General features: G+C 38.9%; 2 long non-coding RNA genes across 4 annotated transcripts; one reads left to right on the top strand and one right to left on the bottom strand.

Moving 5' to 3' along the window:
- The first annotated feature begins 38,071 nt into the window (after positions 1 to 38,071).
- On the top strand, positions 38,072 to 47,380 carry LOC138888744 (uncharacterized). 2 transcript variants are annotated; one of them, XR_011406143.1, is made up of 3 exons: positions 38,089 to 38,344; positions 41,459 to 41,641; positions 47,136 to 47,380. It is a non-coding gene; the product is annotated as an uncharacterized lncRNA (long non-coding RNA). The 2 variants fall into 2 exon arrangements; XR_011406142.1 differs by lacking the exon at positions 47,136 to 47,380 and having other exon boundaries at positions 38,072 to 38,344; positions 41,459 to 42,841.
- On the bottom strand, positions 46,799 to 50,449 carry LOC104237716 (uncharacterized). 2 transcript variants are annotated; one of them, XR_011406141.1, is made up of 2 exons: positions 50,068 to 50,449; positions 46,799 to 47,766 (listed from the first exon to the last, which is right to left on the bottom strand). It is a non-coding gene; the product is annotated as an uncharacterized lncRNA (long non-coding RNA). The 2 variants fall into 2 exon arrangements; XR_713704.2 differs by having other exon boundaries at positions 46,799 to 47,337; positions 50,068 to 50,278.
- Between the last annotated feature and the right edge of the window lie 21,640 nt (positions 50,450 to 72,089).

Raw genomic sequence — 72,089 nt, 5'->3', positions numbered from 1 at the left:
TGGTGGCACTTTTTCACTTCAAATGATGTGATGGTAACCAGCGTCGTGCTGCGACGTTAAATCAAGCGCTTCTTGGGAGGCAACCCATGTGTTTTTCTTCTTGTTTTCTTTAATTTTCTTTGTAGTATAGGACTGATTTTTGGACTAACTGGTTGTGAGATGTTACAGGGTTGTGTTGATGCAGTGTAAGACAAGGTGGAAATATGCACAGGTCTCTGAAGTTGCCAGTGCGGTCACACTACATTTTGTGCGGTCCACACTGGACCTCTGCAGCCGCAGTCCATATTGTGCGGCCCGCAGAGCATTGCCTTCTCAGGTTTGAACATAACTTTGTAGTGCGGACCGCGGTCCATTTTGTGTGGTCCGCACTGGTTGGTGAGAATGGGCCGTAGGGGCTTTTCTATAAATAGACCCTGAGGGCTCCCTTTTATACTTTTCGCAAATTTGAAATCTCAGAGAGTATAGTCACTATTCACTACCCTTACTTGCTCGTAATGACTTGTTGGAACTTATTTACTTCAATTCATCTCATAATCTGGTACCATAATCTTCTTTTTACTTGTTTAATTTTGTCAATTTCATTTAATTTTCATTTTCTTAGCTACTATTTCTTCTTCCTTTCGTTTTTTCTTAACTACTAAGTTAGGTTAGTTTAAATTTTGATTCATGTGGAATTAGTTAGCTTAATGGATTGGGTAATCACTTAGCAACACCTATTAGGTGCAAAAATTGGACTTAAAAGAAAATTTTCATGCACCCTAGCTTAGTGCCACATCTGGGCACTCAGTGCAGACCGCGGTCGTTTTAGTGCAGTCCGCAGTACCATTTTGTGCGGACCGTACTGAAGAACTTTTGGGAAGCTGAAATTTGGGTAGTGCGGCCGCACTCCATTTTGTGCGGTATAAATAGATCCTTTTTCCATTTTTACGGTATCAGACATTTTAGAACAGCTGTTGCGCTCGTGGGAACATATCTTGTAGCCATTTTGGGCATTTTTACTTACTTTTTATCATTGAATTTTTGTATTTAGCTTAGCAATTAATTAATATGTGTTCATCTTCATCTATTTCTCTGTTTTTCTCTTCAAGTATGAGTAGCTAGACCCATTAGCTAGGGTTGTGGCTCAACCCTAGTGTGAGTAATTTATGGGTGTTGCAATTTAGGGCTAGATTGACTATGAGTGTTTGCTATTTGGGTCAATTTCATGGCTTAATTACTGAATTAGTGGTTGCAAACACTAGTTTGTGGTAAGTTGACTTGGGCTCTTCTTGAGAAAGAGAGCCTAAGTCTCCGAAATTGATCCATCAAGGAATTGGGATGGACTCCAGAGAATTGATAGTCCCAATTAAAGGGTTAAACCTCAAGAGAGTAATACCCGACTTGAAGCTTAGTTGCTTGAGCAAATATGCATACCTAATTGGTCTTGAGAAAGTCAATTGGGCAAAATCATTCTTTCTACCGAGAGGTGTGAGAATGGGCAATATCGAGCAACGGTTATAACATATTCCCTAATCATGTCAATCGTATCTTAGATGCAATTACCCGTCAATTGGCCACCTAGGTGAAAGTCACTACCCTAGTGCCTTTTAGAATATTTGAACAACTTCTAGCATTTTACTCTTAGCTTAATCTAGTTGCAATTATAATTTGTAGTTTGATAATAATAGAATTATAAAAGAAAACCCAAAAATGAATAGAAGTGCAATATGGAACCAATACGTGATCCCAACCTAAATAAATACCCAACTCCCTTTCTAGCTCTCTATGGAAATCGATCCCGACTGAAAATTAGGTAAAAGCTATTGCGACCCTCTCTCGCTACTTTTCAGTGGTGCGGAGTAGGCTGCGATCACGACATGAGGCACATTGCTAGATATTATCCTCGAGCATCGAGCAGCTCTCAGCATCCGGGTTCCCGTGCCATGGTTCAAGCACCGAGTGTTCCACAGCCTGCCCAGCCAGCTAGAGGTGGAGGTGGAGGACCTAGAGGTGGAGGTAGAGGTATTAGAGGTGGAGCTTAGGCCGCTAGAGGTGTAGGCCAGCCAGCTGCAAGCCATCCCAGAGATGTAGTTTAGGGTGGTGGGGCCTAGCCCTGATGTTATGCTCTTCTAGCCAGGCCTGAGGTTGAGGCTTCTGATGCAGTTATCACAGGTACGGTTCTGGTTTGTAGTAGGGATGCTTCAGTTCTATTTGGTCCAGGGTCTACAAACTCTTATGTGTCATCTTATTTTGCATCGTATCTGGCCATGCCTAGTGATTCTTTGAGTGCTCCTATTTATGTGTCTACACTGGTGGGTGATTCTATTATGGTAGATCAAGTCCATCGTTCATGTATAGTTGTGATTGGGGGTCTTGAAACTCGTGTAGATTTGCTTCTTCTGGACATGGTTGATTTCGATGTCATATTGGGGATGGATTGGTTATCACCTTACCACGCCATCTTGGACTGTCATGCCATGACTGTGACCTTAGCCTTGCTGGGTTTGACTCATTTAGAGTGGAGAGGGACTCCTGGTCATTCTACCCGTTGTGTTATCTCAAATATGAAGGCTCGGCGTATGGTCGAGAAGGGGTGTATGGCCTATTTGGCCTGTGTTCGTGATTCTAGTGCTGAGGTTCCTTCTATTGATTCTGTGCCTATTGTTCGTGAGTTTCCTAAGGTATTTCCTTCAGACCTGTCAGGTATGCCACCCGACAGGGATATTGACTTCTGCATCTATTTGGCTCCGGTCATTCAGCCCATTTCTGTCCTGCCGTATCGTATGGCCCCGCCGGAGTTGAAAGAGTTAAAGGAGCAGTTGCAAGACTTGCTTGAAAAAGGCTTCATTAGACCTAGTGTTTCGCCTTGGGGTGCGCCGGTGTTGTTTGTTAAGAAGAAGGACGAATTGATGAGAATGTGTATTGATTACCGGCAGCTGAACAAGGTTACAATCAAAAATAAGTATCCATTGCCGAGGATTGATGATTTGTTTGATCAGCTTTAGGGTGCCAAGGTATTTTCGAAGATTGACTTGAGATCTGGCTACCAGCAGTTGAGGATTAGGGCATCCAATATCCCTAAGACAGCTTTTCGCACTCGGTACGGGCATTATGAGTTCTTGGTGATGTCATTCGGGTTGACAAATGCCCCAGTAGCTTTTATGGATTTGATGAACCGAGTTTTCAGGCCTTACTTGGATTCGTTTGTGATAGTCTTCATTGATGATATTTTGATCTATTCCCGCAGTCGGGAGGAGCATGAGCAACATCTTAAAGTGGTTCTTCAGATTTTGAGGGATAGTCAGTTGTATGCTAAGTTTTTGAAGTGTGACTTCTGGTTGAGTTCAGTTGCATTACTGGGTCATGTTGTATCAGCAGACGGTATTCAGGTTGATCAAAAAAATATTGAGGCAGTCAAGAACTGGCCTAGACCAACATCAGCTACAGAGATCCGGAGTTTCTTGGGATTGGCAGGCTACTATCGTCGGTTTGTAGAGGAGTTTTCGTCTATTGCAGCCCCGATGACCAGATTGATCCAGAAGGGTGCCTAGTTCCAATGGTCAGACAAGTGTGAAGCGAGCTTTCAGAAGCTCAAGACAGCTTTGACTACGGCACCGGTGTTGGTTTTGCCCACAGGTTCAGGACCATGTACAGTTTATTGTGATGCATCTCGTATTGGACTTGGTGCGGTGTTGATGCAGGATGACAAGGCCATTACCTATGTTTCACAGTAGTAGAAGATTCATGAGAAGAACTATCCGTTTCACGATTTGGAGTTAGCATCCATTGTTTACGCATTGAAGATTTGGAGGCATTATCTGTATGTCATAGCGTGTGAGGTGTTTAAGGATCAAAAGAGTTTGCAGTACTTGTTCAAGCAGAAGGAGATAAATTTAAGGCAGAGAAGGTGGTTGGAGCTATTAAAGGACTATGATATCACCATCTCATATCATCTGGGAAAGGTCAATGTGGTGGTTGATGCTTTGAGTAGGAAGTCAGCTAGTATGGGCAATCTTGCTTATATTCCGGTCGGTGAGAGACCGTGCTTTGGATTTTCAGGCTTTGGCAAATCAGTTCGTGAGGTTGGATGTTTTTGAGCCTAGGCGTGTGTTATCTTGCACAGTCGCGCGTTCTTTCTTATTGGAGCGTATCCGAAATCGGCAGTATGATGATCCTCATCTGTGTCCTGAGAGACACGGTGCAACACGGAGGTGCCAAGCAGGTAACCTTAGGAGATGATGGAGTTTTGAGATTGCAGGGTCGAGTTTGTGTGCCTAATGTGGATGAGCTTCGAGAGTTGATTTTAGAGGAGGCACATAGCTCCCAGTACTCTATTCATCCGGGCACCACTAAGATGTGTAAGCACGTGATTTTTGCTTTACGGACAATCGCTCCAAAAAGAAAATAAAAATAGTGACAAATGGTTTCGCTTTACAATTTTTCGATCTTTCCGTGACATGTGTTGTTAGTCGTTTGTGGGTCTGTCCATTTTGCATCTAGTCATTATCAAACAAAAATACAAAAACAAAAAATATATATAAAATATATGTGTCGTTAAAAGAAAATTCAAAAATATAAATATATGTGAGTCGTTCGTTCTAGGTTGTGATTTAACTTACTTAAATATTTTTGTGATAATTATGTGGAAATGTTACAGTGTTGTTGATTTTAATTTCGCTATTTTATTTATTATTATTAAAAGAAAAAAAAAGAAAAGTAAAAGAGTGAGGGAAAACCGGTTTGGGCCCAAAAGAAATGAAATAAAACAGGCCCAAACCAGCACTCAGACCCAGTCCAAGTCCAGGCCTGCCCAGGTACCTCCTGAAACGACGCCGTTTCAGGCAAATAAATCTAAGCCGTCCATCCAGGCCAATCCAACGGTTCAGAACCCCTTTCAACAACCCGTGTTCAAACCCGACCCAATAACCAATCCGACCCAACCCCTCATTTAAACCAAACGACCCCGTTTAACTACTGAACGACCCCGTCTTGTTTCTCACCCTCAGATCCAAGCCGTTGAGATCGTATGATCCAACGGCTCAGATCCAATCCCATAGACCGTATATAAGCCTCTTATCATACCCCACGCCCCCTATTCGAACCCCCCCACTTATCGTCTTCACCCAAACACTGAAGCCCCCCAAACCCTAGCAGCCGCCCTAGCTTCCCTTTCACCAGAACCCGGCGGCACGAACGCCGGTGACCACCTCCTGAACACCCTAAGACCCCCTCACTCTCCTGAACATGGATCTGCAATCCATTTGCCTCGAATCACTTTCCTTCGTCTCGAATCTTCATTTGAAGATTTGAGTCGAACCCGGACCTATGCCAAACCACCCCATCTTCATACCAGACACTCCCCTGACCTTCCTCGTGACCAAACCAAGCTTGGTTTGGTCCGAATCTACCCACAACTCCTAAAAATCCAGATCTGAAAATCCAGAACTTGAAACACATGCACCTGGGGAATCCGGCCGGTCTTGACAAGGGTTTGAGGTCTAATAGACCTTAATCAAGGTGTTCTCACGTGAGAACACCCTGATTAAAGTTTGTTCGGCCTCAAGGGTTCGAAGTTGAATCAGAATTTTGGTCATTTTTGATTTCAAACCTTTTTGGTAAGTTTTTCTTTCTTTTGTTTTAGTTCTAAGTAAGTTGTCAGCATGTTCTGTTGTGTTTGTTTGTTATGTTGTTATTTTTATTTCGGATTTCTTCCATCTCTGTTAAAGGCCTTTTATTTGGTCGATTGTCTTCTGTTTGTTCTGAATACACTCTGTGATAAACATGATCGTCAGTTAGATTAGTCGTCAAATGAACTAATTCATATAGGCCCAGTAATTTAACAAAAGTTGTCTGATACCCCTTAGGTCCCTGAACGTATTGTTTATACGAGCGACTGATTATTACCTGCTATAATTAGTATAGTCGACTCGATAAATGTCGTCGATTAGTTTTCTATAACTAATGAATCGAATGAGCTAATAATGTCGCATGACTAATGAGCCTTGCCACTGACTGTATGCCCCAGCATTGTTTGAAATGGTTTGTTTGCGTTGTAAAACTGACTGAAAAGGGTTCAGTCCAGGCAGTCTTGAGTTTGAACTTACATCAGTTCAAAAATGCCCTGATGCTGCAATAAGCAGGGGCAGTAATAATCAAGGTTGACAGGGGTAGTCTAGGGTTTGAAAAAATGATTAGTTTAAATGAGCTGACAAGTAGGGTACTAATTTGGGATTAAACTAATACCAATGGGGAACAAGACACAAGAGTATGGGGTTTAAAATGAATAATGCCCATAACTCTTGATTAAACAAAGCCAGGCGTGGGGAACCAATGGCTGGCATCAAGAGATGCTCAAGCATGGGTTTAACAGAGTATGGGCAGGCTGCAAGTTGCAGCAAAAAGGCAGATTAACTGCACTGGTTCATTTGGCTTATAAATAAGCCATTTGAGAACTTAAACGGGGCTGGACTTTTAGTCTTCAGAAAAAAGAGAGAAAAGGCTGGAAAATTTTAGTCTTGAGAGGGATTTTGTGAGTTAATGAAAAGTGAAGAAAAACAGAAAGAAATTTCCAGAAAATACTGTAACTGAACATTGTCCAAAACTGCATAAGAAATCAAGCTGGTCATCCTAACTAGGTTGATTACTGTTCCATTAAGAGAAGCCTGTGTATCTTCAGCTGTGATTGCTACTACATTGAGTTTTGTGTGTTGTACATTGAGTTGTAGTCTTCCTGATTGTTTGAAACTGTGCTGGTTGTGTACTGAGCTTTGGTGGTTACTGAATTTCTGTCGGCTATAGCACAAAATATTCTGGTTCTTTTCTCGATTGGTCTTGTTTCCTATCTTGTTTCCTGGGAATATTTGTCTGCTGTTCGACCAACGTGTGAGCTACATTTGGTTTAGTTGGTTGTTGCTGTGTTGTTGCTGAGTATCTGTTGTTGCTGTGTTTACTGCATACTGCCTAGCTGATCATTCCTTCCTTCTTTGTCCTCCATACCAGGTACACAATTACACTACCAATGTAACTCGAAAGTTTGAGCAATGAGTATAAAAGAGAAGATCTGCAGATGTTGTTTATATACATGTACTGTTGTGTTGAATGTCATGTAATGTCTAATAGCTCATATTTGGGATACTGAAGTTAGCTTATAAGCCTAGTTGATGTCAATATAGGGTATCGAATGATAATTGTATATGTATGCTGCTAGATAAAAGTGGTCTCAATGAACTAGGTTGCATCTCAGATTTAGTTTGCTTTGCCGTATATGCTGTAATGCAGTCCAAGCATGAAATTTGTACACTGTAGATTAAGTTCTTCCCTTTCCAATAAATTGCCATATATAACTCCTAAAACCATGTTTCAAGATAAAGAACACAAATTTAGGGCCTCAACCTCATGAAGGTCGAGCCCAGGTCGAAGACAGACCAGGCAGGCCCGCGTCGAACGAGCAGTGGCCCAGGTCTGGCCAACCACGCGTGGGCTGGATTTGGGCCCATGATTATTTGTTTGGCCGACTGTGCACGCAGCTTCGGTCCCGATTTTTTAAGCATTTCCGAATTCCATTACAAACAACTTGCAAGCATGTAATTAATTAGGATTATCTACTGTTTTCAATTGATAGAGACAAACACGACAAGAAACGTAGTTGCTATAGGATATCCTTTTAAAATAAGAACGAGATGAGCCTCGATGAAAATAAACAAAACGCGCATATGCGGGGCCCTTGTTAAATGTATATTATTGAAGCATTTAGTTTCCAGGACGGGTTGTTTAGCAAATCTCACAACCCTCCTAAAATAACAACACGTTAGTCTCTTTAGGACACGCTTTAATAAACCTTACCTTCTTAAACTCGGGTGCACATTTATGTGACCCAAATCCAAATCTCGACGGATTCGAAATGCATTTCTAATCACGGGTACATTGATTGTGACATGGTTCGAGATGCGTGTCCATGACGTTGCAATTTCATTTAAAAAAAAAAAATAAGAATGAGATGAGCCTCGCCAAATAAAAATACAAATTGCGGGGCCCTCAGTAAATATTTGTTTTAAAAATTATTTAGACTTCGGGATGGACCGTTTAGTAAAATTCCACGGTCCTACCCAAAATAAATACGCTAGTCGCTTTAGGCGCGCCTTTAATAATTTAATTTCCTTAAACTCGGGTGCACATTGATGTGACCCAAATCCAAATCTCAACGGAGTCAAAGTGTGTCGACGACCACGGGTACATTGATTGTAACGCGGTTCGAGATACATTTTCACAACGTTGCAATTCTTGATAAAAACAGTAAATGATAAAAGCGGTTAAAAGTTAAATTTTGCACATAAGTTCACACTTGTATAAAATCAGATAATCAAGCCGAATATAACAGTTGAGCGACCGTGCTAGAACCACGGAACTCGGGAATGCCTAACACCTTCTCCCGGGTTAACAGAATTCCTTATCCGGATTTCTGGTACGCAGACTGTAATATAGAGTCATTATTTTCCTCGATTCGGGATTAAAATCGGTGACTTGGGACACCCTAAATCTCCCAAGTGGCGACTCTGAAATAATTAAACCAATCCTGCTTCGATTTTCCTTTAATTGGAAAAACTCCCCTGCGCCCCGCGGGCGCGGAAAAAGGAGGTGTGACAAGATGTATCAGGATTTGCGACAGCATTATTGGTGGAGAAGAATGAAGAAGAATATCGTTGCATATGTGGCTCGGTGTTTGAATTGTTAGCATGTTATGTACGAGCATTAGAGGCTTGGTGGTTTGTTCTAGAAGATTGAGATTCCTGAGTGGAAGTGGGAGCGTATCACTGTGGACTTCATTGTTGGACTCCCACAGACTCAGAGGAAGTTCGATGCAATGTGGGTTATTATTGATAGGCTGACCAAGTCAGCACATTTCATTCTTGTGGCAGTCTCCTATTCTTCCGAGAGGTTAGCATAGCGAGAGTTGGGCACACGGCTTGAGTGGAGCACATCGTTTCATCCTCAGACGGACGGGCAGTCCGAGCGGACTACTCAGGTTTTGGAGGATATGCTCCGAGCTTGTGACATTGACTTTGGAGGCTCGTAGTATCAGCTTTTGCCTTTAGCAGAGTTTGCCTACAACAACAGCTACCAGTCGAGTATCCAGATGGCTCATTATAAGGCTTTGTATGGTAGATGGTTTCGATCGTCGGTTGGATGGTTTGAGCCGGGAGAGGCTCGGTTGTTGGGTAGGGATATAGTGCAGGATGCCTTGGACAAGGTCAGGATCACTCAGGATAGGCTTCGTATAGCTCAGTCCAGGCAAAAGAGTTATGCCGACCATAAGGTTTGTGATTTGGCATTCACGGTCAGTGAGCGGGTATTGCTTCGAGTGTCGCCTATGAAGGGCGTGATGAGATTTGGGAAGAAGGTAAAGATTAGCCCTAGGTTCATTGGCTCGTTTGATATTCTTGATGGAGTGGGGGAGGTGGTTTACAGACTTGCATTGCCGCCGAGCTTATCAGTCGTGCATCCAGTGTTTCATGTGTCCATTCTTTGGAAGTATCACGGCGATCCATCACATGTGTTAAATATCATTTTCCAGTTGGACAAGGACTTGTGTTATGAGGAGGAGCCGGTATCTATTCTAGACCGACAGTTTCGTCAATTGAAATCGAAGAGTTTTCCTTCTGTTGATGTTTAGTGGAGAGGTCAACCTGCTGAGGCATCGACCTGGGAGTCCGAGTCTGACATGCGGAGCCGTTATCCCCATCTTTTCCCCGACTCAGGTACTTCCTTCTTCTGTCTGTTCGAGGATGAACATTTGTTTTAGAGGTGGAGAATGTGATGACCCAAAAGGTCATCACTTGTTTTAATAATAAATTCTGTGTTCCGAGGCCTCAAAAATCTTTATTTGTCTCACCTTGATTTGTGTCCGCAGTCCGGGCTGAGTAGCCGGAAAGCCAATATGTGCAAATCTGTGAAAATGATGAATTTTGATTTTAAAATAAATTTAAGTTGACTTCGGTCAACATTTTGGGTAAACGGACCCGGACCCGTGATTTGATGGTTCCGGAGGGTCCGTAGGAAAATATGGGACTTGGGCGTATGCCCGGAATCGAGTTCCGAGGTCCCAAGCCTGAGAAATGAATTTTTGAAAGAAATTATTTTGCTGAATTAATTATGAAGTAAAGAAGAGAATTTATGTTTGAAACCATTACTATCGAGCCCGTATTTTGGTTACGGAGCCCGGTACAGGTCTTATATATGATTTGAGTCGAACCTGTGAAATTTGGTAAGAAACAGACTTGAAATGATGTGAATCGGACCTTATTTGAGAAAAGTTGGAAAGTTTGATGTTCTTAAGTAATTTCATGATTTTGATGCTAAATTCATAGTTGTTGATGTTATTTTGGTGATTTGAATGCATGAGCAAGTCCGTATGATGTTTTTAGGTTGGTGTGAATGTTTGATTTGGAGCCCCGAGGGCTCGGGTAATAGGCCACGGAGTGGAATTTGGACTTAGGGTGTTGTAAATTTTGAATTGGGGTGTTGCAGGCCTGCAGACTTCGCATTTGCGAAGCCTGGGTCGCAAATGCGAAGGTCATGTCGCAAATGCGAAATAGCCCATGCCAGCATTTCCTCGCAAATGTGAGGTATCCATCGCAAATGTGATGTCCCCTGTTTTGGCCTGTCATCGCAAATGCGACAAAATGTTCGAAAAAGTGACTTCGCAGATGCAAAAGTCACTTCGCAAATGCGATAATAGCAGAGTCTGGGTTCGTAATTGTTGCAATTGCGATACCTACAACCTGTAAATTCATACTTAGATGCATTTTCAACTATTTTTCATATCTTCTCAAAACATAAACTCTCTTGGGCGATTTTCCAAAGAAAATTTCTTCTCCAAATCAATTGTAAGTCGTTTCTAACTAGTTTTCTGTAGTCTTTAGCATCTTTTCACATAATTTCAACTCAAAATCAATGATTTTCATGGGGGAAATTGGGTGTTTTGGGTAGAACCTAGGGTTTTCAAATTTTGGGGATTTGGACCTCCATTTGAGGTCCGATTTCAATACAAATTATATATTTGGGTTCGTGGTGGAATGGGTAATCGGGTTTTGGTTCGAACCTCGGGTTTTGACCATGTGGGCCCGGGGCAATGTTTGAGTTTTTGGGAAAAACTTTAGAAAACTTATTTTCATGCATTAGAATTGATTCATTTAGCATTTATTGATGTAATTAAGTAACTTGTGGCTAGATACGAGTAAATTGGTGGTGGAATCAAGAGGTAAAGAGATAGTTGAGACTTGAATTGTGTTCGTGGCATCGAGGTAAGTGTTTGGTCTAACCTTAGCTTGAGAGATTAGGAGTCGTGTCTTATTTGCTACGTGTTAACTGTGAAGTATGACGTATAGGCATGGTAACGAATATCTATACATCGGTATCAAATATGCCCGTGAGTCTTTTATTGTAATTGTTATGACTCCGTTGTGGTTTATTGTGCTTCATATGAGGATTATCATTATTGTTCCCTTGTCGGGATGTTATTTTCATATTATTGTTCCCTTGCCGGGATTTTTGTTGTGATATTATTGTTCCCTTGCTGGGATGTTGTTGCAATATTATTGTTCCCTTGCCGGGGAGTTGTTACATTGCTATTGTTCCCTTGCCGAGATTCTTTTATGATTGGTGTTGATAAATGAAATGGGAGCGGGTTGCACGCTTGCAATGGTAATATATGAAATGGGAGCGGGTTGCACGCCTGCAACGGTAATATATGAAATGAGAGCGGGTTGCACGCTTGCAACGGTAATATATGAAATGGGAGCGGGTTGCACGCCTGCAATGGTATCATATGAAATGGGATTGGGTTGCACGCCTGCAACGGTATTACATGTGCACCTGCTCTTCTTATTTCCTTATCTTTGCTGGTAATTGATTTATGAAATTCCTTATATTTCTCTAATGTTGTTCTGTTGTTATTTGTTATTCCTCGCAGCATGTTTCTCCCGCCTAACTTTAGTTGTAATTATCTGCTTCTATTCCCGATGTATATGATTTAACTGTACAGGTTATTTGGTAGTCTGGTCCTAGCCTCGTCACTACTTCGCCGAGGTTAGGCTAGGCACTTACCAGCACATGGGGTCGGTTGTGCTAATACTACACTCTACACTGTGTGCAGATCCCGGAGCAACAACTTTTGGACCTTAGCTTGGGTGGCTGCCTTCAGTCCATACGGAGATCCAAGTTAGTCCTGCAGGCGTCCGTAGGCCCTGGCGTCTCCCTATAGCCCTTCATCCTGTTTCATTTACTTATTTCAGAAACAGTGTATCATTTATCTTTTAGACTTTGTTTGTAGTACTCTTAGACTGTCTGTGAAGATGTGACACCAGTTCTAGGTAGTCGTTGTTCAAACAGTTGTATTGGATATACTCATATAGTTTTATTGTTTTTCTTTCGCTTGTTAGAAATTTCGCTGTCTATAAGTTATTGTTTCATAATTGTTAAAGGAATAAAATGGGAAAAAGATAATTTGTTCAAACAGTCAGCTTGCCTAGCTTTCATAAGTAGGCGCCATCACGACTCCCGAGGGTGGAAAATCCGGGTCGTGACACTTGGGTAGTTTATGTATGGATTGGTATTGACATCTTTATTAAAATATTACGTTTCAGTCTTCCGCTTTAAAATTTCCGATGTTTATGTAATATTGGCTCTTAATTGTTAAAGTATTAAAAATGGAAAAAAGGTAAATAATTTAAATGGTTGGCTTGCCTAGCTTTCACTAGTAGGTGCCATCACGACTTCCGAGGGTGGAAAATTCGGGTCGTGACAATATTGTTTTATGGGGCTAGTCAGATTCATTCCACCACACCAGGAGTATGATCATATAGCAGAATCAAAACTTGGGGTCCAATTCATAAGTCCAAAGTGGAGGCAGAAAATGATTCGCATCGTGCCGCGACGTTAAATCAAGCGCTTGTTGGGAGGCAACCCAGCTTTACTGCTTTCTTTTATTTTTATCTTTTATTTTTTTAATTGTATTATTTTTGTAGTGTCAATTTTTAATTTTCTAGGAGCATGAAAAGCAAATCTATGAGAAGGATGCAACAGCAAACTAGATGGTTGGAACTAAGTGTGAGGTACCCTCACGAAGGACCAAGTTGGGAGAAGTCTGAGTACCCTATGAGCTGCTAGCGCTTCGACCTTTGGCCTACCGGGGAGTTTGTTTTACCCCCGTATTAGCTATGGTGTGCATTGGGGACAATGCACAATTTTAAGTGTGGGGTGAGGAGATTGTCTGGGTGACTTTCTATGCTATTTTAGCTGTGTTAGTTTTACTGAATAATTTTTTTTTAAAAAAATAATAGATTGGAATTTTCCCGACGATGGATATCCTAGACAATTTTCTTGAGGGATTTTAAGTCTAAAAATAAAAAAAGATTTTCTTTGTTGGTAGTGTAGTAATTCCCCCTTGATTTTTCTTTGTGTCACTGTTCTTTTCCAAGGGTTTTGTTTGAACCAGGTGTAGTTAGTTTTTTTAGGGAGTAGGAGCTAGTATGAGATGAATTGAATTGCAGCGATATCTCTTAACTTTGTTATGCCTTGAGAATAGTGAGTATTTTGGTTGTGACGCTTAGGCTCAGTTTTTGACTCTTGTAGAAGTACCTTAAATTGTATGATTTTGAATTTGCTTCATTGTTTTGACTAGAGTGTCTTCATGAATCCAATCTTGAGTGAGTCATGTGCCATGTGTGTAAGGTTTTGTATTGTTCTGTACATTGCATTTGATGTCTAGAACTTGCCCCGTGTGTTTGCAAAGCGAAATAGTAGTTTTGTTCAGTCTTGGAAGTGGTATAGTTGTTTCTTTGTTGATCCATATATATATTTTACCTGCCTAATTATTATGTATCGTAGTTAACCCCTTTGAGCCTGTAATCCTATTTCTTTGGCAACCACATTACAAACCTTACCTTTTTTCTTTGAATTAACCATCTATTTAAACCTGTTCACCTCTCATGAGCACTTGAATTGTTATGAACCTTGAAAAAGTTAAAGTGTGGGGTGGTTGGTTTGGCTTTTTAGTGGAACTAATAAAATAAGGAGAAAGATGCACTATTTTGAAAAAAATAGAAGCCGCTTGAATTGAAAAAGAAAGAAAAGAAAAGAAAAAAAGATATTCCTTGCTAAGTGGTGACTCTTGATGTAATTGTGCTTAAAGAAGTATGGGGTAATATACATAGATGTGAAGGTGGAGTTTTGGTTTGACATAAGTGTGGGGTTTTAAATGTTAAAGTGTATGTATTAATGTGCTTAGGGAGGTGTAGTCACTCTTATATCTAAATGTATCATACCCGTTCCACAACCTACATTACAACCAAATAAAGTCATACTTGATCCTAGACTAAATGAGCTCGATTAGTAGAGTAGTATACTACGGGAAAGCCTATGGTGTATCTTTTGTGGCATATGAATGTTATTTCTGAGAGGGATTGAATTCTTTCTATCTTGAGTTCCTAATTGTTCTTAAATTTTATTGTGTGTGGAACTATTCTCTTTTGTATTATGAGGTCACTTGATTCATGAAGGAAAGGTAATTTCAGTGACATCTATGTTAGAGTAAGTGAGTGAGTTGTGAATAATGTGTGGTACTTGTGAGTCAAATCTTGAGGTGAAGATGTTACACTTTTGTGCTTATTCTATTTTAAATATTCTTGGTGTGATGAGTTAGGAAAATTACTTAAAAAGGTCGTGTCTATACAAAGTGTAGTTTGATTGCTCGAGGATGAGCAATGGTTTAAGTGTGGGGTGTTGATGATAGGCTATAATTATGTATTTTACTCACTTATTACACTCTAATTTACTGCACTTTAATTGAGTTTGAGCTTTAATCGATAGTGTTTTGCACTAATTATGTGTTTATGCCTTGTAGGAGTGATTCCGAGCTATGTAGATGTTAAGGAATGAATTCAAGTGATTTGGAGCTTTGAAGTCTGAGTAAAAGCCCAAAGAATTAAGTCGGGATTGTGTTCAGGGATCAGCGGATGATAGTTAAGAACGAAATGGAGAATCAAGCAGGTATACGATGCATTGTCTAGTAAAATGCACATAACGTTTCGCTCTGAACTCCGTTTGGGCTCCACAACATATCGTTAGAAATCTATTTGAAAGAGCTACAACTTTCATGTTTTGCGTTTTCGCGAATTTCCAATACCGCAGCGCGTAGAGAGGCAAACGGTGCGTCGCGCCGGTAGAAATTTCCTGCAGCCTGTCAGAATCAGCAATCTGAACTTTCCCACTGCCTCCCCGCATGGTGCGTTGCCCCATGCGGCGCGGTAGTGCAAATTTTACAGAGTGATTGTCCGATTTCGCGTGGGAGAAGGTATTTCGTCTAGGCCCGACCCTACTTAGTATAAGTACATGTAAAAATGCTATTTTGAACATGGGGACATACTTTTGACATAATTTAGACATAAGGAGGTTAAGGAGACATGGGATTCGACCTAAGGAGGCAAGAACACACTAGGAGCAAGGCGAAGAATTCTTCTACGAGTTTCACTTCCTTCTTTCTATTTTCATTATTGGTTATGAATTCTAGTATTGTAGTTTTGGATACTATTATGAATAGCTAATTTGTTATCTAGGGTTTTGATGGAACCTATTGGAGGATGATTTTCCTGTTACGTTAATATAAATTTGCTATAGTATTTTCTTTATTTGTTCAACTTCGCTATTACTGTGGTTGGTTGAAGAGCTCTCAATCGACTGTGCCTATTTAGTATGTATTACTCAGGAGAGAGTGCATATTTAGGTAGTTATTGAACAACATCACTCCTAACGTATATGAGGGATCAATACAGAGGGTTTAAAGGGGGGATTAGGGATAACAAAACCTTGAGTGTGATTCGAGTGAGTTGTACTTAATGCCAGCTAGCGTAATTCGGGAGAATATGTTTAGTAAATTGTGATAATTAATCGGGAGAGAGTTACGACAGTTAGAGCGCTCATGATCGGTAGATAATACTTAGGCGAATTTATAGAAAACGTTGCGGGAAGGATTCCGACAATAGGAGAAATCATAACTCTAGACCTCCTTAATCTTGTCTCCAATTCTTATCCTTCTTAATTGATAGTTTTACTGCTTTCTAGTATTTGTTAGTTAATTAGACAAAAATAAATATTATAATCTTTATAATTAGAAAATTATTTGGACTTGTATTTCTTGGTGATATTGAACAACTGTAGCTAAGCCTTAGTTCTTTGTGGGATTCGACTCCGGACTTGTAAACCAGATTATATTTGCAACGACTGCTTAGTCCTTTTTATAAGGCATAGTTGAGCGTGATCAATTCCACAATAGTTCTTAAGTTTCCTGACTCAAGAATACAGCCTCTGTTGTATGTAAAGACATACTGGTTCCATATATACAATATTTTCAACTACATATCACACATAAAAATAAATTCAAATTAAGCACAAACTCTATTAATTTTGAATTATCGGTATAGCCATACAATTATCCGTATAGAAGAGTACCTAAACTCATTTCAATTTATGTGACAACTCCATGAGTCATGTCCCTTCGAGGACATCCAAATAACCAAAAAAATGTCATTATTACTGGAGTATTAAATAAATAACCGATTCTTGCTTAAGAAAATTATTGTTTTCCATCTTTTCTTGTAATTTAGTGATCCCACTTCAACTTTGCTCCTTCAAATAAACATCTGCACAAAAATAACAGAACATCTATATTTTTTCTCATTCTTATTGTTTTTAGCTTCACATAACCTTCAGAAGGAAAATAGAAAAAGCAAAATAAAGAAAAGCAGGCAACATATACCGTTGTTGGTTTTTCCTGCACAGTGTAAGCACATGTGAGAATTTTTTTAAGTTATATATATTCCTCTCATTCCGCACCTAGAGAAAAGAAACTGTTGTGAACATAGTCAATGATTTATACAATAATAGAAAATTTTGTTATAAACAATAAAAGAAGAAGTAGAGTATTGCACAGAAAAGTAGAGAGAGAATTTTTATTGATTTTGAGATGAATTAAAATGGAATAGAATCCCTTTATTTATAGGGGAAAAGTGACTTAGTCACCAAGTAACAAACCATAGAATCTCTCTAAAATATAGACATTCACCTTAAATAGGATTCTATTTATAACACTCCCCCTTGAATGTTTATCCAACATATAATGTGCCTCGTTAAAACCTTAACTAAAGTAAAACCCAGTGGGAAAATAATTCTAGAGAAGGAAAAAGAGTAAACATGTTTAGAAATACGCATTTTGGTTGCCTCATTAAAAACTTTGCAAGGAAAACCCAATGGGACAAAACCTAATAAGGGAAAAAGAGTGCAACGCGCATTAACTCACCCTGATGAGAGCATCAATTCACATCCTTGAGCTTTCGCATCCCAATCTTATACACCATCTTCAAAAGATCGTTGCTAGAGATTTGATAAAAAAATCAACCATATTAACTTGAATAAATATGTTGAACCTTGAAATCATCATTCTTGATAGAGATGAATTGTCTTCATATGATCTTGTTGGAATCGTCATTTCAATATCATCATATAGGGGAAAAATGTAACGACCCGGCCGGTCGTTTTGAGAATTTAAGCTCTGTTCGGCGGCGTACGGTCTTGAACAGCTTCATAATATGAGCATCGACTTGTGTGCATGGTTGAATTCAGTTAATGGATGATTCAGAGTCAAATTGGAAGAAGGAATCTAGTTTTGGAAGTTTGAACGGTGAGAATTTGACTGGAATTGGACTTTTGAGTAAATGGCCCCGGAATTAATTTTTGATGATTGCAACAGCTTCTTATGGTGATTTTGGACTTAGGCGCGCGTCTAGATTCAGATTTGGAGGTCTGTATGGTAAATTGAGGCATTTCGGCGAAAGTTCGAAAAGTTGAAGTTTGGAAAATGGAAAAGTTTAACCCATAGTTGACTTTTGTGATATAGTGGTCGGAATGCGATTCCGAGAGTTGGAATAGCTCCGTCATGTCATTTTGGACTTGTCTACAAAATTTGGCGTCATTCCGGGTTGATTTGATCGGTTTCGGCACAAGTTTTTGAATTTGGAAGATTGGAAGTTAATAGTTCGATTCATGGTGTGATTCGTCGTTACGGCATTGCTTGATGTGATCTAAGACTACGAGCAAGTACGTGTTAGGTTTATGTGGCTCGTGTATGTGTTTAGACGGGGTTCCGGGGGCCTCGAGTGTGTTCCAGTTGGGCTACGGGTCATTTTCCCCATTTTGGAACTGTTGTTTTGCTGCTTCTGGTATCCTCCTTCGTGATCGCAGACAATCTCTGTCACGACCCCGGTTCGCCCTCCGTGAACCATCGTGATGGCACCTAGTCTCTACGACTAGGTAAGCCTAAATTGCGCAAGAAAAACCAAAATTGGCGGAAGTAAAACCATTTAAAGCAGTAACAATATTTAAATGTGCCGCTCGGCATACACCATGTTTAACTCTCAATACCAAAACATTAAATCCAAGACCTGGAAACCCACGAATCACAAGCTAAGATCAATACTACATAGCTCTAACTCCGAAATATCTATTAAGAACAGAAAAATATAGAAGGGCTAAATACTAAAAGCAGGAATAGAAAGGGACTTCTCGGTCTGCGGACGTGGCAGATGTACCTCGAAGTCTCTAGAGCAGTCGCCTCCTCAAGGGTGATAGGCCTGAGTAGCGGTACCTGGATCTGCACATGAAAAACATGCGCAAAATGGGCATGAGTACACCACAGCGGTACTCAATAAGTACCAAGCCTAACCTCGGTTGGGTAGTGATGAGGAAGATCAGGGCCCTATTGAGATTGTATAAAAAAAGATGACAGGATAAGATAAGCAGTACAATTGAGAATCTACAGTAAGAATCTATACAGGATAATAAGAGTACAATAATAGAAATAGAGATGAAGGCAAACCACAAGGAAGTACCACTCATAACAAGGATGATAGCCGAGGATCTCTTGGTATCCTCAATATATGCTAATGATCTCTTGGTATCCTCAATTATATGTTAGGGATCTCTTGGTTTCCCGAGGATCTCCTGGTATCCTCAATTATATGCTAGGGATCTCTTGGTATCCCAAGGATCCTTTGGTATCCTCAATTATATACTAGGGATCTCTTGATATCCCAAGGATCTCTTGGTATCCTCAATTATACGTGCCACGGATCTCTTGGTATCCCGCACCTCAGTTCAGATCATAAATACGTACAAGGGATCTCCTGGGATGCCGTCCCGTAGTCCCAAAGTAAAAACACACAGCAGCAATACAAGAATACCCAATTAAGCTAAATTCCGTACCAAGTAAACAGTTAATTCTAGTCTAACATGCTTTACGTAATGCAATTAAGGCAGTTTAGGCAATTAAGTCAACTAAACATGCTTTTCTAAACTAGCAACAGGCTAAATTAGCACGTAGAATAAAACAGGAAAAAGAACTCAATTGAAATACTTAAGGAAAAATCGAATTTTCAACAATTAGCTCAAGTACGCGCTCGTCACCTCACGTACAAGGCATTTCAATTATCAAATATATCATATCCTAAGGGGACATACAAGGTTAGACAAGCCACTTACCTCGAAGCGGCTCAAAATCAACCCAGAACCACGCTCTTGCCATGAGTACTCGACTCCAAATTGCCCAAATCTATTCAATTCAATTGTATAATGTTAATAAAACTTCAAGTAATTGATTCTACAATTAAATTCTATGCTATTACGTGAAATTATGTAAAATGACCAAAATACCCCTCGGGCCCACGTCTTGAAATCGGGTAAAATTTATATTTCCAGAATCCTCACACTCTCACGAGTTCAGTCATACCAAAAGCATCAAAATCGGTCCTCAAATGGTCCTTTAAATCATCACTCGAAGGCCTCCAATTAGTCAAGCCCTAAACCCCCAATTATCAATGATTTTCCTTAATTTTTCATGCTTAAATTGATAAAAATCAATCCAATAACGAGTTTAGGGACCAAAGACCTTACCCTAATGAACTCCTCTGAGAATCCCTCTTGAAAAGTGCTCCCCAAGCTTCTTCCCGTTTTGAAAATGATGAAAAATGGATGAATTTTGCGAAGGCAAGAATTTATATGTTCTGCCCAGTGATTTCCGCTTCTGCGGTCCCGCTTCTGCGGAGCCAAGGTCGCATCTGGGACTTTTCATTTAATGGACAATTTCCGCATCTGCGGTTACCCTTTCGCAGGTGCAGTACGGCTCCTGCGGTGAACTACCCGCATCTGCGGTTCCTGAAGAGATGTCCAAATTCTGCTTCTGCGGTCTCCAACTCGCAGATGTGGTTCCGCTTCTGCAGAAGATCCCCTGCATCTGCGGAACCTACTGACCTCCCTCAATTTCACTTCTGCGGCCTGTTAGCCACTTCTGCGGTGCCGCACCTACGGAACCCAAACCGCAGGTGCGGTTCTGACAGAACCAGCAGCTGAAGCTGCAACTTAAATTCCAAAATCTTTCCGTCAACCATCCGAAATCATCCCGAGGCCTCCGGGGCCTCAATCAAAGGAACCAACAAGTCATGAACCACTATCCAAGTTTGTACCAATCCTTAAAACACCTAAAACAACATCGAAACTTCGAATTAACCATGGATTTAAGCCTAAGAACTCCAAAAATCTCAAAATACGCTTTCGATCAAAAGGTCTATCAAACCTCGCCTGAATGACCTCAAATTTTGCACACACATCACATTCAACACTACGGAGCTATCCAACTTCCGGAATTCCATTCCAACCCTCGAATCAAAATCTCACTATCGGACCGGAAACTTCAAAAATTTAACTTACGGCATTTCAAGCCTAAATTAGCTACGGACCTCCAAAACACAGTCCGAACACATTCCAAAACCCGAAATCACCCAACGAAGCTAACAGAACCATCAAATTTCCATTCCGAGGCCGTCTTCACATTGCTCCGACTACGATCAACTTTCCAACACTTAAGCTCTCATTTAGGGACTAAGTGTCCCAAAACTCTCCGAAACTCAAAACCGAACATCCTGGCAAATCAAAATAGCAGAATTAAACATGGGGAAAATAGTTAATAAGGGATCAGTGCATTAATTCTTAAGACGACCATCGGTTTGTCACATCCTCCTACACTTAAACATTCGTTCGTCCTCGAACGAGCATAGAGACATACCGGAAGTATTGAAAAGATGAGGGTAACAGCTGCTCATATCCTGCTCAGTCTCCCAAGTTGCCTCCTCGACCGGCTGGCCCCGCCATTGAACCTTTACTGATGCAATGTTCTTTGACCTCAGCTTCCTAACATGCCTGTCCAATATTGATGTTGGCTCTTCAACATAAGATAGATCCTTGTCCAACTGGACTGAACTGAAATCCAACATGTGCGACGGATCACAGTGATACCTCTGAAGCATCAAAACATGAATTACCGGATAAACTCCTACCAAACTAGGAGGTAAGGCAAGCTCATAAGCAACCTCCCCAACGCTCCTCAATATCTCAAAAGGGCCAATAAACCTCGGACTCAACTTCCCTTTCTTCCCGAAACTCATAACGCCCTTCATAGGTGAAACCCAAAGCAGAACCCGCTCTCCAACCATATAGGAAACATCACGAACCTTCCGGTCCGCATAACTCTTCTGTCTGTACTGGGCTGTACGGAGTCTATCCTGAATCACCTTAACCTTCTCCAAAGCATCCTGAACTAAGTCTGTGCCCAATAGTCTAGCCTCACCTGGCTCAAACCAACCCACCGGAGATCTACACCGCCTACCATATAAAGCCTCATACGGTGCCATCTGAATGCTGGACTGATAACTGTTGTTGTAAGCAAACTCCACCAATGGCAAGAACTGATCCCAAGATCCTCTAAACTCAATCATACACGCACAGAGCATATCCTCAAGAATCTGAATAGTGCGCTCGGATTATCTGTCCATCTAAGGGTGAAATGTTGTACTCAACTCCACCTGAGTACCCAACTCATGATGAAAGGCTCTCCATAATCGTGATGTGAACTGAGTACCTCTATCTGAAATGATGGACACTGGAATACCATGCAGACAAACAATCTCCCGAATATAAATCTCCGCCAACCACTCCGAAGAATAAGTAGTACACACGGGAATGAAATGAGCGGACCTGGTCAGCCAATCCACAATCACCCAAATAGCATCAAAATTTCTCAAAGTTCGTGGGAGCCCAACTACAAAGTCCATGGTGATCCGCTCCCACTTCCACTCTGGAATCTCTATCTGCTAAAGCAATCCACCCGGTCTCTGGTGCTCATACTTCACCTGCTGACAGTTGAGGCACCGAGCTACAAATCCAACTATATCTTTCTTCATCAACCTCCACCAATAGTGATGTCTCAAATCCTGATACATCTTTGCGGCACCCAGATGGATGGAATACCGCGAACTATGGGCCTCCTCTAAAATCAACTCTCGAAGCCCCATCAACATTGGGTACACAAATCCGACCCTACATCCTTAATACCCCATCATCATCAATAGTCACATCTCTGCCATCACTATGCTGAACCTTGTCCTTAAGGACAAGCAAATGAGGGTCATCATACTGTCGCTTCCTGATATGATCAAATAAAGATGATCGAGAAACCACGCAAACTAGAACCCGACTGGGCTCCGAAAGACCCAATCTCACAAACTGGCTGGCTAAGGCCTGAACATCCATCGCCATAGGCTTCTCCGATGCTAGTAAATAAGCCAAACTCCCCAAACTCTCTACCCGGCGACTCAAAGCATCGGCCACCACATTGGCCTTGCCCGGGTGCTATAGAATAGTGATATCATAGTCCTTCATCAACTCTAACCACCTCCTCTGGCGCAAATTTAGATCCTTTTTCTTGAACAGGTACTGCAAGCTCCGATGGTCAGTATAAATCTCACAGGGAACCCCGTATAAATAATGGCGCCAAATCTTCAGGGCTTGAACAATGGCAGCTAACTCAAGGTCGTGGACTGGATAATTCTTCTCATGTATCTTCAACTATCTGGATGCATAGGCAATCACCCTACCGTCATGCATCAACATCGCACTAAGGCCAACCCTCGAGGCATCACAATAGATCGTATAAGACCCCAAACCTGTAGGCAGTATCAAGATTAGGGTTGTGGTCAAAGCTTTATTGAGCTTCTGGAAGCTCGCCTAACACTCTTCTGTCCACTGGAATGGAGCACCCTTCTGGGTCAACCTTGTCATAGGGGCTACAATCGATGAAAACCCCTCCACAAAATGACGGTAGTAGCCCGCCAAACCAAGGAAACTACAGATCTAGGTAGCTGAGGATGGTCTGGGACAACTCTGCACTGCCTCTATCTTCTTTGGATCCACCTGAATGCCCTCACTCGATACCACGTGGCCTAAGAATACCACTGAATCCAACCAAAACTCATATTTCGAGAACTTAGCATATAACTTCTTCTCTCTCAGAGTCTGAAGCACAGTCCTCAGGTGTTGCTCATGATCATCCCGACTCCGGGAATACACCAGAATATCATCAATAAAGACAATGACGAACGAGTTAAGATACGGCCGGAACACACTGTGCATCAAATGCATAAAGGCTACTGGGGCATTGATCAGCCCAAATGACATAGCAAGGAACTCGTAATGACCATACCGAGTCCTGAAAGTAGTCTTCAGGATATCTGGCTCCCGAATCTTCAACTGATGGTCACCTGAGCACAAATCAATCTTAGAAAACACCCTTGTGCCCTAAAGCTGGTCAAACAGATCATCAATACGAGGCAAAGGATAAAAGTTCTTAACTGTCAGTTTGTTCAACTAACGATAATCAATACACATACGCATAGAACCATCTTTTTTCTTCACTAACAAGACAGGAGCACCCCAAGGTGATACATTGGGCCGAATAAAACCTTTATCAAGCAATTCCTATAACTGATCCTTCAACTCCAACTCAGGAGGAGCCATATGACAAGGAGGAATAGAAATGGGCTGAGTGCCCGGCAACAGATCAATGCCAAAATTAATATCTCTATCAGGCGGCAAGCCCAGAAGGTCAGCTGGAAACACATCGGGAAAATCCCGTACTACTAGGACTGAATCAACTAAAGGGGTATCAATACTGACATCTCTCACATAAGCTAAATACGCGTCACACCCCTAATCAACCATACACTAAGCTTTAAGAAAAGAAATGACTCTACTAGGAGTGTGATCTAAAGTACTCTCCACTCAACATGCGGTACACCTAGCATAGTTAGTATCACGGTTTTGGCGTGACAATAAAGAATAGCTTAATGGGGCAACAACCAGTCCTGCCCAAGATAATGTCAAAATCTACCATGCTGAGAAACAATAAATCGGATCTGGTCTCAAAACCACTAAGAGCAACCAAACACGACCGATAAACGCGGTCCACAACAAGAGAATCTCCCACAGGAGTAGAAAGATAAACAGGGGAACTCAAATAATCCCGAGATACACTCAAATGCAGAGCAAAATAAGAAGACACATAAGAATAGGTGGATCCTGGATCAAATAGAACCGATGCATCTCTGTGACCAACCAGTATAATACCTGTGATGACAAAATTGGAGGCAACAGCCTCGGTACGGGCAGGAAGGGCATAATATCTGCCTTAGCCTTCCCCTCTAGCTAGCTGAGCAGGTGGGGGTAGCAACTAGTGTTGTGATCATAGCCTGAGAACTCTACGGAACGCGCTGTGGCTGAGAAGTTTGTGGAGGTTCACTCCTCCCAAGTCTAGGGCAATCCCTCACCACATGGCGTGTGTCACCACACTCAAAACAAACTCTGGGAGGATGTGACAATGGGAACTATGCGGTACGGGTACTCCAAGACCCCTGAACACTTGAAACACTGTGTGAAATCTGAGATGCAAACTGAGCTGGCTGACCCATAAAACCTCTACCATGCCATACTCTTCCTCTAAAATAAGGACCAGTGGGTCTCTCCAGTCTACGAGTTCTCCTCACTTCCCTATACTCTTTCTCCTAACCTCGTTTGTCCTTTCTCTCCTAGACCCACCTGTCCTCTACTCAACGAGAGGTCCTCACCACCTGTTGTACTAAGATCGCAGGTTGTGTCATTATGACATCTAGAACCCGACCAGTGAGAACTCGCTGCTCTGGAGTAGGGGTGGTGGAAGTCTGGATCCCTTTCCTGATCTGTGAAGTAGCTTGTACAACCTGAATCAATCCCGCCTGAACTAATGTACCAAACATGCTCAGGAACTGTGCTAATGTCTCCTGAAGTGCTGGAGTAGTAGTAGAAGTAGGCGTCTCCGATGCCTGGGCTCTGGCTGGAACTGCTGGTGGCTCCTCGGTGACAGCTCGCGCGGGTGCTCTAGCTGCACCGCGTGCGCGTCCTCTACCCCGACCCCGACCTCTGACGGCTCTCGCAAGGGCCGCGGGTGTTTGATCATCTCTGGTAGCACGTGTCCTCACCATCTGTGAGAGAATTGAAGACAGAGGTTTAGGATTGTGATGTCAAAAATCTCGCACGCAGGGAAATCAATAAAGTGGAATTTTCCTAACGGTTACATAGCTTGTCGTAGATAAGCACAGACGTCTCCATACCGATCAGCGAGACTCTAATAAACCAGCTTGTGATTCATGACTCCTTTGAACCTAGAGCTTTGATACCAACTTGTCAAGACCCCGTTTCGCCCTTCGTGAACCATCGTGACGGCACCTAGTCTCTACGACTAAGTAAGCCTAAAGTTTGGAAGAAAAACCAAAATTGGCGGAAGTAAAACCACTTAAAACAGATATAAAGCAGTAACAACATTTAAATTTTCCGCTCGGCATACACCATGTTTAACTCTCAATACCAAAACATTAAATCCAAGACCCGGAAACCCACGAATCACAAGCTAAGATCAATGCTACATAGCTCTAACTCTGGAATGTCTAATAAAAACAGAAAAATATAGAAGGGGTAAATACTAAAAGCAGGAATAGAAAGGGACTTCTCGGTCTACGGATACGACAGATGTACCTCAAAGTCTCTAGAGCAGTCACCTCCTCAAGGGTGATAGGCTTGAGTAGTGGTACCTGGATCTGCACATGAAAAACATGCGTAGAAGGGGCATGCGTACACCAGAGCAATACTCAGTAAGTGCCAAGCCTAACCTCGGTTGGGTAGTGACGAGGAAGGTCAAGGCCCTACTGAGATTAGATAAAAATAAAGATGACAGGATAAGATAAGCAGTATAATTGAGAATCTACAGCAAGAATCCATACAAGATAATAAGATTACAATAACGGAAATAGAGATGAAGGCAAACCACAAGGAAGTACCACTCATAACAAGGATGATAGCCGGGGATCTCTTGGTATCCTCAATATATGCTAGGGATCTCTTGGTATCCCGAAGATCTCTTGGTATCCTCAATTATAGGCTAGGGATCTCTTGGTATTCTGAGGATCTCTTGGTATCCTCATTATATGCTAGGGATCTCTTGGTATCCTCAATATATGCTGGGGATCTCTCGGTATCCCAAGGATCTCTTGGTATCCTCAATTATATTCTAGGGATCTCTTGGTATCCTCAATTATATGCTAGGGATCTCTTAGTATCCCGAAGATCTCTTGGTATGCTCAATATATGCTAGGAATCTCTCGGTATCCCGAGGATCTCTTGGTATCCTCAATTATATGCTAGGGATTTCTTGGTATCCCGAGGATCTCCTGGTATCCTCAATTATATGCTCGGGATCTCTTAGTATCCCAAGGATCTCTTGGTATCCTTAATTATACGTGCCAGGGATCTCTTGATATCCCGCACCTCAGTTCAGATCATAAGTACGTACAGGGGATCTGCCGGGATGTCGTCCCGTAGTCCCAAAGTAAAAACACAGTAGCAACACAAGAATACCCAATTAAGCTAAATTCCGCACCAAGTAAACAGTTAAGTCTAGCCTAACATGCTTCACGTAATGCAATTAAGGCAGTTTAGGCAAAGAGGCAATTAAGTCAACTAAACATGCTTTTCTAAACTAGCAACAATCTAAATTCGCAGGTAGAATAAAACAGGAAAAAGAACTCAATTGAAATACTTAAGAAAAAATCGAATTTCAACAATTAGCTCAAGTACGCACTCATCACCTCACGTACAATGCATTTCAATTATCAAATATATCATATCCTAAGGGGAATGTCCCCTACACAAGGTTAGACAAGCCACTTATCTCGAACTGGCTCAAAATCAACCCGAAACCACGCTCTTGCCACGAGTACTCGACTCCAAATGGCCCAAATCTATTCAATTCAATCGTATAATGTATATAACACTTCAAGTAACTGATTATACAATAAAATTCTAAGCTAATACGCGAAATTATGTAAAATGACCAAAACGCCCCTTGGGCCCACATCTCGGAATCGGGTAAAATTTATATTTCCAGAATTCTCACACTCTCACGAGGTTAGTCATACCAAAAGCATCAAAATCGGACCTCAAATGATAATTCCTCTGAGAATCCCTTTTGAAAAGTGCTCCCCAAGTTTTTTCCCGTTTTAAAAATGATGAAAAATGGATAAATTTCGCGAAGGCAAGAATTTATATGTTCTGCCCAGCGATTTCCGCTTCTGCGATCCTGCTTCTGTGGAGCCAAGGTTGCATCTGTGACTTTTCATTTAATGGCCTATTTCCGCATCTGCAGTTACCCTTCTGCAGGTGCGGTACCGCTCCTGCGGTGAACTACCCGCATATTCGGTTCCTGCAGAGATGTCCAAATTCAGCTTCTGTGGTCTCCAATTCGCAGATGCGGTTCCGCTTCTGCTGAAGATCCCCCGCATCTGCGGAACCTGCTGACCTCCCTCAATTTCATTTTTGCGGCCTGTTAGCCGCTTCTGCGGCGTCGCACCTGCGGAACCCAAACCGCAGGCGTAGTTATGATAGAACCAGCAGCTGAAGCTGCAACTTAAATTCCAAAATCTTTCCGTCAATCATCTGAAATCATCCCGAGGCCTCCGGGACCTCAATAAAAGGCACCAACAAGTCATGAACCACTATCCAAGTTTGTACCAATCCTTAAAACACCTAAAACAACATCGAAACCTCGAATTAACCATGGATTTAAGCCTAAGAACTCTAAAATTCTCAAAATACGCTTTCGATCAAAAAGTCTATCAAACCACGTCCGAATGACCTGAAATTTTGCACACACATCACATTCAACACTACGGAGCTACTCCAACTTCCAGAATTCCATTCCGACCCTCGGATCAAAATCTCACTATCGGACCGGAAACTTCAAAAATTTACTTTCGGCATTTCAAGCCTAAATTAGCTATGGACCTCCAAAACATAGTCCAAACACGCTCTGAAACCTGAAATCACCCAACGGAGCTAACGGAACCATCGAATTTCCATTTTGAGGCCATCTTCATATTGCTCCGACTACGGTCAACTTTCCAACACTTAAGCTCTCATTTAGGGACTAAGTGTCCCAAAACTCTCCGAAACTCAAAACCAAACATCCCGGCAAATCAAAACAGCAAAATTAAACTTGGGGAAAGTAATTAATAGGGGATCAGAGCGTTAATTCTTAAGACGACCGGCTGGGTCATCACAGCCTCTCGCGTTCGTGATGCCTTGTTGCCGACAACCTCGAAATCCTTCTTCGTGTTCGCGTCCTTCCCTTCACGTTCGCCCAGCCCTGCATTTTCATTCTTCGTGTTCGCGTCCTTCCCTACATGTTTACATAGGTTCCTGCCCTTCTTCTCCGCATTCACGATGAGCAACCTGGGCAGCCTTAACTTTTCTTCTTCGTGAACGCGGTCCTTTCTTCGCATTCGCGATGCACAAAAACCTGGGCGGACAGAATATATCCCAAAATTGAGGGTTTCACCATATTCATCATATTTTGACTTCTAGAGCTCGGTTCTTGGCGATTTTTAGTGGGTTTTTTACGAAATTCGATTGGGTAAGTGTTCCTTAACAATAATTAAATATATTCCATGAATTTGTCTTTATTTTTATTATTTAAATTGTGTTTTGGATTGGGGAAGGAGTTGGTTTTGAAGAAAATTTCTAAAATGAAAAATCGTGATTTGAGGGACCAAATGGTATCGAAATTTGATAAATTTTGTATTGTTGAACTCGTATCGGAATGGGTATTCAGTTTTTGTAAATTCGTCGAGTTCTGAGGTGCGGGCCCGAAGGTCGACTTTTGGACCGATTTTTAGAATTTGATCAAGATTGAGACTTTATGATCCGGAATAGTCTCTTATGTATTTTATTTATGCTTTGAAGTTAATTTGGTTAGATTTGAGCCGTCCGGAGGTCTTTTCACCTGAGAAGTGCATCTTAAAGTATCGGTTTGTCGTCTTCAGGGTAAGTATCTTGCCTAACCTTGTGTGGGGGACTTCCCCTTAGGATTGAGTCTTCTATGTTGATTGTAATCCGTGTACGCGAGGTGACTAGTGCGTACTTGGACTTAATTGCGGATAGTTGGCCTTTTAGGGTTCTTAGGTTCTTATACTCACTATGTATGGAGTTATTCTTGATATGACTGAGTTCCTGCTTGTTAGTTTCGTCTCTACATGCTTAGTTGGAATTGTTTGCTTCATGATTTACTCTTATCGCCTAATTGTCATCCTATTTGATTTAACTGAAGAACTTCGTCTCTCTTATCATCATGCTACCTTTTCATAACTACTTGTGCTATCGAGAGTTATCGGCATCCCTCCTATAATCACCTAGTCTTAAGTGCAACTAAGATCACCTTCCCTTAATTGAAATTATCGAATACGCTCATAACTTCCCAACCTTAAACGGAGTTTAGATGACCTATATCTTTGTCGACTTGCCTTTATATGGGACTACTAGACCCGTGTTGTCTTCCTTGTGCTGATTTGTTTATTTGGGATTGTCACTACATGTTAGTTTCCCTTCGTTGAATTGTTCCCTTTATACCTTTCATTTTTCTTATTGTGGCTATTCTTGTGAACTGGTTATACCGATTCCTTGTGATTCGAAGTTTTGGAGTGGATTCACTCGCTATATTTTGTATTATTATCACTGTTGTGTTGTGCGGGTTGTGTTGATGCACGAGGTCTCTGCTGTGCGATTGTTGTTGTGTTGGCGCACGAGGTCTCTGTCGTGCGGTTGTGGTTGTGTTATGCACGAGGTCTCTGCCGTGCGTTTGTGGTTGTGTTGTGCACGAGGTCTCTGTCATGCGGTTGTTGTCAAGGGGTTGCACGAGGTTTTTGACGTGCTATTGTTACTATTGATATATTGCACATGTAGCGTGACAAGGCGAGATATGTATATATGATTATATATGGGTTGCGCATGTGGCAAGACAAGGTGGGAACATTATGATGCACGTGTGGCGAAACAAGACGGGCACTTATTATGTTGTTATTTGCACACGTGGCGAGACAAGGTGGGCTATGTTAGGGATTGATTGTGAGGATTTGTGATGGCTTGAGGGAATTCTTGTTGTTTAATATTGCGTTGTGGTATGCTTACCTATATGAGCTTTATCTCGTGAAAGTTGAGAGGAAACATCTTACGTGTTGTCCGTTCTATTCCTTGCGCTTATTAGCTGGTAGGAACTATGTTAAAGCACTGCACAAGCATACACGTAGTTGAACACTCCTATTGGATGTGAAGTCCTCCTGATTTTGATGAGTATAGACGTACACCCTCATTTACATGTTATATATGTGAGAGTGGCCCTAGTTAGTAAGTGAGTTGTCAGCATGACCTTGAGGGTGATGGGGGCACAGGATGCCAAGTGTTAGATTTTAGGTACTGGGACTCGTGAGCTGTAATTTGTCCGAGATTCGGTACTTCGTGTAAATTGTTAAATAAGACCTGATGTGAACACTGACATAAGATTTGAGTTATTGTTTACCTTACTGTATTATGACTGTAGGATTAGGGTTTGTGTTTTCGTTCGCTCTTCTATGTCATTATTCTTAGTATTTTCGTTGTTACTTGCTATTTTTCTTCCCTTATTGTGATTATAGTATTGTTAGCCATTTTGTGTAGTCTTTATATATACATCATGTTCCGTTGCTCCTATATTTGTACAGTTTATTGGACTGGTAGGTGTCTTGACTGCTCCTCGTCACTACTCCACCGAGGTTAGTCGTGATACTTACTGGGCATCTATGTGGTGTGCTTATGCTACTCTTCTGCACATTTTTATTGTGCAGATCCAGGTATTTCCACTCCGTCTTATCATCCTTGAGGCGAGGCGCTTCTGTAGAGACTTCGAGGTATATTTGCCGCGTCCGCAGACCGAGGAGTTTCTTTATATCTTTCTGTAATAGTATATCCCTTCAGTAGTTTTCCTTTGTTAGACATTCTGGAGTTAGAGATTCTTATGTATCTCTTAGCTTGTGATTCATAGGGTTCCAGATTTTGGGAGTGTTAGGTTGAGATTTTGCACTGTTATGTGTCAGGGGGCATCTTAAACACTATTTTATTTTACTATTTTGGTTTTTAAATTATTTCTTCCGCAACTGTTATTTATAATCCGCATTGTTAGGCTTACCTAGTCATAGAGATTAGGTGTCATCACGATGGTTCACGGAGGGCGAACCAGGGTCGTGACACAAAATCTCTTGCTATCATATTATCATGCGTGTAAATATAGCAAGATACATTTGTGTACAAATTGTACTTAGGATGTAGTACTTCATGACTAAGAATTTTATATGCTTTAAGCAATTTAAATTCTTCATGGATTGTCATATAAGTTAAATCATATAAGTCATATGAATGGACTTTAAATGCATATCAAGTTTTTATGTCATGCTAGACATATAAGATATCGAAAACTGATTGCACATACCATTGACTTTATATTTTCAAGTATTTGAACTACATGTCCAAAACTACATGTCTTTCATATTAAACCAATTCTATTTGAATTGTGTATCGTCTATTTGGCCAATATTTTTATGTCTGTCTCGACATCCTTAAGATCATCATCTATACTTAGCGCTATGATAGATGGCGTCGACGAACATTTTATATCGGTTCCAATAATTTTTCATAAAGACATAACATAGAGATCTCTTCATTCATATATTCAGGTACTTGAATCTCTCATGAGATTTTATGAAGTGTTATGTCATGTGATCTTCTAGATCACTTGCCTCCTTATTATGATCTGTTTGATCATTTGTTCATCTTCTTTATCAAGAAGTTTTATTTGAAACCGATTTGTCTATATACTTTAAGCATACCATAGACTTTGTCCTTCTAGGACTTAATAGGAGCATTTGCAATGAGAATGTAGTTACTTTCTTTGGATCAACAAATGCGTCTGGCATGCTTTCCAATATATTGTAAATGAATTATCTTTTTATGAACTTTAAGTTCATATTATCGTATTCGAGGATCTAGATATACAAATGATAATTCATTCCATGTAACTTTTTCTCAACTGTTTATCATGTTTCCCCCTCATGTTAGAAAAACTAACTTGTTTCCTCCATTTTGAAAGCCCATCTTTGTGTGTCATGGTTTCTGACCCCAAACCACTTGTGAGGGGAGAATATAATATATTTTCGTATATAACATATATCAAACTGATATAGATAACTTTGTTCTCATAAGCAATAGTTTAACTATTAAGTAGAGGCACTAAATAAATTATTTTGCTAAACCAGTTGTGATGTAAACCAACTTATCAAGATGAACTATCTTGAATAGAAAATCTTGAAATTATGCTCGAAATTAAATTATTGAGCAAGTTACCTCGCAAAATACCATGTTGCGAGTTAATAATAATTGCACATGTAACCATATCATAGATGCATCTTATGTGGTATACATGGCAAGTGAATGGGCCCATATTCACTTTTGATATTTCTAGCATTCATGGGATTCAATCCCAATTTTAGTCGGTCTATTAATTAATAAGAACAAGCAATGCAAGAGAATTCGTAAAAAACTTTCTAGTTCTTTAATATTTACCCATGTGAATTCTCTATTATTTTTGCACATCATACTTAAATTGATATGACTAACCCAAATGCCAACTGAATAAATTATCAATATTGATAAACTTCAAATTTACACCATGACGTGTTCAATTATCAATAAACTCCAAGTTTATTATGATATGAGTTTTTATATCAATAAACTTCTACTTTATTATGGAATTCTTTTGTTTGTGTAGTACAAACTGGAGAATAAAGTGGGTAACTTTTCACATACATATTACCTCGCTACAAGTTGTAATAATAGAAGATATTAAACCTTTCCTTTATTTATAGTCTCAGTATGACCAACCGCTTTTGCGAATACTTTAGAAACTAAATAAGTTTCTTTGAGACTTACTACAACATAATATCTTATTGATAATCAATTTTATTTTTCCAAAATAGTGGTAATTAGCTCTTCCAGAACTCTCAATTAATTTTGTGCTACCACATATTCATCAACATCCATATGGTCATATATCTTTTTCAAGGAGAAAGTTATACCATTATAGTCATAGTCAAAATTATATGCAAGATATGTTTCTTGCATTATTGTTGTCCTTTAATAATCACATTGCCAAAATATTTTTGCGTACAATAGGTATGTGATCAATGACCATTCATGCCATAATAATGACATTATTTTCTTATATCATCTCAAACCTCCTTCTAGAGGTGAGTGTGGTATATTCGCTACCACTAGCACGTTCATATTCTTTGAAGAATGAATATGTATTCATAAATCAGATGTTGTCACATTCACATCATGAATGGACCATAATCGTCTATATGTAAACTTTGGAGCTCAGCTTAGGGATCAGATATCGATATCGGAAGATCAGGCCCATCACTTCTTCTTGACTTCGATGATTTGCCTGCAGGAGGATCATCGAAGGTTGGAGAAAGAGATTTATAAAATCTCATGTCAAATCAATGATAAATATTACTTTCACAAAGTGAAAGATTATTTTGAGAATCCTTATTATTTCCATTATCACAATGATGACGATTATAATTTCGTCTATTGCCACGTCCACATCCATTGATATCTTCACGGTAATAATTTTGTCTTCTTTCAGACTATCACATATTACTATCACATTCTCTTAAAGGAATGAGAATGAAACAAATTCAATGGGACGTGTTTTCAATTCTTTGCCCACAATCATACATGAATTTGATCATGGCAAGACATAGAAATTTTACCACTTTGGGTGGTTATAATTTCTTTCAAATTCCATTAGAGTTATAATCAAAATTTTATTGTCTTTGCTTGTATTTAAAATCAAATTATAGAATTTCAAGAATTTAAAAGAGAAATATAAAGTAAAATACTTACCTTAAATCCATAATTTAATCATGAAGGAAGTTCATAGAACAATTGACAATCATTATGCTCAATCCAAAAGCTTCTACACAACGTATTATAAAACAATAAAAGAAGAAGAAGATTATTGCAGAGAAAAATAGAGAGAGGGAATCCTTATTGATTTTGAGATGAATTACAATGGAATAGAACCCCTTTATTTATAGGGGAAAAGTGATTTAGCCACCAAGTAACAAACCCTAAAATCTCTCTAAAATATAGACATTTACCTTAAATAGAATTCTATTTATAACAAATTTAATCTTTTTGAAAAATGAAGTAGTAACACTTTGTGGGACAACAATTATCAAAATGCAGGCTGACAAAATCTTATGTAGATAGAGAGTATCAGTGGAAACTGCTAAGCAAATACACATCGACGCTGCGAATCAGAAGGGGCAAGAACTACGATACTATATGTGTTTTTTTTATCTTTTCGTTCTTTCTACTTTGAGATGGAGTAGTAGTATCTTTTGTTGCAATTGGTTTCAGTTTGGATACTGAATTTATCAAGCAACTTTCAATTCAGTTGGTGTAATTACTACGGAGGAGAGGAGATGTAGGTGTAACTAAGATAACTAGTTTTAGAGAAGGCGTGTTGCGCCTGTATTTTATATCAATAAATATAAATTTTAGAAAAATTACATAAATACTATTCACAAAAGTTCTGAATGATAAAAAAATTTAAAAATCCAAATTCCTGAAAAAAATCTTGAACATTAATCACATTTATCTAACTCAATAAAAGAATGTTCTGCTCTACAAATACCTTTTTACTTAGATTTTCGTTAGGGATAGATTTAGGTTCTCACGTCATATTTTCTATGTATATTTGATCATTATCATGATAAAGAGACTACATGCTAATAAACATTGTTATTCTCTTTAGCTCAATAATAATGGGTAATATTAGTTTGCCACATATTTCGAATTTGATATTTATTTGTGATTACATGTAATATCTATTTGCTAGAAAGATTTATCGATCCCATGAGAAGCTATCAAATTCCATGACAGCACTTTTGAAAATATTTTATTTACATTCTTAAAAACGAATAGCTTAAAATAGCAAACATCTTTAATATTACCAACCTTAAAATTTTAGCAATCTAAAAGTGTTCGACGCAATGCTTTATTTATGTCCTAGTTTATCTGATTCGACATTACCAACCTTCTAATATCACATGGATTATTATTGTTTCGGGTGAAATTATAATTCCTAAAATTATAAATTCTTGAGAAAATTAACTTACTCAATTTATAGAAGTAATCTTACTGTGTTAATATTCCTAAATATTTTGAGTTCCTATATAGTTCAAATAGAAAGATTTAATAGTCAAAACTTTAGTTAATTTTAACGTTGTAAATATTAGAAAGTGCTAATGAAATAATGATTTTGTCCCAATAAATTTATTTTTAATGATAAGAAGGTTGATCAATTTTGCATTGAAATTTCATGCTTTTATAATAGTCTAGATTGATTGAAGAAGAAAAAAACTAAAAGAAAAGTGAAACATTATTTTTCTATATATTTAGTAGCTTTTAATTTTAGTCTCACATTATTTACCACATAATTAAAATAAACTAATGCAGTTTATTGCAAATACTAAGTGAAAAAATATTTTTTTCATTGTGAAACAATTGGAGTACCATTAGGATATCACTTAATTGCCAAAACTACTTCAAAAGAATGTCTACAACTTTTGTCTCCAAACAACTGACTTTTTAACTAAATTTTAGGCATCTAGTTTAAATAAGAAAAAGATTTAATAACCAAATTTCAAGGAATTTCTAGGTATGAAATATTAGAAAAATAATTAAATGACTATTTTATCTAGTGTGAACTATATTTTTAAATTGTAAAAAAGGCGAACGATATTTCGCTAAGGGGTTTCGTGCTTTTAATATAGTACTAGTCTTAGAGTACGCGTTTTGCGCGTATATCTATATTCATAAATATACGATTTTGGAAAAAAATCTCTCTCTATCTTTCTTATATATAGTACATAATATGTCTGGGTTGTAAAATAAAAAAATAGAAAAAAAGTAATATGTCATCACATAAGTCATCGAATGCCTTATTATTCTTGTTTTCTCGTTTGCTCCGTCAATATTGAGTTAATATTTTACAAGAAATAATATATAAAAAATATAGGGAGTTGTCACTCTTTACAATAATGAATGAAGAAAAAATACAACTCATTTAGAATACATTTTGTCTTTTAATATTTTATCCTTATCGCTTCAAATTTGCACTTAACCAACTTGATATAATCAACTTTTCTCTATCTCTAATTTTTCTTTTCGCCGGTATCTTTCTTATGAAAATTAAAATATATGTACCATATGAGTTTTATCAACTTGAAAAATAATTTTTTGTATATGAATAGTTTTAAAAAGAAGTGAATTGAATTTATTTTGCTATTAGTTCTAAGAACTTAATTATTTGTTTTTTAAAAAGTAATTTATTTTTATTCAAATTCTTAGTATGAACTCATCCAAAATTTTATATTTAACTGTAATTATAATTTTGTTCAATAAAAAATTATTTTCAAAGGGTAAAATATCGATATAATATTATACTTTGGACAGTTATATTTTCAAAATTATTAGTGCAATTGACTCTTATTGACCGCATCTCGTTATTTCTTGTTTAAAATCTGAAATATTTTTTACTATAAGTTCAAGATTATTAATGTAATAAAGTTATCATGTAACTTTAGAGTTGTATTAGTAAATTCTCTTTTTGGACAAATCTTCTTATTCCTTATTTTTTTTCATGAGTTTGGGAAGAATGCAATTTTAAAGACATTGAGATTTAACCTTTATATCATTAACTTTTCATCACCAGATATTATAAAGGAGGAAGAGAAAATTGAGTGATTGGTATGAATGGGTTAACTTGGTAAGTAGTATATTAGAAATATTATAAAGTTCAAAATGTTGGGCTAGGGATTTACATATATTTTGAGTTGGTACATATTAGTAGTTTTTACTTAGTTCAAATAAAAAAAGAGTTAATGATCAAAATATTTTAAAATTTCAAACTCCTAAAAAATACTCACGTTTAAAAAACAAAAAATAATATTAGCTGATCTAAGAAGTCTTGTATAATGCAAAGAGTTTAACATCTAATATAACTTTTAATATGGTTAATATTACGTGTTTTAAATAATTAACTTAAAAGTTCAACTTTTAATATAGTTTACTTTGCAAAATTATTGCTAAGAAAAGTATTTTTGTAAGTATAATTTTACTCAATAACTTTAATTTCCTAAATATTAGGAGTTCCTACATTATTCGAATAAGGAAAAATTTAATAGCCATAATTTTAGTTGATTTTAAATAACTCAATTTTAGGAAAATAATTAAATGACTATTTTGTCTAGTATAAACTATATTTTAAGAGGGTAAAAAAGGCAAACGACATTTCGCTAAGGGCCTTCGTGCTTTTAATATAGTATATAAATTTTAAAAGTGACTTTGCGATAGAAGTTTGAGGATAAAAACGGTTGTCTATAAATAATTAGTCTTTATTACTAATAGAGTAAAACGGTTAGCGATCACATTTAGTTGCGACTTTTCATATAAAGCTTTTTTGTTTAGATAAATGAATTAAAAAATGTCAAATAACTACAAAATAGATAAATATGATTCTTGGCCAAATAAAGATGTCAAGTCAGCTTTTTCACTCCAATATATATATATATATATATATATATATATATATTTTTTTTTCATGATTATTTAGGAAACTTATTCTTTTTAGGGTAGTTCAATTAATTTAAAGTGATTACAAAGGCAAATGTTTAATATTTACAAAGAAGGGACAATTTTGGTGCCATTAATTCCGGTAGTGGCGGCGCGTGGATTTATATCTAATAACTCAGCGGCAGCGCGTGGGAAAGTAATGGTTTTTTCTCTTCTTTGTCGGAAGCGCAGATAGCATGGCGCGTTTTCGGTTCGAAGCGTACTACTAAGCAACAATCAAAGAAAGAGGACAAAGGTCGTCCGAATATAGAAAAATAAGGAGGAATTCGACTTGGTAAAATTTCATAAGTCTTAGATATTTGTAATCTTATTCTTGATTACAACTGCCGCATGCTTTTAATATTGATAATAATAATATTCACATATACTGTCAGTAGTAATTTTTATTCGATTTAGGCTACAGAACTTCAATTACTCTCCCAAAAAGTTGTTCAGTCGGATTTTCATTTATATTATATTGAAGGACCTAAATAGAGTAGAGTGGAACTATAGATTTGTATAGTTGATGATTGATAATAGGAAGTATGAGATACATTTTTTTGATTGCTAAGAAGAATGAGATATTTACCCAGGCCATGATGCTTTTATTTAGGCTGATTTGATATCATAATTTGAAATTTAGAATTGAATTTTCTTTGGTTTGTAGTATTGGAGTGAATCTAAACATTCATTCTAGCACAAATAAGCTAGGTGTTTGCACTGGAAGAGAGTTCATGCATTGTGCCAGCTTAACCATTAAAAGAAACTAGACTTAACTAAAGCTGCAACTCTGAAGTAAAAAGTTTTTGCATTTTAAAATTGCTATGATGGTTTCCAGTCCTGCGGAACTTGTTATTTGGTTTGCCCCTTGACATTGATATGTCTATTATCGCCATTTTTTTTCCTTATGGACTTACATGCCAGAAACTAACCCTCTAATGCGACCTTTGGATGAAAAGTTATTAATTTAATTACGGGCCTCAATGTAATAGTAAGCTGGTTACTAGCTGTAAAAGATCTAAGATTTCAATTCAGTTGTAGATTTTGTTGCCTTTAGCTTCATGTAGGCGGGAATATCCGGTCTTGCCAGTAAATTACTCATCGAATTTGATCCAATTTTGATGTCTAACATTCTTGTTGACCTATCTGTAAAAATAGGCTGGACCTTTGAGTTAGCAAGCAGCTATAAAATGACTTCTCAAATTTTTTTCCTAAAGGACAGTTGGACTGAGGCAGATTGGTAGTTTCTCTATATGGGAGGGACTATAATTTTATGGTGAACTTCTTGCATCTTTCGACAAAACCTACATTTTTCTTTTTTCGTTTTCCTTTTTCTCCTTTTAATTCTTTTTGTCTTTTTTAAACATCAAATTGTTGTCAGAATACCAGAGGTGGCGATGGTAAAAAGTTTTAGAGAGATTCATCAAATGCTCTTTATTAAAAAAAGATTCCTCAAAGGTTATTGCGCTTGTCTCTTTCTCTGGCGGTTATAGCCACAGTTCACAGTCATGGATGAGTATGAAGCTAAAGCTTAGCTGTCAACACCTACCAAATGTTGAATAAAATGTAATATGGATATAGATTCATCAAATCTTCAAAATAATTCTTATCCCCGTTGTAGCTTTGATGAGATATCCCCTATTTTTCATGAAGTCAGAGGATTTAGTCATGCTAAGATAGAAATCAAATCTTTTAGGAAGAGTGAAACTTTTGAAATTGGCGTAGCCCTGTTTACCTCTTTATGCCGTGGCCAAACGTCATCCTGACCATTTTATAGGAAATGAGTCTTACCCAGTTGTAGCACCTTTTCTCATGTATCCTTCTTCTGTTGTTTCTGTCTAGATTTATTAGATATCACTTCAAATCTATGCTGCTCGGACTCTCTGAAAATGTGGCCGGATACGTGTCGGATCCTCCAAAAGTAGTGCATTTTTGAAGGATCCGACACGATTGCAGCTACATTTTGGAGAGTCCGCGCAACATAGCTTCAAATTTACTTACGGAATTAAAGAGCTTCTCATTCTCATCCAAGTTCTTTGTCCTTTAAGCTTTCCCTCTTGATTTCCTCACAGGTTATAGAGATCATTTTTTCTACCATTTGTTCATTGAGTCAAACAGCTTGCAAATTCTGTCACTCCCTCTGGTGACTTTTTTCACCTGAACAGTCATTGATTTTTCACTCTCTTTCGATTGGATTTGTACTTACGATTCTTGGGACTTCGGATGCTTACCCAAGTTTAACTTGCTTGAGAAATGGCTTCTCAAACCAGTTAGCCTCGCTGGCTGCTAAAAATGATCTTTTCAGGAGATCTTCTGGGTGGTGAAGGCTACGGCTCTCAGTCCCACCTTACCCACAGTCCTTTTAGTTGCAGTTTGGTCTTGTGCACACGATTTTGGATACTGATCTGAATGAGATCATTGTCTTTGAATAGTTTTATTTCCTGGGATGTCATAAATTTATAAAATTCTGCCAATGCTAATGCCATCTCTTGATTCTTCTGGCATTGTTACAATCAGCGCTGAGTATTGAAATTGTTACAAAGGTTCAATTAGAAACTCCTGGCATGGAGACTTCTATTGGTTGTTTCTCGTCAATCTCTTTCACCTCCTTGATTTCACCTTCCTGTTCTATGTCAAGTCAATACCAACTTCCGATTGGGTACGAATGTCGGCCAACGGCCAAAAGAACTATCCAAGACATACTATCTGTGTTGACCCCAACTGTAGAGTCTGATCAAACAAGGATGAGGATTGTCAATTACATGGGGAGGTTAATGAGAGAGAACTTTGGAGTTGAGGTTAGCTAGACTATCATTTCACATGTCTATATTTGTTATCTGTTACTTCTTTTTTTCATCTCGATGCTGTATGGGCTGGCTTGCGCCCACCTTGGTTAGTCAACCGGGTAGCCCCAACCCACAAGCAAGCCATGGCCCTGAAGTTTTTTATATTTGTCATAATAGAGAACAAAAGGGTGTTGTGCGAATAGCGTGTTTCGCTGGGTTACATTCAGTCCGTGGAATTTCTGTTCTTTATACAAACACTCAGCACCAATAACTTCTCTTCTTTATTTGTTTTCACGAGAATTAAGAGTTCTCTGAATTGCATTGAGGATTATTCATTTCACCGCTATAGCAAAATCTAATTAATTCACTATTTCCCTTTATATTAACAAAGACATTGCCAAAAATGCAATATATGGTCGATTTATTAGAACCTGTTACTAAAAAATATGGGGATATTCGTCTTGGTAATGCTCCACGTTTTAATGATTTTTTGCTGTACAATAGATTGTGCATAGTTACTAAATGATTTCTCACTGAGGTGACATGATGAAACAAGATAGAACCTTAAATGAGAAGTCTTAGTTTAATCACGGAGCATGTTGAATTCTTCATCTCCTTTACAGGTTTTCCCATTTGGCTCGGCCCCTCTGAACACATACCTACCTCACGGGGATATTGATCTGATTGCCATTACATCTCAAAATAATGATGAAGATATGACAAAAAGTGTTTGTCATTTGCTTAAAAGTGAAGAATTAAAAGCTGCTGACTTTCTGGTTGAGGATGTCCACTACATTCCTGCTCAGGTGTTATTCTGAACTTGTTTTCCTCTTCTTTCGTTTATGAAGCTGAAATTGTTTGGAGACTAATTTTCTTCCTGGTCTTGCTATCTTAGAAGTATTCGTTGTCTTTTTCCTTTCTTCTGATCAACCTAGATAGCTGTATAAACGTATTTTATTTTAGGATGCTAATCTGGAAGTTCTTGTGACACTTCTTTCCGTTGCTTAGATGGTGAAGGTATCGTTGTGCTAAATGCTAAAGTCTAAGATGATGGTTGGTTTCTATCTCTTTTTCATTTTGAATAGAATAACTATATGATCACTTACTGGCCAAGTATCCAGTTAGTGCTTTTATTTAAAACTTTTTGAAACATACACTGAAGGTGATGCATTAGGCTCTTGGTGAAGTTATCAGCTAGAATTTCCTGGCTAAAAATCTAGTACTTTATGGGTGATTGTGATGGTACCTGTTGTTATATTTAACGATTGTGAAGTTCTCCAACCACTAACTTACAAGAAATTTTTAAAAAAAAAAGGTTCTCCAGGCACTAAGCATTGATGGTTCGTATTTGTTTCCTTGTAAAGAAATTAGGTTTTACAGCGTATCTAGAGCTTTTGAAGGTAGATCTTATTGTTATTTCTTATCTTACAATGACTTTTGAGTTTAATGAAATACATTATTCTCTAAGTTATCAAAAAAGAAATATGAATTCTGATATAAAAGTACATTTTCTCTCTCAATCACGGAGACATCAATGTTATTACCTGTTTGAGAACAACCCATGGAGCGGTTGTAAGTTGCATTCCGCTGAATACAGCTTTGCAGCAAACCTTGAGGAACAATTTCTTGCTAGGTTGAGCAAGTTTTGATAGAACAGACTGTTGCATGAATTCCAGCAAGGTCTATTTGTTAAAAATTTAAGCCTAAGAGCCCGCACTAATGACTTTTGGGAATGGCTATCAGATATGCTATATCCTTATCTTCCCTAAATTCTGAAACTAAAAAAACAATTGAGGTATAATTGATTGATTCATTCATTCAAAAAGAAAAAACTCTACCTGGTGGAAATGTCTTGAAAAGAAAGGCTCTTGTAAGTGGAGCTCAGGATGAAGCAGTTTTACTTCCAATCCTGTCAAAGCCATGGCGTTTAGAGGAAAGCCTAGGAAAACCTTTCAAGGGGCTGATAATAGTAAATCCTAAAAATACTTCAAATGTGAAGCCAAAAACTAAGAAGAAATTGAATCATTACAATGCTAAATCTAGCTGTGTTTTTCGTTGAAAAGGGTAAAACGACTCTTAGTAACTGCTGTGTTCATCACAAATAGCTAATATGTTAGATCTCTTTTGGCTTTGCATGGATTGGCTTTGGTAGAGACGTGTTTATAATAATTGAAATGTGAAAATTTGGAGCAGTTAGTTGAAAGGTGTCATATCAAGTTTGATATACAGATAGTTTAAATTTTGTTCGAGGGAGAAAAATTTGTTGTATAACGAAATAAGTCTTAACTTTTTCGCGCCTACCGAAAAGGAAAGAAGGTCTATTTATTGGGATGGGGTAGTATAAGTCTAAGCTGGTTTTTAGCTCTAGCCTCGTCAATCGAGAAGCTGAATAAAAGGAAATTACATAACATAAAGAAGTCTTGAAACAACATGGAAACAAAATATAAAAAGGGTTATCTAAAAAGCCAAATAAAGACATCTATATTGTAATCTATGAACATATTTTTAGATTCAGCCATCCCCTCGAAGCATCTTTGGTTCCTTTCCAGCCAAATTACCAAAATAAAAGCAAGCAGGTATTGTGATCCAAAACTTCCTCACCCATTCTCCTTACTGATCAGCTTAACAATATATTTTCACATTCTTAGACACTACCCGGTTGATGGCAGACAATCCAAGAGCATGTCCCAAAGCTGCCTTACCACCTTGTAATGAAAAAAGAAATGGTTTGTATCTTCACCTTCTCGCACATGTAGCATCTACAGCAGGTATACAGACCTCTCTTCTGTAGATTATACTGTGTGAGACAAGCCACATATGCTGCAATCCAACAAAAACCTCCGACTTTCGGAGGTGCATAGTTTTTTCAGATAAACATTCTAAGGCTAAGCAGTGTGGTTTCTAGGTTCTACTTCTATAAAACCTCGTAGGCAGATTTCACCGAGTTCGCATCTCTTTGATGCCTCCATCTTAACAAATCTGCCCTCCCAGGAGTAAGAAGACAAGAGGGGTTGCTCTGATGGTAAACAACCTCCACTTCCAACCAAGAGGTTGTGAGTTCGAATCTCCCCAAAAGCAAGGCGGGAAGTTCTTGGAGGGAAGGATACCGAGGGTCTATTTGGAAACAGCCTCTCTACCCTAGGGTAGGGGTAAGATCTGCGTACACACTACCCTCCCCAAACCCCACTAAGTGGAATTATACTGGGTTGTTGTTGTTGTGTTGTTGCAGGAGTAAGAACTGCCCCTTCCAGTTTACCCAAAAGCTGTGACACCCTAATAATCTCCCATTCTTCACGGTTTCTCCTGAAGTTTAGGTCCCAACCATGTGTTGATTTGTATTGAGCTACTCTACCTCCACTATTTGTAGCTAAACTATATCCAACTTATTACATTGTACAGGGAAAAATGGCCCTTACTTTGCATGTGAACTTGGCTTCCTGCTTTTATGGACTCAATGCCACCTCTTAATGGCTGCTTTAGTGCAGAGATCACTTTACACCTCAATGAGTAATAGGTTTTCTAGTGCTTAGTTAAGAACAATAAACTGAAAAATTGATACCTACGTCCACGACAATTAATTTGTGCAAACAAGTCCGAAACTATAGGCATCACGCAAATTTCCTTGTTTTGCTGTACAAGAAGAAGAATGCACATAGTGTACTCGGAAATCTTGTTTGTGAGATAACTGTGAGTTTTACTTTGGATTGGTAGTCGTCTGGAGTTCTTGAAATTTGTTAAGTGTAAAGGAGAGAAGACTAAAGATGCCTGCTATTGGGTAAAATCTTTTTTCTGTTGTATTAAATATTATTGATGGTCCTTGCAAGCTGCTGATGTAAAGAGTACTTGGTAATCCTGTGACATACTTAAAGACCGAAGAGGTTTGGAAAAAAAATAAATAGTTTAATAATATCCTTTCTAAAACAAGAAGATCGTAAGATTTGTTTTTGTTCTCTCTCTTTCTTCCTGTCTTAACTATCTGTAAAGTGCAAGTCAAATAATACACAAGTTTCTAAAATCGAACTTGTAAAGATTTGTACAGTAGATGCACCATGCAGAAAGATAGCATCATATTTCCTATTGAAGAAATATAAAAATAAAGTACAAATAGCATCATTGTGAGAATTTGCCACCTTAGTTCCGCCTTCTGGTTTAACCTGAGTCGATTGGGCTTTAGTCATGACAACAAAATATAAGATACTAGTATATTTTTGGCGCAACTATTGCTAAATGCATTGTTAAGCAAGTTTACAAAACAAGGGAATATATATTTTCAAGTACTATAGTTTAGTTCATTTGATACTCCAGTTTAATACATTAGACAAATTTGGTTTTCTGTACGAACAAAATGTTAAGGTTTAAAAATCTATTCCTCATTAAAAAAATAAAGGCAAAATACCTTATCACCCCCCCAAACTTGTCACGGATTATTATTTACAACCTTAAACTATTCGTGGTCTTAATTACCCCCCTCAACTAGGCCTTTTGAGAGCCATTACCCCCCCTGGACGCTGATGTGGGAAATTGTGTGGGTGCACTCGCCTGCCACATGGATTTTTCTGTATATGTGGCATTTTTTGAAATTAGATTATTTTATTATATATCGTGTTACCCTTCTGATTCTATGATGAGTATGCCTTACTACTTTTCCGAATTTTTTGTTATTGTTCTTTGCAAGTACCAAAGTGAGATATAAAAAGTAATACAACTGTAAATAAAGGTATTGTGACAATATCAATTGGAACCAATTTAGATTGAAATCACTAATTACGTCCGCATGCATCCAAGGCAAATCAACAAAGAGCAAAGTACTGTAACACGGGAGTAATCACCAAAACCTAGCTATGGGTTCTACGTGTAATTATAAAAATACTTTTAACCATTTGATTTCAAGTACCACTACATGAACTCCAAATAGTTTAGTTAGTTTAACTATCTAACCACATTCTTTTTCCCTTTTTCGCCAAATTTTAGTAAGACAACGAAAACTTTTCGCCTAATAAATATGTATTATTAAAGTTTCCTATTTAGTTTTAGGGAGTAGCATTTATGTTTAATCAAGATAGCGTAAAAATAGCACGATGTAGCCAGTTTTCGGATTGGTCATTCAAAAATAACCAGCGTTTACGAAGTCAATGAAATATAGCCATTATTTTGCTGCAACAGAGACCGGTCCAGCATAATATACTAGAGTTCGGTGCACCTGTGTATGAACTCCAGCATATTATGCTGGACTGGTATACTTTGCTGACTCCAATATAATATACCGGAGACTGGAGCACCGGTGCTCCAAACTCCAGTATATCATGCTGGAGTTCTAGTGTACTTATGCTGGAACTCTCATCTTATGCTGGAGTTCCAGCGTACTTATGCTGGAACTCCAGTATAACATACTGGCGTATTTTCCGGGTTTTGAACAGTGTTTTCGCTCAGATTTATCTTTACATGAAAAGTGGCTAAATTTTGATTACTTTTGAAACTGTGCTATTTTTGAACGACCAGTTGTAAATCTGACTATTTTTGAATTTCTCCCCGAGATAGCTTAAGATTATCCAAATTAAATAATGGGTTAGGGAATGATGGGATGAAAAATTAATGGTCCCCCATCTTCCACGTCTACAGTTATTATGCATAGTCCTAACAGAGTTCTCATATTTTCTGAGTTAGGCAAGTGTTCTCATATTTAATTACAAAAGGTGACTGAAATCAGAGGCAATGCCAGAATTTCGAGCTTATGGATTCGGGATTCTAATCGTTAAAAGTTACTGGGTTCTAAATTAATCATTTATACATATTTAAAAGATTTAGTAAGACAAACACAGGGTTCGAATCAAAGTTACTGGGTTCGGTCGAACCCGGTCCCAATACTCTACCTCCGCCACGGACTGAAATGACTGAAATGACTGAAAATATAATACTAATAATAACCATGTAAAAGTAGGCAAGCATGTTCACATGAAAGAGTATTTTAGGGAATAAACGAAAATATCATAGTTTTTTGGTCAATTCACATTGACCGCAAGCTCCTCTATTCTCCCTATTAAGCTTAGCATGAGCCCAACATGTTCGGTATTTTGGTATAGTTCTTCAATTGTGCTGGTACCAATAGAAATAGTTTTACATATTGAAAATGAAAATAAGTAACCACAAGAAACAGAGTTCCATGTACAACATAGACATAATAAGGTATTTTCAGTATGATATCTGCAAAATAAAACATAAAAACACTGTATGCTCTAGTGTTATTTCAATCAACCGTAATCAACAATGCCATTGACTTGGCCTTGGTTGTAATACATCTAGATGCAGCTAATCTCACAACAATATGTGAATCAACACATATGAAGACACATGGAAGAGGAGGGAGGGCTTCCAGTCCTAGTCTTTCATCTTAGTATTGGTGCAATGGATTGGACCAGCTGCACTTAGAAGGAAAAAGAGCAAGAATACAGAGACAATGTTTAAGTCTAAGTCAGGGCGTCAAGGGAAGCAAGAGAGCATCCATCTGAAATAGAGCACTAAAACTAATTACCTTCCCGCTATAACGGATGGCAAACTATAACAGTCATATACAAAACTGATGAATATGTGTATTCATGCGTTATGTTGCTAAACTTGCCATTCTATTTTCGATGAAGAAAACTTGTTATTCTTCCCAGAGAAAACAAATGTATATGTATTTGTTATCCTATTCATTTTTCTTGCAGTTTCTTCCCTTTCAGGAACACAATCCTAGCAATATCAGCTTAGCGACTAATACTTTAAAGCTACCTCAGTAAGCAAGTGACTAAGCAAGCCACCATTTTAGCAATAGAGAATGGTTAAATAGAGGAAAATAAAATGTCTTATGCAACAAAAGCTCTGAAGAGATCATGATTGTCTTCCAGCTGATAATTGCATGCGCATCATACCTCCTCTGGTTAAACAAATATGCCTATAAGTGTACGGTAACACAAATACTGTTAATACATCTTCGAGTGGCAAACAACAACCTAATAACTTAAAGATAAAAAAAAATTAAGGGAAAACAGTTAGGTGCTAAATTTTATCACGCATCTCCTGTAACATTTTCACTGAAAACTGATGCTATAATAGTAACATACCCAAATGAGAATAGTCAAATAATTAAAATCAAGCATCGACTTAACAAACAAAAGAAAAATGAGGTATTTTAAAGGAAATTGAAGGAAATACACATCCTGAAAGGTCTATACTCTGAGGCCATAGTTCCAACATGTTGTGGTATATGATCATCATTCATAAAACATCATTTCATTCAATGATCTGGAAAGGCTTAGAATATTCATTTCCAAAACTTTGGTTGCGTCTTCAAGATGAAGGCTCAATAATAAAAGGAACCGACATGAACAACAACTGTTAATGTGGCATTGCAGCCAAAGAATAGTAATTGCATCAAAATGTGCTTTTTCTCCTTTAAAATATGTGATTTCTCATATTTCTTGTCTTTTTTATTTATCAGTTGTGCTTCTCTTATTGGTCTTCTTCCACTAATAGTTTCAGAACAATAATTCTAACAATCATTAGTTCACTTGTATCATCATGGCGCACTCCACTTCCAGACATATCATATGAAGTTTATCTTTAATCCTCTCTTTTCTACTATTTAGGCAGTTTAGATAAAGGCCCTAGTTGCTAATAAGATCGGGTATATTAACTGTACTATTTTGTCAGAGTTGAACCATTTTCCAAGTAACATATACGTGCAGGTGAGTGTGCCCATAATTATATAATAATATAAAATAGAAAGAAATTTCTTATTATTATATATAGGCCAGCTTGACAAGCAACCCTTCCTCTTGATCTGAGGTGCGAAGAGAAAGATTTCTTTTTTATGACTTCCACTTATCGATCCCGGCCCAGAAAAGTGACCGATCAGGGCAGGGCCCTATTGATAAATGAAAGAAAGGGTTTATGAGCCCTAGCCCTGTAAGCCCACACCTGTGTAGAGTAGATCGTTCAACACCTGCGGCACAAACCCATTTTGAACCTATTGGTCCTAGTATCATAGGCGACCGAACGGCCGCCCCCTAATTACTAGACCAACCTGCTATAATAATTCCATAAACACCTAGCGAAGATATGGCAAACAAATAAAGTAGCCCTATGTTCGGATCTGACAATACCATACCATAATCAAAAGGTACAACGGCCCGAGCGACCAGACTTAACATAAATGTAGCCACTGGAGCCATTCTAAAAAGGGAGAAATTAGCACTACTTGGTGAAATAGGTTCTTTTAGAATCAATTTCAAACCATCTGCTAGAGGTTGTAACAATCCAAACGATCCCACTACATCAGGACCCTTTCGACATTGCACAAAAGCCATTACTTTACGTTCAGCTAGCACTAAAAAGGCTACTCCTAGTAGAAGTGGTAGAATTATTCCAAGTATTTCAGCTGGAACAGCTATGTATTATGGAATCGCTTACTATTTCTGAATTTCAAAAAAGAGATAAAAATAGCCGGGGATATTATGTGATTTATTAGTATTCTAAATCTTAGTTGGTATTCAAAATATCCGATTCAAGTAGACAAAGAGATGGTTGAATCGAAAAATTTTGTTTAGTTCAATTTTTTCAGAGGGCAAGGCAATATGAATGTTCTATCATGTTCCATCAATACTCTAAAGGGGTTATAAATTGATCATCATTTGAAGTCTACCAAATAGAAACTTCTGGAACTACCTTATTGTTGAACATGCCATAAAAAACTACTACGTAATATTATAAGTAACTTAGAAGAAGGTCGCAAGGGTTCGGTTGTTCGCCACAAAAAGAAAGAGCGCAGAGCCCCGACATGTTCTTTAATACAATAGCTTTACCAATCAGCATTTTCCCCTTTTCCCGTGTGTTTTTCTCTCTTCTCTTCACTTCTCTTCCCTCGTCCAATTTCCCAAGCCCCAATCCAAATCAACTCCAGAAAACCAGTAAATATGTCAAAGATTATTTCAATTTGTTCTCAAACTCCACCATTGTTCCTTATTTAGCAACGTAAGGAGAAACTCAAATATATATTCAGAATTGCAATATAGAAGCAATTACACAATGGAATAATTCATTCAGGCAAATGAGCAAACAGATTATGGCCATGTCTCTGCACTATCCTACTTAAGCAAGAGAGCTCATGTTCTCCCAGATTTTCGGATAAAAAGAAGCAACAATAATTCCAGAACACGGGAAAAGGAAAAGAAAAAACTGGAAAAATAAAACTCACCTATAGCGAAAATCGGACAGATGAAAGGAAAGTGAGGAAGAAGATTGAAATTAGCCAGAAGAGCCGACAGTAAATAAACCTGTGGTGTCTGCCACGTTTTACCAATCCTCATGTGCCGCTCTCTGAAGAACATATCCGCTTGGACAACGGGAAGCTCTTCAACCGACCCTGAGGACAAATACGGAATTGTTGGAGTATTATTGGTTTTTCCGTCAATGCACATGAACCGGAAGCTCCTCTCGATTCCCCCTTATTAACAGTAGTAATATTTTTGACTCTTAGCACATGGTCTGTATTGAAATAGATTTATTTTGGACATTTTCTTCTTTCCTAGTCTTTCTTAAGTTCTTATGCATTTATAGGGCTGTTCACGAAAATCGAACCAAACCGATTAAGTAAATCGATATATTTTTTGATTTGGATTGGTTTTGGTTTTAAATTTTAAAAATCGATAATATTTGGTTTGGTTTTGGTTCTATTATAAAAAACCGAAAAAACTGAACCGAACTGATTAATTATATAAAAATATGAATAATTATTGATATATGATATAATATCTTTTGGTAAATAATTTTAAATACTTTTTGCATTTTAATTATTATTTTGAATTTTGATTTATCCTACTTATATCTTAAAAGATTGCCTAAACCCAAAAGAATAGGAATCAGCCAATTTTCTTTTCTTTAAGAGAATCTAATTCTCTAACCTACACACATACTTTTTCCTAATAAAAGAGTTGGAAAAAAAATTTACGACAAGAGTAAAGAAAGCAAACTCAAATTGCAAGACTATAGTAGCTAAAGCTTGAGAAAGTAAACTTTTAGTTTGTTTTTTGTTCATTTTTTTCGTATAAACAGGTAAATAAACTTTTAGTTCCGAAATAAATATATAAAAAAGCATAAATTTAGCAAATTATTTTCAGATTGTTGTCTAGTGTTGTTTTACTATTATCGATTTATCATTAGCTTACTAGGAACCGAAAAACCGAACCAAACCAACAACAACCAAACCGATGGTTTGTATGTAACTGGTTATAAAATTTTAAAAACCGATTAAATTGGTTTGGTTTTGGTTTTAATAAAAAACCGGCCAAACCGAACCGTGAACACCTATGCATTTATTTCCTTTGTTCTTCTTAAAGCCATTAAGATCCACTTGCCATTTGGATATAGTGTACGACCAAAAAGTTAATAACAAGTTTGTACAGATATTAGTTGAACCTGTTCAAGCAAAAGTTCATGCCGAAGTTCCAGTTCAAAAAGTTCCTGGTCAATTTGGTAAGTAATAGACATAAAATGGTAATAACTCAATGATATATAGATCATTGATCGATCACATAGAAATTTCACACAGGCTAGGGTATCATAGGGTCTTGGAGTGAGAAACTCTATGATACCCTAGCCCGTGTGAAATAGTCATGAAGTTGTATTGTGTCCAAAGCCAGCAATATTTCAGCTGAGACATTGGTTTCTGCAGAGAAATGATCTTCCTCTTCTTTTTACTTTGAATGTGAATGTAAAGCTACCAATGAAGATTGAGAAACTGCTTGACCTTGCACATTTGTAACAGACTTTGGTATATACATTAATAAAAAGAATTCTTTTAAGGAGAAAATTAAAGTAGGCAATGGAGAAATCTTGTTTAGATTTCAAGATAAGCAAAAATGTAATCAAGGATATCAAAAAATAATAAAAAATGTAATTAAGTGAATGTGGTCAATTTTGGTCATTTTTTGTGAGGAAGCACCTTGGTTCAATGGTTTAAATGCTCACAAATGAATAGGTTACGAGGTTTTTCACCTAACCATTTTGCTTTAACAGTAGAAGAAAACACACTTATTAGGAAAAGAAAAAAGGAAAAAGCGTGGGAAAAAGTAAAGGAAAACACTAGTGTTCCCCCGATGTCATACAAAATAGAGGCCAGTACGAAATATCGGATATATAAAGAAAGATTTTTATTAGAGAATTAGGTACATGAATTCATGATAAATATTACCTAAAGGAATTGACTTATGACATTGGTTGATACCCCCCCCCCCCCCCCAAAAAAAAAAAAAAGAAAAAAACCCACAAACACATATATCATCCAGTCAAACTAACGTTTCCCCAAGGGATTCATCATTATGTTCTTTGCATCTGACTTTCTTGCTCCACCATTGAAACCATTGTATGAGTGTAGAGTGTGAGCCTTTACCGTCTGAGGCTCAGTTACATTAAAATGATAGGTATTCCTCTTAAGTGGTGTGTTACTTTGTAGATAGATGAAGATTTTGACATCAGATACAAAATTTTGGTTTTTGTGATTTTGATAAAAAAAACCCCATACGTCCATTTGTAGCCTGACTAATCTTGCCTCTTCTCATGCTTGGAAATTGGATCTTTCACTTCAGGGGCTATCGATCATTAATGACTCTGTTGCTATGAGATGTCCACAAGAAGAGATGACATTCATTTAATTTCCTTCGCTTTGCTTTGCAATTGAATTTCTGTGTGGGATGTAGTAGCTAACTAGTGTTAGAAATTCCTCAGATGTCTTTATCTATTTGAAGTAAAATGCACATTGTTTAGCAGAGTAAGCTGATGGGACTGATATGTAGCCTTAGTTTGCAAGATTTCAGTACAAGTACTATTTTGCACACAGATTTCGGTTGCATCAATAGAAAGAGATATATGGGAAGCAAGTAATATGCTAGACGAGCAGGTAAGAAGAATTCAACATTTTATTCATTCACTTATAAAAGAAAAGTTGTGTACATTCTAGGAGATACCAACAAGAGCATGTCCTGCTGAGTATATTCTAGCCAAGGTGAGAGAAAGCAAGGTCCATGACCTGGACCAAGTTAAGTGTATTAAAGACGAGAATGACAAAGTATTGATGGAAGAGGCACATATCAGACGTAACATACTTCCATAAACTCCTAAATGAAGAGGGAGATATGGATATTGTATTGGGTGATTTGGAGCACTCCGAGAGTCATAGAGATTTTGGTTATTGTAGGCATATTAAATTGAAGAGGTCGAGGGGGCTATGTGTAAAATGAGAGGAGAGAGAGTGACCAGGTCAGACGAAATTCCTGTGGAATATTGGAAGAGCGTGAATAGGGCTAGTTTGGAATGACTCACTGGGTTGTTTAACATCATTTTTAGGATGAAGAAAATGCCCGGAGAATGGAGGTGGAGTATGATGATTCCGTTATACAAGAACGAGGGTGATATTCAAAATTGCAACAACTATAGGGGTATCAAACTGTTGAGCCACACTACGAAAGTTTGGGAGAGAGTGGTGGAAGCAAGGGTGAGGAGGAGTGTGTCTATTTTCGAAAACCGATTCGTACTCATGCCGGGTCGTTTGACTACGGAAGCCATTCATCACGTAAGGAGGTTGGTGGATCAGTATAGGGAAAGGAAGAGGGACTTGCATATGGTGTTCATTGATCTAGAGAAAGCATACTACAAAGTCCCAAGGGAGGTTTTATGGAGATGTTTAGAGGCTAGAGATGTTCCTGTAGCTTATACTAGGGTGATTAAGGACATGGATGATGGAGCTAAAACTCAGGTGAGGATAGTAGGATAGGTCAGACCACTTTCTAGTTGTGATGGGGTTGCACTAGGGGTCAACTCTTAGCCCATTTTTATTTGCCTTGGCGTTGGATACACTGACTCATCATATTCAAAGGGAGGTTCCATGGTGTATGTTATTGGCGGATGATATTGACGAGACACGATGCGGTGTTAATGCGACACTAGAGGTTTGAGACACAACCTAGAGTTTAAAGGTTTCAAGTTGAGTAGGACCAAGACAGAATACTTGGAGTGTAAGTTCAGTGACGAGACCAATGACGGACGCCGATATGAGGCTTGGTACACAACTTATTCCCAAGAGAGATAGTTTCAAGTACCTAGGGTCTATAGGCTTGGTACACAACTTATTCCCAAGAGAGATAGTTTCAAGTACCTAGGGTCTATAATCCAAGGAAATGGAGACATTGACGAGGATGTTACATATCGTATTGGAGCGGGGTGGTTGAAATGAAGGCTCGCATCCTGTGTCTTATGTGATAAGAATGTGCCACTTAAACTTAAAGGTAAACTCTACAGAGTGGTACTTAGATCGATTATATTTTGTGGGGCAAAGTGTTAGCCAATCAAGAACTTCCATGTCCAGAAAATAAAATTAGCAGAAATGAGGATGTTGAGATGGATGTATGGGCATACGAGGATTGATAGGATTAGAAATGAGGATATTCGAGCGAAGGTAGGAGTGGCCCCTATGGAGGACAAGATGCGGGAAGTGAGACTTAGATGGTTTGGGCATGTGAAAAGGAGAAACACAGATGCCCCGGTAAGGAGGTGTGATATGTTCGCCTTGGTGGGTCTGAGGAGAGGTAGAGGTTGACAAAAGAAGTATTAGGAGAGGTGATTAGGCAAGATATGGTTTTGCTTCGGCTGATCGAGGACATGACCCTTGATAGGAAGGTGTGGAGGTCGATGATTAAGGTTGAAGGTTAGTAGGTAGTTGAGTGTATTTCCTAAGAATTGCAGTGTTATTAGTGGCAATCTTGTATTCTAATATTGTAGATTTCTATCACTACATGTTATTCCTTTCGCCTCGTTTTCTTTTTATTTGTTCTCGTTATTGTTTGTTGCTACTGCTCTATTTTGATCTTTCCTCGTGCCGAGAATCTACTGGAAACAACCTCTCTACATTCACTGTAGGAGTAAGGTCTGCGTCATCACTATCCTCCCCAGACCCCACTTGTGAGATTATAATGGGTTTGTTGTTGTTATCCTAGGATTTATATCGATAACTTAAAGATACTGTGTCTGGTAAATCTTATTAATACACATTTTTTATATGTAGTCGTCCTCTTAAATTTCTTTTCATTTCTTAAGACTCCTTTGCATTACCTTGTAAGCATAAGTCTATTATGTATTTAATTTGAGCGTAAAACATCAAAAAACACATAAAAGAAAGTTTAGGTTTTAGATTTGGTAACCATTTTGGATGCCTTTACTTAGTATTTATTAAGCTGTTGTTCTCCTACTTTTCTTTCCAGAAGTACCTGGTGGCTAGCAGGGCAACGTCGTCCAGTTCTTGGAAATTATTAGGGACTTCATGGCTTTGAGAGACGTTTAGCTATGCCCTGTATCTTCTCTTCCTTCTTCTTGTGCTCCAGCCTCCTGCTATTCAGCTATCCAGCCATCCTTCACTGAACCCGACATGACCCACGGCACCCCTAACCAAGAATAAACCACCAATTGCAGGAAGCTACCTGGCAATGTGACTAGAGGTGATCCATGCCCTCTATTTTGAACATCTACACATGAAGTATCTCCCTTCTCTGCTGTCAGAATCATACCCCTTACTGCCAACCAAGCGAAGAAACAGATGTCCCTAATTCCTAGGTCGTCTAGTAATCCAACCAACACATGCTGCATGCTGGAAACTTGACTCCTCTCTCACCAACAACATAGGGTAGTATGACTTTACTGAAAAAGCACCATCACTTTCCTCCCACCTCCACGATCTTGGTCAGTGAGCATAGTATTCTGTTTGTAGAGCATTTCCATGAACTCTCAGAATTCGTTTGCCTCCCAATCTTGTTAATTAATTCTTTCTTTTCTCTTGGACAAAGGGAACAAATACCTATGCATAAGTTGAACCACTGTTCTGGCATTATTTATTTTGTATAAATAATAGACTGAATAAGAGTATGATACTAGACGACTAGAGAAGAGATAGGCAGAAAAGTTTGTCAAGACTAATTTTACCCATGCTTAATTACCTTTTCAATGTACTACTGAGGCTATTTTAGTTTTAATTAATGTGTTAGACTGTATAAATTTCTTGAGAAGACGAAGTAAACTGTATGGTTGTGACCAACCCTAAAAAAAGCACAGTATGGTAGTAACCTATTGGGAGCACGTGATTTTTGCCATATATATGAATTATTTCCAAAATTCAAACAAAATGATCTTTTTCATTATTTTACAATTTTGTGAATTTTGTGTCATTTTCTGTTAATTGTTTGCATTTTTTTGTGCATTTAAATTCATATGAAAATACAAAAAAAAAAATACATTTGGCATTTGCATTTAGGATTTAACTTCATATTTTAGGATTGATTAGGGGATAGTTTGTTTTGGAACAAAATATAAAGAAAATAACAAAAATAGTCCACTTTTGCATTTTTAATTGTTAATTGTTAATTGTTGAAATTGTCATGAAATAGATTTTAAACAATTTTAGGAGTTAATTAGTTTAACTTTGAAATATACTAGGACTCTATTTTACTTTTGTATTTTTACAAAATCAGAAAAATACAAAAATACAAAATGAAATACAAAAAATAAATAAAGGAGATAAAAGAAAAACAATGAAAAAAAAAAAGAGGAAAAGAAGCTATCCGGAATTGGGCCAAATACGCAGCCCAATCGGACCAAACACACCCCAGACCAGGCCCACACCCCGTCTCAACCGGCCTGCCCTTCCCTTAGCGAAACGGCGCCGTTTGGCGTCGATCAATCCACGCCGTCGAGGTTGATCAATCCAACGGTGGAGAAGTGGGGTCTTATTAGTATAAGATTGTCCGAACCCCTTCACCCCCCTCCCTCCATCGTCTCTTTCATTAACCCTCCTCAGAAGAACCCTAGTTTAGCCGCCCCCAAACCCTCACCGTCGATGGCGGCGCTGGCCTCCAACCCAGACCAAAATAACACCCTAGAATCTCCTCTTCTCCCTCATCTTGAATCTGGCCATAGCATTCCTCGAATCCCATCCAATTGGTTCAAATCTCCGATCGAAATTTTCCGGCCAAAACGCAAACTCGTCCAAATCCGACCAAATTTACACCATTGACTCTCCTCAACTCCCTCAACTCAAATCCACAACCATTTTCCCTCAAATATCAGTGGAACGTCTCGAATATTACATCACAGGTTGGCCGGAAACCCTAATTTCTCTGAAATTTACCAAATTGGTAATACACAGTCTCCCTATTCTCCTTGTGAAGAATCGACCCTTGGCGAGGTTCAAATATCACCAAGACCGCTCGAATTTTGAATCAAAGAGTTCGAGTCAAGCCGTGAGTCCTCGTTTTTTTGTTATCTTTCTATGTTCTTCGCTTCTTCTTCTGATTAAAACAATGAATAAGTCTCTTAAATTTCTGATTAGTTGTGGGTTTGTTTAATTTCAACACTGATTTGATTTTCTTTAGTTTAGTTTAATTTTAGTTTGATTGTTGTTTTGTTCTGTTAGTTTAAGTATTAAATATTAGCTTAATTAGTTCAAATTGATTAGTTTAGTCGAATGCCCTTCTTATAATTTGATTCTTTTAGATATTTAGTTTAATTCTGTTTCCAACTTGTTTTGAAACTGTTTGATTCTCGTCTGGTTGAATTAGTACTTTTGTTAGTTGAGTTTAGTTTTATTTGATATTCAATGTTCATTTGCGAGACAATTAGCTTTAGGAGGATTGGATATAGTTGATTAGAATGTTAGTAGTGTCAGGGATAATCAAGGGGCAAATTGGGTATTTAGGTTAGGAGAATAATGATCTAGTTAATACTAGAGTTCTCTAGATCTTTCTAGAAGGGGTTCAATTCGGATTTTAATAATTGTTAGGATAGTGACTTGAGGCATAAGTTAGAAATTAAGGGACTAAATTGAGTAAAAAAAAGAAGGACCAATAGGGTAAATAGAAGTTTTCAGGGCTGCCCTCTTGGTGCCTATAAAAGGGCATCATTGATGCCTTGAAACAAAAGTTTTTCAGCTCAAAAAAGTTCCCCCAAAAAAACCTCTCCAAGTTTACACACATCTGAAGTTATTCAGTCAATTTTCACTTGTGATTTTGAATTTCAAATTTCTGAAATCTTCAAAAAAAAAAAAAAACAAACAACAACAAAATTTTTTTTTGGAGAAAACTACAAAAACAATACTATTCCATTCAATCTCTTAGCTGATTTCTAGTTTTAGTTAATTGATTTGCATTTTTAGCTCAGTTTCTAGTAGCTTGAAGTTCCAGAGATGCTTCTGAGTAATTTCGAGTGAACCTGGGTTTGAACAAGTTGGTTTTAGTTGAGGTTTGGGTCTGTTGAAAGTTTCAGAGTATATTGGTGCATTTTCATGTCAGTGTGGTATTATTCAAGTCATATGGGGTCAATTTCCAGTATAATTTGGTGTCCTATCATCTGTTGACTTCACTTGAGATTGCTTCTGGATTAGAATTGGCTGTGATTATCGTTTGCTACTGCTGATCTACTCCTTCTCATTGTTTTCACTTCCAGGTGTTTCTTACAGACTCAATTGAAGTGGAAAATCAATCCACATGTATGAGCAATGGTTGTATTAAATGAAGAAGATGTTGTTTAAATTTCATATGAACTCTTCACATGTTGTTTAGTTTTAATTTTCAATCCTGATGTTCATTAGATAAATGCATTGTTTGTATTAAGTTGGACTGTAATTGGACTGCCTAGACTTATTTGATTTCAGTATATTTGGTTATATGGAAGTTAGTTCACAGGCTTGTAGATCAGAATGGTTAGAACATAGTTTGGATATTGTAAGTAGAACTGTTTTGGATTTTTGAATTTTTGAATTTGTAATGGACTTACTGAACTATTAGAGCAGCAGTCATTCATTAGCGTATCAGTTAGTTTCGCTTTGTAGTGTAAATATTTTTAGCCAGAAGTTAGCTAGAACAGCAAGAACAAAAATGATTTTGGAAGCCACAAGCCTTATTTGTACTAATTATGACTGGTGTTAATACTACTGTGTGTTAATTCGAATCAGGAATCAAAATAGTTGAGGTGCAATTGTGTCCAAATGTTCCAATCACGTAGAATCTGTTCTTAAGCCTTGTTAACTGGAACTCGTGGTATTTTCTAATTTGGCAGTCTCAGGTTTAGTTCAAATCAGTAATCACCCTTGCATAATATAGTTTATTTGGATATCAATAGGACATTGAGCTTGACTCGTTACAAAAATAGTGATTCAATGTACAAATATCATATTGGTTGTTTGAGGTCATTCATTTGTTAGCATATTGATGATTTCTGTGCGTTATTACAATTGGAAACTCATTGGGGAATTAGTCGTTATTCTGGCCTTGAGTCTTGAGGCCTTCAAACGTGCCAAATCGTGAATGAAATCTAGTCGTAATCCCTGGGGCTCGAAATGAGGTCCTTTTGTGAGGTTGGGCTCACGCATGCCTCCTGAATATTGGCTCCTGTTTGGGCCTGGGCCACAGTCAACAATTGGTCAATCTTGTGTGATTTCCTTTCGATGGGCTTATCCCGGAGCCCAATGGCTAGACTGTGGTGCAGAATTATCATTTGGTCCAGTAACAAATTAATTAGGACGTTTTCTTTTATTATTAGAGACAAATAAAATAGAAAATCAGAGTTGCTTTCAGGTCTGCCTTTTAAATAATAAACTGAGATGAGCCTCGCTAAATAAAATGCCTAAATCGCGAGGCCCTCAATAAATGTCTGTATTAAATTACTTAGAATTCGGGATGGGTCGTTTAGCGAATTTCACGCCCCCCAAAGATAATAACGCGTTAGTCGCTTTAGGCGCGTTTTTTATTAAAGTTACTTTCTTAAACTCGGGTGTGCATCTCATGTGACCCAAATCAAATCCCAAATGTTGAATAAAATGTGTTCAAGATTGCGGGTGCATTTCATGTGATGCAATCTAAAGACATGTTTTAGACGACGTTCAACTTTCATTTAAAAATTGAGTAAAAGCGGTTGAAAGTTAAAATTGGCACATAGGTTTCAAAATGTATTAAAATCAGATAAATAAGCCAAATACGACAGTTGAGCGACCGTGCTAGAACCACGGAACCCAGGAATGCCTAACACCTTCTCTCGGGTTAACAGAATTCCTTACTCAGATTTTTGGTTCGCGGACTGTTGACAGAGTCATATTTTTCTCGGTTCGGGATTCAACCGGTGACTTGGGACACCATTAATCTCCCAAGTGGCAACTCTGAATCTTAATAACAAATCCCGTTCCGATTGTCATTTAAGTGGAAAAACTCCTTTATACCCTTGCGGGTGTAGTGAAAAAGGAGGTGTGACAGCTCTGGTGACTCTGCTGGGGACAAAAACCCATAATTTATAGTTCAGGGTTCAGAATTCGAGCTTAGATGAATTGTTATAGTTGGCTTTATCCATTATCTGATTTTGTTACATGTTTGGGCCTAATGTGCTAATTGTTGCTTTTACCGCTTTGATATTCTGTGAACTGTATATAAACTGCTACAAAACCCTTTTTCTCCGAGTCTTCTAAATCATGGAGAAGTGTGCACTTCATGTGACTTCTCTTCTGTTAGAGTCATATCCCAAATTTTAGAACGAGGTTCAGACAAGTGGCAAAGTCGGTGAAGCTTCTGTATTCCCGGTACGCTGCCCCCTCGGCTCGAGCTGTCCGCTCGGGTAAGCCAGGTCTAGAACAATAAACCTAGGTCTTAAATCTAGTATAACAAGACTTCATGCCGGATCCCTAGTAGGAACGCTTATTTGCGTCATGTGCATTTGACTTAGGGGGCTCAACACAGGGGTTGAGTCCGTCTAGGACAAGCAACCTGAAATGAAAAGACCATCCTGATGCATTCTATTTGTTTTCTGTGCATTTATTTGTTTCGGGCCTGCATGTTGACCGACTTCTGAAAATCGGGAATATTGAAAAATTGAGAAAAAGAGAAAAAGAGGAGAATAACAGTGTAGAGAATTAATTGCCTATTTTTTTTAGAAAAACCAATGCCCATGTATTGTCGAAGCTCTGCCGAAATTTTGAGAAAATGAAAAGAAAAATGTTTTATTTTTAAATAGTTTGTTTTACTCAAAAAGCAAAGAGAAAAAGAGTCTTTATTTTTTTGGAAAAATAGGTTGTTTGTTGAAAAAGAAAAAGAAAAGCAAGCCTTTATCTTTATTTTTTTGAAAAATAGGTTGTTTGTTGAAAAAAAAAGAAGAAAAAGAAAAAGAGTCTTTATTTTTATTTGGGAAAATAGGTTGTTTTATTGTTTGTTTTGGAGAAATAGGGTGTTTTATTGTTTGTTGGAAGAGAAAAAGAAAAGAGTCTTGTTTTCGAAATAGTTTTCTTTGGCCCGAACTACGCATGTTTGATTCTCACCGGATGTGAGATACGTAGGCAACCCTCATCGGGTCCAACCTCCCCTTTTGCAAAAATAGCCAAAAATGTCAAATTTTAATTTTCGTCATAAATAAGTCGGGTGATACCGTTTTTGTCAAAAAGGGCCAAATGTCCCCAAAAGGGACGCCGGAAGGCCGATTTTGCATAAATAGCCACCTTTGGTCATTTTTAAGATTTCGATCGGTTAATCCACACAGCCTTAAAATCTTCCTCTCCGAAGTGCTGAAAGGCCGTGTTTGAAAAACCGGGTCCTTCGTTTTAGTTTGAAAAAAAAACAACAAAAATAGTAGTTTTGTTTTGAATCAAATAAATTTACCTTTTTCTTAATCACCTTAATAAATGTGCAGGATGAACACAAATGCAAACGAATCTTTCACCATACTTAATGAGGTCCCCCTCCAGCTCCACATGTGGTGGAATGATCTGGGAGAAGGCAACAAAGAAATAGTGGCTCGAATCCTGGGAGGTCTTGTCGGTCTACTAAATGTCAAGCCAAAGTCGAATGTCATCGAGGCCTTAATACCCTTTGGGGACTCGACTTGCAATGTGTTTCGCTTTAGGGATTTTGAGCTTACGCCCACGCTGGAGGAAGTCGCGGGTTATGCGGGTCTGAATGGAAATCTGAGGGGTCAATATTTGCTGTCACCAAGACCGGTATCTCCGTACAAATTTTTGGATTTGCTAAACATCAGCCGGAGTGTTCAGAATGATGATTTGTCGGGAGGATGGTGCACTCTTCAGTTCCTGTATCAGCGTTATGGTAATCCTCGGGGTTTCGAAGAACCAAATCTGGGACTGACCCATGCTGGAAACAGAAGTAAGTGGGAAGCAAGACGAACCTTGGCGTTCATAACGGCATTCTTGGGAATCGTGATTTGTCCACGAGAAGATAAGAAAATAGAGGCAGGTCTTGTGGGGATGGTTGATGTTGCGATTAAAAGGGCAGATAGCACTATAGTTCCCCTGATTTTGTCAGATATTTACCGAGCATTGACTGTGTGCAGAGAGGGAGGAAATTTTTTCCAAGGTTGCAATTTATTACTTCAGTTGTGGATGCAAGAACATCTGTGCCACCGGGCGGGATACATGAACTATGGGCTGACCGGGTTAAGCTGTATCGAAGAATTTAAAAAGCGAGTAAGGGGTATTGCATTTCTTGAGGGTACCAAAGCTTGGCTCATACGACTGAGGTCACTGACTGCCGATCAAATTGAATGGGCATTTGGGTGGTTGCCCGTTACCGAGGTGCTATATATGTCAGTGGGAGAGTGTCATATTCTTTTAATGGGTGTTCGGAGTATCCAACCGTACACTCCCTATCGGGTACTACACCAACTAGGAAGGTTTCAAGTCGTCCCCAAAGATGAAGACTTGAGCAAGCATGTCATTGAGTTAAGTCCGAGAGCCGCATTCCCGGAAGATAAAATTTGCAAATTGTGGAACGAATGTCGGTTCCTCGAGCCTAAGACTATGGTCCGAGATCTGGCTAAAGGTGAGGTGGACCCGAAGTATAATGCGTGGTTTGGGAAAAGGTTCCAGATTCTCCAAAGGCCCGCCAAAAGAGCCCATGTCCAACAGTTTACTAATGATTCACAAGAGCAATGGGGTTGGTTAGCAAAAGAAGAGAGTTACAAGGCAGAAATAGGCAAGCTGAAGCAACAGATTAGAGACCTAGAATTTGAAAATAGTCTGCAAGTTGATGCCGATCAGGGAGAAAAGAACAAATTGGCCCAAGAAAATGAGGCGCTGAAAGCCCAAATCCAACAAATGAGGATATATGCTGACAACCAACAAAGGAGTCGGTCGGATGAGCGGTTAATAAAAGGGTTGAAAAGGGAAATCAGTGAGTGCCGGGATGATTTGAAGAAATCTGAGGGTACCATAGCACAACTCCAGGCACAATGGGCAAAAAGAACAAAAGAGCGCACACAGTGCTTACAACAGACGAGGAAGGATTATGAAAAGACCATTGCCAGTCTAATACGGAAGGTGACCACCCTAGAGAGCGAGGCGGCTGAACAAGCCAAGGCTTTTGAAACCGAAAGTGAACACTGCTATGATCTAATAGCCTTGATGGAAGACGAAATACAGCAGTTATAGAAGCAACATCTGCATGATTCTCGAGTTTTGAAGGCTAGAGGGGATCAGATAGAACGCCTACTCCTAGAGAAAGACTGAACCAGGGACACGATTTTGACTATTGCTCATGCTATTACCAGGAAATGTCGGGTGTGTGAAAACATGACCCGCACTACTTTCTTCTCGGCAGTGATGATATTTGTGAAGCAAATCATGTATGAATTAGAACAGCTGGAAAGGGGCCTTACACCTAAGCCCACGGCGAGGCCGAATGACGCCCCACAGGCACCTAAATTTAAAACTTTAATGTATTCGTAGTTCGAGTTTGCATTTTCTTTTTCCTTAGAGTCTGTTTTTCCTTTCGTATCAGAGTCTGTCAGAAGTTCTTGAGTTTGTACTTGGTTTGGTTTCGAGTCTGTTATTTTCCTTTCCGAAAGCTTCTAGTTTGTAATAGAATGTTTATTAATGAAAAATCGAAAATTTCCAAAAATTGTCTCTCTTTACTTTTCGCACTTATTTTCCTGAACTACGCTCGGTCTGATTCATGCGGGGTCACGATACGTAGGCAATCCTCATCGGATTCGACCGTAACCTTAAGAGCAGAAGCAAAAGAGAGAGGGAAGAAAATGAAAGAAAAACAGAAAAAGAAGTAAAAGAGCGGGAAAACAAGAAAGAGTGAAAATAAGAAATCGAGGGAGTGAGAGAACCGAAACAAGCAAAAAATAAAGGCAAGAATTGAAAAGGAAACAGAGAAAAGAAAGAAAAAGCAAGGAAAAAAAAAGAAAGAAAGAAGGGAAAAATGAAGCAAAAAAGAAAGAAAGTTGCCGTTGGAAATAAAAACCGGGATGATGCAAGCAGCCGAGCAAATGCATAATAGAATCCATTAAACTGCTTAGGTGCATTCATTCCCCAACATGCGGTTATCAAATCTGCTCATGCCCTAACCATTGACCAAGCTGTTGTTGATGCTGAGTCCAGGCAGGCGGTTAGTTGGTCGGCATTCTGGCAACCCATTCATACAACACCCGATCGAAAGACAGATTGAATATGGCCAATCAGGAACCAGAAACGAGTATTGTTGACCCATAGAAAAAAGTAGAAGAAATGGATGTTCATGCAATGAGGGAGGAAATGTATAAGCTGAAGCAACAGATGGCTGAAATGTACCAAGCCTGGGCGAAGGGGCATCCACCGCCAGTTTATCCCGCTAACCTCGCTTATATCCCACCACTGGCTCAGCCTCAGGAGCCACCCACTGTGAACTCATCTCCAGCCTTTCCCCTCTACCAACAAGGCCAAGGCACCACTTCTTATACATCACAGGCTCCTTCACCCAAACAAGTCTCATACCCTCCCCCACCAACCACTCCCGTTTTTGTGGCACCTCCGCCTGCTACCCTATACTGATCCCCCAGTGAACCTCTGTTCCAGACGCATGACAACTAGTATTATCCCCCTGAGCCTATCCTCAAAATTCCAGAACCCTTCTCTTATACCCCTCATCTTAATCTCACAGCAGACACCGAGAAGCCTCCCAAAAACCCTGAGCAGGAGGAGATGATCAGAAAGGTCAAAAGTCTGGAGCAATCATTCCGAGACATGAGGGGGTTAGGGGGCCAAGTAAGTGTGGCCTATAAAGATTTATGTCTGTTCCCAGATGTTCAGTTACCGGCCGGGTTCAAGATGCCTAAGTTTGATTTGTACGATGGGCATGACGACCCAGTAGCACATTTAAGGGGATTCTGTAGCAAGATGAGAGGAGCAGGAGGGAGAGATGAATTGCTAATGGCATATTTCAGTCAAAGTTTGAGCAGATCGGCGTTGGAATGGTACACTAGACAAGACCACAACAGGTGGTACACATGGGACGATTTGGCCCAAGCCTTCACCTGTCATTTTCAATATAATCTTGAAATCATCCCAGATCGACTGTCATTGACAAAGATCGAGAAGAAGCCCAGAGAGAGCTTCCGAGAATATGGGTTCTGTTGGAGGGAGCAAGCAGCGAGGGTTGACCCCCCGATGAAAGAAAGTGAAATGGTTGATTATTTCTTGCAGGCTTTGGAGCCCACTTATTTCGGTTATTTGGTGTCGGCCGTGGGCAAGTCCTTTAATGTAGTTGTGAAAATGGGAGGCATGGTTGAGGAGGGACTCAAGTCCAATAAGATCATGAGTTATTCAGCAATCAAAGCAACCACCCAGGCCATTCAAAACGGTACTGGAGGTGTACTTGGAAAGAAGAAGAAAGAGGACGTTGCAACGATTGAGTCAACAGCTTGGGGCGGATCTAGGAGCCTTCCACATTACTACAACCAGCCTCGACCCTATCCCCAAAATTACCCCCACACTCCATATAGCCCACCAAAACATTACTACCCATCGCCAGATCCCCATTTTTCTGTCCATCATGCACAAACCTATACCCAACCTCCGGCTCACGCGCAATGGCATGCACCGGCTTCCCAAAACACATATCTAGCTCCCCAAAACACATACCTAGCTACACAAAACACATATCCACCCCCAAGGGCTTACAGGTCAGGATCTGACTTCCACCCAAACCAAGCTTTCAGAAACGAGAGAATACAGAAACAGAAAACATTCACTCCGTTGGGAGAATCCTATACCACTCTTTTCCACAAACTGAGGCAGTTAGGCCTGTTGAACCCGGTTGTGCCCAAAATGCCAAACCCCCTTCCTAGAAATCTAGACCATTCAGTGAACTGTGAATATTGTTCGGGGGCTTCCGGACATGATACTGGGAAATGTTGGAGATTGAAAACTGTTGTGCAAGAGCTTATCGACAAAAACAGGATCAAGGTTCAGGCCCTGGAGGCACCAAATATCAACCAGAACCCGTTGCCAGCGCATCATGAGGCCAACATGATTGAATTGATACATAAGGGAGCAGAGCTTAAGAATCCCTCACAGATGTTCATGATGATCCATTCTAGCGAAGCCAAAGTGAATGAAAAGTCAACTAGTGTGAAACCAGCAGTTCAGTTGAAAAGTGTAGACAACAAGCCAGTTGTGGTGATGGGGAAATGATCGTCCATTGTTGCGAAGAAACCAGAGCCAATCAAGGTAGTGGTTCAGGGAGTATCGAGCACACCTGCGGTAGTCGTGAAGGGGGCTCACATAGAACCAGTTGTCATAAATCCAGTAACCCAGTTACCAGTAATTGATAGTAAAGTCGTTCCGTGGAAGTATGAACAGGTAGTTATGACCTACAAGGGAAAGGAAATCAAAGAGGAAGTCTGTGAAACACAAGGTTTAACTCGCTCGGGATGTTGTTTTTCCCCCAAAGAGTTGAGAAAGGCCAGGGCTCCCAAGAAAAATCCGGTGCCAGTTAAGAAAGCTATTACAGAGGAAGCAGAAAAGTTTTTGAAAAAGATGAAAATGCAAGATTATTCTATTGTTGAGCAGCTAAGGAAAACACCAGCCCAAATCTCGTTGCTTTCATTACTTATCCACTCGTATGAACATCGCCGGGCTCTGATGAAGATATTGAACGAAGCTCATGTCTCCGATAAAATTTCAGTGAATCATTTGGAGAAAATCACGAACAAAATCTTTGAGGTAAACATAGTGACATTTTCTGATGATGAATTGCCCGTGGAGGGTACAGAACATAATAAAGCTCTCTATTTGACCGTGAAATATGAAGATTTGGTAGTCACTCGAGTACTGATTGATAATGGGTCCAGTGCCAATATCTGTCCTTTATCTACATTGAACAAGTTGAAGATTGATGAGGACAGAATTCATAAGAATAGCATCTGCGTTCGAGGGTTTGATGGTGGTGGTACAGACACAGTGGGCGACATCGTACTTGAATTGACAATTGGGCCGGTCGAGTTCACCATGGAGTTTCAGGTGTTAGACGTGGCGGTGTCTTATAATCTTCTTTTGGGGCGACCATGGATCCACGCTGCCAAAGAGGTGCCTTCTACACTACATCAGATGGTCAAATTCGAGTGGGATAGACAAGAGATCGTAGTACATGGGGAAGACAACATGAGCACTGTAAGTGATGCCATCGTACCCTTCAAAGAGACTGATGATGATAAGGGGCCGTGGGTTTACCAGGTTTTCGACACAATCTCTCTAGAAAAGGTTCCTGAAGGTAAAAGCGTCCCAGTTCCCAGAATAACGGCTGCAACTGTCATGGTAGCCCCTGAAATGTTGAAAAACGGGTTTGTACCAGGTAAAGGGTTAGGTTCTGATTTGCAAGGTATTGTTCAGCCAGTTTATTTGCCCAAGAATCTGGATACATTTGGGCTGGGGTTCAAGCCTACGGCGGCGAATGTGATACGAGCCCGCAGATGAAGAAAAGAGTCTGGGTTCTTCCCAAACCAATTCCACGTCTATCCAGGTCCTTCGTCAGGCCAAGTATCGGGAGGCAATTATTGGCAAAGGTGTCTAGTCCACTGATTGGTGCAGATGGGAACTTGGAAGAAGGGCTTGAGAGGGTATTTGCTGAGGTAAACATGGTTGAGACTGGGGAAGGGTCAAGCAAAGCAGATATACAGTACATCGGGCCACGTGCTAATGTCAACAACTGGGAAGTCGCTCCTCTTCCAACTCGGAGGGAGTTGCGGTAGTGGGTTTTGTTTTCCTTTTGTTCACATGGATTATTCCAGGGTTTGTAATTCAATTGCTATGTTCCGTCCGTTTGGATGAATTAAAACCATGTTATCTTTACATTCAATGAAGTGCAATTTCTTTTCTTTCTTAATTCCTAATTTTGTTTCCATTTTTTCTTTTCTTTTCTGTACAGTTCTTTTTATGCTGATATCAATGACATGACATGCATGAGGAATATTCGGCCCAGTTTTAAAAGCCAATCTAACTCAAAAATAATAATACAAGAAATTGAGTGTGATGATGAGGTGGAATATGATGATGACGAGGTCTATGAGGAAGTTAGTAAAGAATTAAGTCACTTTGAAGAAAAACCCAAACCTAACCTAAATGACACAGAAGCAGTTAATCTAGGGGACCAAGACAATGTCAGTGAAACTAAAATAAGTGTTCATGTGGAGCCACAACTCAAGAAAGAGATAATCAAAGCATTGTTTGAGTACAAAGATATTTTTGAATGGTCGTATGATGATATGCCTGGGCTAAGTACTGATTTAGTGGTTCACAAATTTTCCACTGACCCGACATTCCCTCCTGTCAAGCAGAAGCTGAGAAAGTTCAAAACGAACATAAGTGTAAAGATCAAAGAAGAGATTACAAAGCAGTTTGATGCGAAGGTCATTCGGGTTACACGGTATCTCACTTGGTTAGCTAATGTTGTGCCTATGCCGAAGAAAGATGGCAAGACCAGGGTGTGTGTCGATTATCGAGATCTTAACAAGGCAAGTCCAAAAGACAATTTTCCGCTGCTGAACATCCACATATTGATTGATAATTGTGCCAAACATGAGATTGGTTCTTTTGTGGATTGTTACGCGGGTTATCATCAGATTTTAATGGACGAGGAAGATGCAGAAAAGACGACATTCATCACGCTATAGGGAACATACTGTTATCGGGTCATGCCGTTTGGTTTGAAAAATGCTGGGGCAACTTATATGAGGGCAATGACAACAATATTCCATGATATGATACACAAGGAAATCGAGGTGTATGTGGATGATGTGATCGTAAAGTCTAGACAGCAATCTGACCATGTTAGGGATCTGAGAAAGTTCTTCCAAAGGCTTCGCAGGTACAATCTCAAGCTTAATCCTACAAAATGCGCGTTCGAGGTACCGTCTGGAAAGTTGTTGGGGTTCGTAGTCAGTCGCCGGGGTATTGAACTAGATCCATCAAAAGTCAAGGCCATCCATGAATTGCCACCTCCGAGGAACAAGAACGAGGTGATGAGTTTGTTGGGGAGATTGAATTATATCAGCAGGTTCATCGTCCAGCTCACGACAACTTGTGAGCCTATCTTTAAGATATTAAAGAAAGACGCTGCGGTCAAGTGGACAAATGAATGTCAGGAGGCGTTTGATAAGATAAAGGGGTATTTGTCAAATCCACCCGTGTTGGTCCCGCCAGAACCAGGGCGACCTTTGATTCTATATTTAACGGTATTGGACAATTCATTCGGCTGTGTATTGGGTCAACATGATATCACTGGAAGGAAGGAGCAGGCCATTTATTACCTCAGCAAGAAGTTCACGCCCTACGAAGTTAAGTATACTCATCTTGAAAGGACATGTTGCGCCCTAACTTGGGTGGCATAGAAGCTGAAACACTATTTGTCATCTTATACTACTTACCTTGAAGTATATCTTTCAGAAGCCTATGCCCACAGGGAGGCTTGCAAAGTGGAAGATCCTGCTCACAGAGTTTGACATTGTCTACGTGACTCGGACTGCAATGAAAGCACAGGCCTTAGCGGACCATCTGGCCGAGAATCCGGTTGATGAAAATTATGAACCTTTGAAGACTTATTTCCCTGATGAAGAGGTGATGTATGTTGAAGAGTTGGAACGAGTTGAGAAGCCAGGATGGAAACTTTTCTTTGACGGGGCTGCAAACATGAAAGGCGTGGGAATAAGAGCGGTACTTATTTCTGAAACAGGGCAACATTACCCTGTTACAGCTCAGCTTCGTTTCTATTGTACGAACAACATGGCAGAATATGAGGCATGTATCTTGGGTTTGAGATTAGCTGTAGATATGGGTGTCCAGGAAGTCTTGGTCATGGGTGACTCAGACCTATTGGTACACCAAATTCAAGGAGAATGGAAAACACGGGACTTAAAGCTTATACCGTACCGACAATGTTTGCATGAGCTTTGTCAGCGATTTCAGTCAATAGAGTTCAAGCATATTCCAAGGATTCATAATGAAGTGGCCGATGCGTTGGCTACTCTGACGTCGATGTTACACCATCCGGATAAGGCTTACGTGGACCCTTTGCAGATTCAGGTCCGCGATCAACACGCTTATTGTAATGTGGTGGAAGAGGAACTTGATGGTGAGCCATGGTTTCATGACATCAAGGAATATATCAGGATGGGTGTGTATCCGGTACAGGCCACGGGTGATCAGAAACGAACAATTCGACGGTTGGCAAGCGGGTTTTTCCTTAGTGGAGGAGTGTTGTACAAAAGAACTCCAGACCTCGGGTTGTTGAGATACATTGATGCGAGACATGCCACATCTATCATGACTGAGGTACATGTCGGAGTTTGTGGACCTCATATGAGCGGGTATGTTTTAGCAAAGAAGATTCTCCGAGCAGGATATTATTGGCTCACGATGGAGCGGGATTGCATCAGCTATGTACGCAAATGTCATCAGTGTCAGGTGCATGGAGATTTGATTCATTCTCCACCCTCGGAGCTACACACGATGTCCACACCGTGGCCTTTTGTTGCATGGGGCATGGATGTTATTGGGCCAATTGAGCCAGCAGCGTCAAATGAGCACATGTTCATTTTGGTGGCTATAGATTATTTTACCAAGTGGGTAGAAGCTAAAATATTCAAGTCCGTGACCAAGAAAGCTGTAGTGGATTTTGTGCATTCAAACATTATCTGTCGGTTTGGGATACCCAAAGTGATCATTACAGACAATGGAGCTAATCTCAACAGTCATTTGATGAAGGAGACATGTGAGTAGTTTAATATTACTCATCATCATTCTACTCCATACCGCCCTAAGGCAAATGGTGCGGTTGAGGCGGCCAATAAGAATATAAAGAAAATTCTCCGGAAAATGGTGGAAGGATCTAGATAGTGGCATGAAAAGCTGCCTTTTGCATTGTTGGGATACCGCACCACTGTTCGTACTTCGGTGGGGGCAACTCCTTACTCTTTGGTGTATGGTACGAAAGCAGTGATACCCGCAGAAGTGGAAATCCCGTCTCTTCGAATCATTACGGAGGCTGAGATCGATGATGATGAATGGGTGAAAAGCCGCCTTGAGTAGTTGAGTTTGATTGACGAGAAGAGATTGGCATCAGTGTGTCATGGTCAGTTGTACCAGCAAAGAATGGCAAGAGCGTACAACAAGAAAGTGCGTCCGAGGAAGTTTGAAGTGGGATAGTTAGTGTTGAGATGTATTTTGCCTCATTGGGCCGAAGCAACGGGAAAGTTCGCTCCAAATTGGTAGGGATCATTTGTCGTAACTAGAGTGTTGTCTAATGGTGCATTATATCTGACAGATGTGGAAGGAAAATGTGTAGAAATGGCCATCAATTCCGATGCGGTCAAGAGATACTATGTATGATTTCTTTATTTTGATTGTACTTGTTTGTATTTGACATATTTTAAAGATTGAAATGACGAAGGCGTTTTGTTCTGCTATCTAAACACTTTTACCCCTTGTCATCCCCTTTGAGCCTTACTTATTTTCTTTCATATCCCTCTTTCGGAATCAATGGCACCATTAAGAAACACGAGTGCTGACGAAAAGAAAATGAAAAGAAAAGAAAAGAATGAAAAGTGAAAAGAAAGGAAGAAAAGAAAGAAAAGAAAAGAAGAAGAAAATTGAAAGTGAAAAGAAAGGGAGAAAAGAAAAGAAAATGAAGAAAAGAAAGGAAAAGAAGAACAGAAAAGGAAAAAAACACAACAACGTAGTCTCTATGACGTGAACTACGTTTGACTTGATCCCGAAAAGGTACGTAGGTAGCCTCGCTGAGGTTCAGTCATACCAATCTAAAAGTCCCCCAACAAGAAACTGGGGCAGAAGTTGTGGTTGTTGTGGAAGAAATTAGATTCCGAAAGTTGTAACTTTAACCCATTTTGAAATTGTTTTGAGCCTTTCATACCCTT

Source organism: Nicotiana sylvestris, chromosome 3 (assembly GCF_000393655.2).
Source record: "Nicotiana sylvestris chromosome 3, ASM39365v2, whole genome shotgun sequence".
In the NCBI taxonomy this organism is placed as follows: Eukaryota; Viridiplantae; Streptophyta; class Magnoliopsida; order Solanales; family Solanaceae; genus Nicotiana; species Nicotiana sylvestris.
The sequence above is the reverse complement of the archived record's forward strand: the minus strand, read 5'-3'. Positions and strand labels throughout refer to the sequence as shown.